Source organism: Oreochromis niloticus, linkage group LG22 (genome assembly GCF_001858045.2).
Source record: "Oreochromis niloticus isolate F11D_XX linkage group LG22, O_niloticus_UMD_NMBU, whole genome shotgun sequence".
NCBI classification, from domain to species: domain Eukaryota; kingdom Metazoa; phylum Chordata; class Actinopteri; order Cichliformes; family Cichlidae; genus Oreochromis; species Oreochromis niloticus.
The window spans coordinates 672,819-732,643 of NC_031985.2; the positions used below are offsets into that span (position 1 = coordinate 672,819).

Here is a 59,825-nt window from a genome sequence, read left to right on the forward strand (position 1 = left end):
AGAGAGGGCGAGAGAGAGTTTTTATGGGAGCATCTTATTGTATGATTTAAATTCAATATATTTAGACTGGTTGACTGAATTTGATCCTGTGTGTGTCTCTCTGTGCTTGTGGGACTTTTTGCAGCTGTCCATTTTGCTTTTCCAATTTTTCTATTTAAGTTATTACTATTGTGCTAAGTCATAGCATTTGTGCTGCTTTTCAGTATTTGTGCTAAATACAGCATTTGTGCTAAATCATACTATTTCTGCTATTTTATAGGATTTGTACTTAATATAATATTTCTGCTTAATTATAGTATTTCTGCCATTTTATAGTATTTGTGCTAAAACATAGTATTTCTACTAAATGCAGTATTTCTGGGTAATCATTGTATTTCTATATATTTCTGCCAGGTCCCCAGGGAGTCAGTCCTAATATTCAAATTGACATATCAGGACCTGGACGGCTTCCCAGCCAGCCAATCATATCTGAGTCCTGGCACATTCAAATTTGCATATTGGGACCTTCATAGCTTCTCAGCCAGCCAATCATATCTGAGTCCTGGCACATTTAAATTTGCATATTGGGACCTTCGTGGCTTCTAAGCCCACCAATCATCTATGTCATATATCTCTAATATTTCATATTTTTATTTTAAATGGTCAGCATTTCAAGATTCTCCTATGTCTTCTGAATAAAATGGTCTAAGAATGACTGTTTTAGCCGCTACGGTTAGAAATTTATGGCTGTTTGTTTGAGGGGAATTCTCACTATGAGAAATAGACTGCAAAAATCCTGTCTCTCTCTGTGCTGCGTGTGTAAAAGCCTGCACTTAGTGCACCAGTTTTGGCGGGAAAAAGCACACAGCCTCTCTGATTGGTGGATTCAAATTTAGCAGCTCACAGCTGTTTGACTGACCTAGAAACATGCTGTTAACAGCCCCTGTTCACTTGCTGATGCTGCTGTCTGTCTGTCTGTCTGTCTGTCATTTAAATTCAATATATTTAGACTGGTTGACTGAATTTGATTCTGTGTGTGTCTCTCTGTGCATGTGTGTTTCAATATGTGTCCATATTTGTGATTGTGTGACTGTTATATTTTTTTTTGTTGATTTTTTTTTTCATTTCACAATTACATTTGAGGGACCCTTAGCATGTTCAGGAGTTTTTCAGCTGTCCATTTTGCTTTTCCAATTTTTCTATTCAAGTTATTACTATTGTGCTAAGCCATAGGATTTCTGCTGCTTTTCAGTATTTGTGCTAAATACAGCATTTCTGCTAAATCATACTATTTCTGCTATTTCATAAGATTTGTGCTAAATATAGTGTTTCTGCTAAAAAATAGTATTTCTGCCAAATATAGTATTTTTGATTAATTATAGTTTTTCTACCAAATCATAGTACAGTTTTACTGCTTTTTATATGGCTTCTAAGACAACCAATCATATCTGAGGCCTGGCACATTCAGATTTGCATATTGGGACCTTCGTGGCTTCTAAGCCAACCAATCATCTATGTCATATATCTCTAATATTTCATATTTTTATTTTCAGTGGTCAGCATTTCAAGATTCCCCTATGTCTTCTGAATAAAATGGTCTAAGAATGACTGTTTTAGCCCCTACAGTTAGAAATTTATGGCTGTTTCTTTGAGGGGAATTCTCACTATGAGAAATAGACTGCAAAAATCCTGTCTCTCTCTGTGCTGCATGTGTAAAAGCCTGCACTTGGTGCACCAGTTTTGGCAGGAAAAAGTACACAGCCTCTCTGATTGGTGGATTCAAATTTAGCAGCTCCCAGGCTTGCAAGACTGACCTAGAAACATGCTGTTAACAGCCCCTGTTCACTTTCTGCTGCTGCTGCTGTGTGTGTGTGTGTGTGTGTGTGTGCGTGCGTGTGTGCGCGTGTGTGCGTGAGAGAGAGATAGAGAGAGAGAGAGAGAGAGAGAGAGAGATACACAGAAAGACCCTTTTTAGGGTAGCATCTCATTGTTGGAAAAAAATGTAATATATTCAGACTGGTTGACTGGCATAGACCTTCCCTGTGTGTCTCTCTCTGTACATTTGTGTATCTATATTTGATTTCTTATGTATCTGTTGACTGTTCTTATTTGTTTTTCTTCTAAATGTATTTTTGTTTTATTTTTTCACAGGTGAATAACAAATAGATTTCAGCGAACTTAACCATGTTCCTTTTTATTCAGCTTGTCATTTTACCTTTCCAATATTTTCACCTAAGTTATTACTATTCTGCTCAATCATAGTATCTCTTCTAAATCATTGTTATTAAGCTATATTGTAGGATTTCTGCTAAATCATAGTATTTCTACTATATTATATTTTACTTTCTAAATATAGCATTTCTGCTATAGAATAGTATTTCTGCTATGTTATAATATTTGTGCTAAACTGGAGTATTTTTGTTAAAACATAGTATTCATATAAAATTAAAATATTCATAGTATATTACAGTGTCTCTGGTAAATCACAGCATTTCTGCTATGTTGTACTGTTTTTCTAAATCATAGTATTTCTGTAATGTTTAAGAATGTTTGGCTAAATATATTCTTTCTGTTATCTTATACAATTTCTCCTAAATTCTTGTATTTTTGACAAGTTATCGTGTTTCTGGTAAGTTACAATATTTCTGCTAAGTTCTGCTATGCTATTGTATTTCTGCCAAGTATTATGTTTCCTCTAAGATATTACAGTTCTGCTAAGTTACTACATTTTAGCAAAGTTCCTTTGCTTCTGCAAAGCTTTTACAAATTCTGCAACTTTTCAGCTTTTTCTGCTAGTTTCAGCAGACAGCTTCAGCATTACAGCATCCACACTGCATTTTCGCAGGAAATGCAAATTTTTCTAGTTGTGTGGATGCTGGTTAAGCATCCACACTATTGAGTTCCTGTTTCTCTTTATTCTTTATCTTTATTATTATTCCGGGTGTTTCCGTACGTTTTTCGCCGTGGATCTACTTCCACAATTTTCAGCCGATTTTCACCGTTCAAATTTTAAACTATTCTGCTAATTTTTCCCTTTCCGGCTATATCTTTTGGTATTTTATACTATTATACTTTTTAAAATATTAAGCTTTTTCCTTTAATTTGTCCCATTGAAATGAATGGGAAACTTCTGCAATTCTGTTAAAACTTACTTGTTTTTGAAACTGAACTACTTCCTCATACTTTCGCCTAGAATAACCATTCAAACTTTAAAATGTTCACAAATTATTGGGCTATTCATGTCTGATTCAGCTTTTTCATATCTGTTACCATTTTCATCTTATCCCTCTTCAAGTTTTGAGTTTCATCTTTGTGATTTTTCACAAAATACATGTGTTGTTATGGTTGCTATGCACTTGGTTTCCAGTGTGCCACTGTAGGTTTCGCAGTCTTCTCTTCATTTCCGAACAACTTCTTGCTACTTGCTCAATTTTCACTCAACTTCCACAATTTATACATCAAAACGTAGGTATTTTTGCTGGCTTTCAGAAAATGTCACCATCATTGTTGTGAGATTTATAGAATTTTGGCAAATCTCCTCAGACCAACACAAAGTCGGAAAACTCTCCATAGAAAGTCAATGGAGAGTTTGTTCAAAATCACCGCTTGATTTCTGTAATGAGAGGCATATTCGAATCGCCATATCTCCTTAACAAAGCGACGTTAAAACATGAGGCTTGTCCCAGTATATCTTCAGACACTCCTGATGCTCACAATTCAAGAATTTCTTTCTCACCTATTACCGTTCGGAAATGAGTTAGACTTGTTTGAGGGTAGGAAATTCGTCCTTCGCTCAGATTTCTTCAGATTTCAAACTCTGGAAATGAACCACTTTTTTCTCTCGTCATATCTTTTTGATGGATTTCCACAGAGACCTGAAAATTTCCATGACTGTTCACCAAAGCCTGCTGTCTCTTACGGTGAAAAATGATATTGATACTCCAAATAGATTTAGAGTTAGAAAGCGTTGTTTGAGGGCAAGTCAAGGCAGTTTTTGCTTTGTTCTACTCAGTTATGGTGCATTAGAAGTCAAATATCTTTAATAATTCATATTTTAATGATAAATTGTCAACACTTTAAGATTCCCCGATCTCTTCTGAACAAAACGGTGTAAGAATGACCGTTCTAGCCCCTACGGTTAGGAAATTATGGTCATTTGTTTGAGGGGAGTCATCATTATGAGAAATAGACTGCAAAAATCCTGTGTCTCTCTGTGCTGCGTGCACCTGTTTTGGCGGGAAAAAGTGCACAGGCTCTCTGATTGGTGGATTCAAATTCAGCAGCTCCCAGGCTGCTTGACTGAGCTAGAAACTTACTTCTCTCTCCCTGTGTGTGTGTGTGTGTGTGTGTGTGTGTGTGTGTGTGTGTGTGTGAGTGTGTGTGTGTGTGTGTGTGTGACAGAGAGAGAGAGGGGGAGAGAGAGAGAGAGAGAGAGAGAGAAAGCCTTTTTATGGGATGATCTCATTGTAAGATTCAAAATCAATATATTTAGACTGGTTGACTGAATTGTATCTTGTGTGTGTGTGTGTGTGTGTGTGTGTGTGTGTGTGTGTGTGACAGAGAGAGAGAAAGGCTTTTTATGGGATCATCTCATTGTAAGATTTAAATTCAATATATTTAGACTGGTTGACTGAATTGGACCTTGTGTGTGTGTGTGTGTGTGTGTGTGAGACGGAGAGAGAGAGAGAGAGAGAGAGAGAGAGAGAGAGAGAGAGAAAGGCTTTTTATGGGATCATCTCATTGTAAGATTTAAATTCAATATATTTAGACTGGTTGACTGAATTGGATCTTGTGTGTGTGTGTGTGTGTGTGTGTGTGTGTGTGACAGAGAGAGAGAGAGAGAGAGAGAGAGAGAGAAAGGTTTGTTATGGGATGATCTCATTGTAAGATTCAAAATCAATATATTTAGACTGGTTGACTGAATTGGATCTTGTGTGTGTGTGTGTGTGTGTGTGTGTGTGTGTGTGTGTGTGAGAGACAGAGAGAGAGAGAGAGAGAGTTTTTATGGGATAATCTCATTGTAAGATTCAAATTCAATATATTTAGACTGGTTGACTGGATTAGATCCTGTGTGTGGGTGCCCCTCTGTGCATGTGTGTTTCAATATGTGTCCATATTTGTAATTGTGTAAGTTATTACTATTCTGCTAAATTATAGTTCTTCTGCTACTTTTCGGTATTTGTGCTAAATACAGTATTTGTGCTAAATCATACTATTTCCACTATTTTATAGAATTTGAGGTAAATATAATATTTCTGCGTAATTATAGTATTTCTACCAAATCATATTACTACTAAAACATAGTATTTCTGCCAAATCTTGATAGTTCTGCTATGTTATTGTACTTGTAATTAATTATAGTATTTGTGCCAAAGCATAGTATTTCTGCGTATTTCTATCTCATTGTAAGATTCAAATTCAATATATTTAGACTGGTTGACTGAATTTGATCCTGTGTGTGTCTCTCTGTGCATGTGTGTTTCCATATGTGTCCATATTTGTGATTGTGTGGCTGTTATATATTTTTTTGCCGATTCTTTTTTCATTTCACTATTACATTTGAGGGACCCTTAGCATGTTCAGGATTTTTTCAGCTGTCCATTTTGCTTTTCCAATTTTTCTATTTAAGTTATTACTATTGTGCTAAGTCATAGCATTTCTGCTGCTTTTCAGTATTTATTTTTATTTCAGTAATCATACTATTTCTGCCATTTTATAGGATTTGTACTTAATATAGTTTTTCTGCTAAAAAAAATAGTATTTCTGCCAAATATAGTATTTTTGATTAATTATAGTTTTTCTACCAAATCATAGTACAGTTTTACTGCTTTTTATATGGCTTCTAAGACAACCAATCATATCTGAGGCCTGGCACATTACAATTTGGATATTGGGGCCGTCATGGCTTCTAAGACAACCAATCATCTATGTCATATATCTTTAATATTTCATATTTGTATTTTAAATGGTCAACATTTCAAGATTCCCCCATCTCTTCTGAACAAAACGGTCTAAGAATGTCTGTTTTAGCCCCTACGGTTAGGAATTTATGGCTGTTTGTTTGAGGGGAATCCTGACTATGAGAAATAGACTGCAAAAATCCTGTCTCTCTTTGTGCTGCGTGTGTAAAAGCCTGCACTTAGTGCACCAGTTTTGGTGGGAAAAAGCACACAGCCTCTCTGATTGGTGGATTCAAATTGAGAAGCTCACAGCTGTTTGACTGACCTAGAAACATGCTGTTAACAGCCCCTGTTCACTTGCTGCTGCTGCTGTGTGTGTGTGTGTGTGTGTGTGTGTGTGTGTGTGTGTGAGAGAGAGAGAGGGAGAGAGAGAGAGAGAAAGAAAGACACACACAAAGACCTTTTTTAGGGCAGCATCTCATTGGTGGATAAAAATATAATATATTCAGACTGGTTGACTGGCATAGACTGTGTGTTTGTCTGTGTTTGTCTCTCTCTGTACATTTGTGTAACCATATTTGATTTTCTGTGTATTTGGTGATTTGTGTATCCATATTTGATTTTGTGTATCTGTTGGCTGTTCTTAGTTTTTTTTTCTAAATGTATTTTTGTTTTATTTTTTCACAGGTGAACAACAAATAGTTTTCAGCGGACTTAACCATGTTCCTTTTTATTCAACTTATCATTTTACCTTTCCAATATTTTCACTTAAGTTATTACTTGTGCTCAATCATAGTATCTGTTCTAAATCATTGTTATTAAGCTATATTGTAGGATTTCTGCTAAATCATAGTATTTCTACTATATTACATTTTTCTTTCTAAATATAGCATTTCTGCTATAGAATAGTATTTCTGCTATGTTATAATATTTGTGCTAAACTGGAGTATTTTTGCTAAAACATAGTATTTATATAAAATTAAAATATTCATAGTATATTACAGTGTCTCTGGTAAATCACAGCATTTCTGCTATGTTGTACTGTTTTTCTAAATCATAGTATTTCTGTAATGTTGAAGAATGTTTGGCTAAATATATTCTTTCTGTTATCTTATACAATTTCTCCTAAATTCTTGTATTTTTGATAACTTATCATGTTTCTGAGAAGTTACAATGTTTCTGCTAAGTTCTGCTATGCTATTGTATTTCTGCCAAGTATTATGTTTCCTCTAAGATATTACAGTTCTGCTAAGTTACTACATTTTAGCAAAGTTCCTTTGCTTCTGCAAAGTTTTTACAATTTCTGCAACTTTTCAGCTTTTTCAGCTATTTTTAGCAGACAGCTTCAGCATTACAGCATCCACACTGCATTTTCGCAGGAAATGCAAATTTTTCTAGTTATTATTATTATTGTGTGGATGCTGATTAAGCATCCACACTATTGAGTTCCTGTTTCTCTTTATTCTTTATTATTCTTCATCTTCAAGTTGCTTCCGTACGTTTTTTGGCCTTTAACTAGTTCCACAATTTTTGTGCTATTTTCACCGTTCAAATTTCACAATATTTTGCTATTTCTGCTAATTCCGGCAATGACTTTTGGTATTTTATACTATTATACTTTTTAAAATATTAAGCTTTTTTCCTTTAATTTGTCCCATTGAAATGAATGGGAAACTTCCGCAATTCTGCTAAAACTTGCTTGTTTTTGAAACTTAACTACTTTTTCCTACTTTCACGTAGAACAACCATTCAAACTTTAAAATGTTCACAAATTATTGGGCTATTCATGGATGATTCAGCTTTTTCATATCTGTTACCATTTTCATCTTATCCCTCTTAAAGTTTTGAGTTTCATCTTTGTGATTTTTCACAAAATACATGTGTTGTTATGGTTGCTATGCAGTTGGTTCTGTGTGAGCCACTGTACCTTTCGCAATTTTCTCTTTATGTCCGAACAACTTCTTGCTACTTGCTCAATTTTCACTCAACCCCCACAAATTATACATCAAAACGTAGGTATTTTTGCTGGCTTTCAGAAAATGTCACTATCATTGTTGTGGGATTTATAGACTTTTGGCAAATCTCCTCAGAGCAACACAAAGTCTGAGAACTCTCCATAGAAAGTCAATGGAGAGTTTGTTCAAAGTCACCGCTGGATTTCTCTAATGAGAGGCATTTTCGAATCGTCATATCCCCCGAACGAAGCAAAGTTAAGACATGAGGCTTGTGCCAATATATCTTCAGACACTCCTGACGCTCACAATTCAAGAATTTTTTTCTCACCTATTACCATTTGGCCATGAATTGGGTTTGTTTGAGGGTAGGAAATTTGTCCCTCGCTCAGATGTCTTCAGATTTCAAACACTGGAAATGGGGCACTTTTTTTCTCTCGTCATATCTTTTTGATGGATTTCCACACAGACCTGAAAATTTCCATGACTGTTCACCAAAGCCTGCTGTCTCTTACGGTGAAAGAATGATATCGATACTCCAAATAGATTTAGAGTTAGAAAGCGTTGTTCGAGGGCATGTCAAGGCAAATTTCGCTTTGCCTCTACTCAGTTATGGTGCATTAGAAGTCAAATATCTTCAATAATTCATATTTTAATGATAAATTGTCAACACTTTAAGATTCCCCCATCTCTTCTGAACAAAACGGTGTAAGAATGACTGTTCTAGCCCCTACGGTTAGGAAATTATAGCCATTTGTTTGAGGGGAATCCTAAATATGAAAAATAGACAGCACAAATCCTGTCTCTGTGCTGCGTGTGTGCACCTGTTTTGGTGGGAAAAAGTACACAGCCTCTCTGATTGGTGGATTCAAATTAAGCAGCTCACAGGCTGTTTGACTGACCTAGAAACTTACAAGAAAAACTAATAACAGCCCTGTTTACTCTCTTCTCTCTCCCTGTGTGTGTGTGTGTGTGCGTGTGTGTGTGTGTGTGTGTGTGTGTGTGTGTGTGTGTGTGTGTGTGTGAGAGAGAGAGAGAGACAGACAGACAGACAGACACATAGAGAGAGACCCTTTTTATGGCAGCATCTCATTGTAGGATTCAAATTCATTATAGTTAGACTGGTTAACTGGATTACATCTTGTGTGTGTGTTCCTCTGTGCATTTGTGTTTCCATATGTGTCCATATTTGTAATTGTGTGTATCTGCTGGCTGTTATTTCTTTTTGTTTGTTTTTTTACATTTCTGTGAATTTCTCACAGTTGAACAAGTACACTTGATGGAACCTAACCACATTCAGCATTTTTTTCAGCTGTGCATTTTGCTTTTCCAATATTTCCACGTAAGTTATTACTATTATGCTCAATCATAGTATTTCTGCTACTTTTTAGTATTTGTGCTAAATATAGTATTTCTGCTTAATTATAGTATTTCTACCAAATCATAGTATATTTGCTTTTTATAGGATTTGTGCTCAATATAGTATTTCTGCTTAATTATAATATTTCTGCTAACTCATGGTATTTCTACTAAATATAGTATTTCTACTTAATCATAGTATTTCTACCAAATCATAGTATTTCTGCTATTTTATACGATTTGTTCAAAATCTAGTGTTTCTGCTTAATTATAGTATTTCGACCAAATCATAGTATTTCTGCAAAGTTATTGTTTCTCTTAAGTCACATTTTTTTTGCTAAGATGTCATGTTAATGCTCCATGTCTGAAATACATTACAGAAAGCCCATGTCTCTGTCTGTGTGAGCGAGTGATGCAGATGCATTTACAGGAACAACTACATAGCCTGATGAAGCAGACAGAAGTGGCAGCTCTGATTGGTGGATTCAAACTGAGCACATCCAGGCTTTTTGACTCTCATAGATACAGCTGAAAATATAAAGCTGAAAGAACCTGAAGAAGCCGCTGTCAGTGTTTGAAATAGCATAGAATGTCTTGATGCATTCTCAATCATCCAGGAAAGTAAATCTCCAAAAGTTGAATGTGTTCATCTGGACGTAGCGTTTTGTGGGAGAAACGTTTCGTCACTCATCCAAGTGACTTCTTCAGTCTCAGCTGACTGCAGGTTTCCCCAAACCTTATAAACAGTACATTTGCATAATGACTGAAACCAGCCCACTGAAGGAACAATGGGCTGTGAGGTCAGTTCCTTCATCATAATTATGCAAATTCCCATGACCATTGATCAACAATCACTGACCAAAACCCACTGATCAAAGAACACTGATCAATGGCCATGAGTACCATTCACAGAGAGTTGGGGAATGGCTGCAATCACAGCATTGTAAGATGGCGAAAGATGCACCCTTAGGCCCCCTCCTCGATTCAGAGATGGTCTTTCCCTCTTCACGTAAATGGCCTCCTTGACTCCGCGCTCAAACCAGCGTTCCTCCCTGTCCAGGATGTGTACATCCTCATCATTGAAAGAGTGTCCACTGGCCTGTAGGGGTAAATAGACTGCAGAGTCCTGGCCTGACGAGGTAGCTCTCCTGTGTTGTGCCATCCGCTTCGCTAGAGGTTGTTTGCTTTCCCCGATGTATAAATCCTGGCAATCCTCCTGGCACTTAACAGCGTACACTATGTTACTCTGTTTGTGTCGGGGGACCCGATCCTTGGGGTGGACCAGTTTTTGGCGCAGCGTGTTTTGGGGTTTAAAAGCCACAGAGACCCGGTGTTTAGAAAAAATGCGTCTCAACTGTTCCGATACTCCTGACACATATGGGATCACTACAGGTTTTCGCTTGGGCAGCAGTTGTCCTTCTCTCCTGACCTCCCAGCCCATTGTTCCTTCAGTGGGCTGGTTTTAGTCATTATGCAAATGTACTGTTTATAAGGTTTGGGGAAACCTGCAGTCAGCTGAGACTGAAGAAGTCACTTGGATGAGTGATGAAACGTTTCTCCCACAAAACGCTACCTCCAGATGAACAGATTCAACTTTTGGAGACTGGCATAGAAACACACAGGACACTTCATGCTCTGTTTGTCTCTGTGTGCCCTTGTGTGTGTATGTTTGTATGTCTGTGTTTATGCTTGCATCCATGTTTGTACACATTGTTTTCTGAACATGGGTTATGTGTCACTGTGTTTCTGTGTGTGTATGTCCCTATTTGTAAACATTGCTAGGCATTTCATCTTTGCCTTAGCTTTGTGTATCTGCTGTTAGTTCCTTTGTAACGTTTCACAGTTGAACAACAAATAATCGTTTCAGGAAGCCTCTCTTTTTGCAGTTGGCTGTTTTGTGTTTCCAATATTTCTGCTAAAATTATTACTTTTCTGCTAAATTATACTATTTCAGCTCCTATATTGCATTTCTACTACGTGTTACTATTATACTACTGTATATTAAGTTGTACTCTTACACCATTTCTTCCAAGTTTTTAGGTTTGTGCTACATATTAACATTTCTGCTGTATTACAACATTCAAGTCGCATATCCAGGCCTGCGCGACTTCCCAGCCAGCCAATTGTCTAAGTCATATATGTTTAATAATTCATATTTTAAATATAAATGTTCAACACTTGAAGATTCACCCATCTCTTCTCAACAAAACAGTCTAAGAATGACAGTTCTAGCCCCTACGGTTAGGAAACGTACACACAGCACACAGCCCGACACATAACACAACAGCAGAGAGAGCACAGACTTTAAGGTGGCGAGGCGTGATTGCAGATGACGTCAGGTGCGACCACCTCTCTTGCAGGGGCACTGCAGGCCACATAAAATATTTATGTAGATATTTTGTGAATATTTATTATTCATTTTTTAAGAGCATAGTGCTTTTTTCCAATTATTTTTTAAATTCAGGTGAAGGTTCTATACGCCCCGAAAGCCCAAAGGTGATATAAGGATCAGTTTTTGTTTGATACATGGACAATTCAAGTTCAGCTTTTTAATTCATTTAAGAGAGACCTTCAACTGGATGCTTTTATATTTTGTTATTTTTTAAGAGTTCAAAATGTCCAATACATGAATAAAATTTCATTTACTTTGTAGCATTTCATGGATTTCATACGCAACACACTATAGTTGTTTATACAAAGCATAAAGCATAAAACCCTCACTGAAGAGTCTTGTTTAGACAGCCACACCTTTACCTCACTGCAGCAGGGGTGAAGAAGTCGGTGCAAGTCCATTTAGGTCAGAATTCATATGATTACAACCAATACGTATTAGAATAAAATAAATAAACGTGCAATGAACATGTCAGGAGTCACTGTTAAAAAGTCTCATGGCAGTGGGGTTAAAGGACCTCATGAACCTCTGACTTCTGCAGTGCAGTGAGGTGAGCCTCTGCAGCTCCTACTGTCCTGTCAGAATCCAGGTGAACACCAACACCAGCTCCTTGGTGTTGGTGTTCAGGAGAAGACTGTTCTTATTACTGCAGTCAGTTAAACAAATCTATCATAATACAGTACATTTTAACATAACATAACATGACCTTATGTTTATTTATGTCTTTTAACCATTATTTCAAATTCAAAGAATCCTGTTTGAAACATTTATTAAACGTATAGAATTAAATTTCTGCTAGTTGTTTTTTGTTGCAAAAAAACTAGTATATTAATATTTAAATTTACATATATTTTTCACATTTTCAATGCCAATTTTGTGTAACGGCGAAGTTTCCCACTACCCGTGAATGCCTCTTTTTTTTTTTACGTCTCCGGCTGACACCTGAAGCTCCGCCCACTCTCTGCTCGATCCCTGCCGGTAAGCGCTGCTTCTCTGTCTCTCTTCTCTGAAATGAAATGTCTATAAGCTGTTTGAGTGATTTACCCAGTTGTTGTTAGTGACTTATAAAGGCAGTCGAAGTATAAGTCATGTTAAAGTAACACAATGGCTGCTTTTTTTAGTGAAACGTTGTAATTTTAGTATTTAAAAGGAGTGTTTGGTATGCTAGCCCTAACAACCTAAGCGCTAACGCCTAGCCTAGCTCCTATAGGCCTAGTGTGAAATTAATATGGTTCATTTGATTGTTTAATACAGTTATTGTGATGTATTTGGTTCATTCGGTGTGTTAGTGTTTCTGAGTCTCTTAGGGAAGCTGAAGTTAGTTCTCCTCTTCACAAATCAGTCAGTTAAAACGGCCTCATTCTTTAGGTTATAAGGTAATGAGCCGCCATTTTAGAACCACTGATTAGCTGCTGAAGCAGCAGGGTCGGCAACTTCAAAGGAGCCATTTTACCGCCTCTGACTGAAGGCCGGGAGAAAAAGAGTCACGTGCCTGTGCCGGTGTGTCTGTGTTGTGGGTTAATTAACAGAAGGGAGAGAGAGAGTGAGGATAAAACACATAATATAAGAATAATAACGTTTCTTAACAAGAAGTTTTTTTTTTATTAATCAATTTTAGTTTTTTAGTTAAATGTTAAGAAGTATTTAACAAACACTTGTTTGTGCAGGTTGGTTGGTTTTTAAGTAAAACCTACACCTGCAGCTCTGTTTAACTTCTCACTTTGTGAAAAATTGATGACATATAAAAAAGGCCACCTTCAAATAAATAAAATGCAGCAGTGCACCATTAATATTATTAATATGATATGTAGATACTTAAAACAACAGCATATTAAATTAAACTAAATGACACTGTGTGCAAGTGATAATATTTTGGGGAAGAATTTGAATGCAGACCAACTCAAATGTTGAAGCCTACAAATATATCACCCAAGCTTTCATTTATGATTGTTCATGCTTTGAAATTGTGATGTCACAACTTGATAAAGTGTGCAGTGCTAGGTGTAGCAAATCATTGCTTATTAAATCTACTGTGTTATCTAATAGCACCAAACTAATAGAGCTATCACATAACTGAGAAACTTGTGTGGCTTATTACAAATGGATGAAACCACATTTTACCTTAATGAAGACAGTAATCTTTAACAAGGTGTAGAAAAAAGAGGTGAGTTGTTTGTATTCTAGCTGTGGTAAACAAAGAAGTGTACTGAGTCTTTTGGACTGCACAGAGTGATGCAGTATTGACTGTGATGCTGATTTGAGTTGTCTCATTCTGTATTTTTGTGCTTTGTCTTTTGTTACACAGAGTGAAAGAGATCTTTGGTTTTGCCTTTGCTGGTAAGTAAACAGTGATTGTAACTGAAGCAGTATGAACCTGGCATTGCGTAGCACGTTTGACGACTTGCATACAGTAGTTTGACTTTTTGTGATATGTTTCCATTTACTGATTGGCAAAAACACAGGATTTGTGACCTGTAGCAGCAAAGCCCCCACACAGGGCCTCTGACTGTCCCTGAAAATGTCCCTGAAGTTTAATAGCCCATTTATGTATGATTTAAATTTCTTATGGCTAATCAAATCCAAACATAGCTAAATGTCAGATGTCTTTATACAGTTGTTCATTTTGTACTTATGTTTGTGGATTTAAGTAGCAGACAAAACAATTAAAGTGTTTTAGGGGAGTCTGTATAAGTGGTTGCTCAAACACTTAAGAGCTCCACAGGTATTGATTTATATTGTCTGTCAAATTCTGCTGCTGTATTACAGTAAAGTCAGAACACTGTAGAAGTATTTTGCCTGACTCGGTATAAGTAATAGCTTTAACAGTTAAGCAATAATAAAAATGAAGAGAACCAGAGGTGTGAGTGGACATTATTAGGTACATTACAACCAGTGTGTCTAATTAGTTTATTACTTATTTAGTGAATATAATATGTTTTAAAATTAAATAGAAATGTTGCCAAAAAGGGACATTGCAAAATACATAAATATTCCTAGCAACTGGTACAATGAAAGGACTTTGTAGTGTAATATTTTAAGACATTTCCTTTTAATTACAAAACGTGGTGCAAGTCTGTTATGGTAACATGTCAATATTTATATGTATTTTAGGATTTGCATATTCATATCAGACTAACCAAAACATGATGAGGTTTTCTGTTGCTTCTGATTTAAAGAATTACTTTGTATTTAATGTTTTTAACCTGAAAGGACATTAAAAGTTGTGGTTTTTCACACTTTATGTTGTAGAAAATGTTGGAGCCACAAAGCTTCTGTGTAGGAAATATTTGGTGTATCCTGCACTTGTGCCAACAAATATTGGTGCCTATTCTTTGCATTTCTGTAGTAATAATGCTTTTATTACACTTGCTATAGCCATGTGAGACCACACAGTTCAATTATCTCCTCTTTAGACTACAGTGAACTTAAAAAAGTAAAGTAATTGAGGATTTTACTAGTTAATTTGTGTCACAGTCAATTGGATTGTGTGTGAAGAGGCTCTACAGTCTGAATCATCAAACAGTGATCTGATGAATTGTTTCCTTTCTCTAGACTGCTGATCTGATCGTCTCAAGTCTGGTAAGTAAAGGTTTGTCTGAGGTGCAGTGCTGGGAAATGTTTCTCATTATAGGAGATTCAGTTTAGTGCTGTGAGTGAGCACAGCTATTGGTGATCATCAAAAGTCATCAAATCCTAGAAAAGTCTATGTAAACATTTCCAGACTTACAGATCTCTCTTATCATCATACTACATTTTTAATTAGGCCCTAATATCGGCCATGCTAAGTTTATTGTAGATTTAGCGGGGTGTGTATTAAACATGCCCCATATTTGACTGAAATATGTAGAAACTGCTGTATAGGAGTCATCTGTCTCCAAATTTTTCATTTTGGCAAAAGTCATACTGAGTAAATTATTTTTTACTTTTATGTTAACGGCTCCCCAGACATTATGATATACTGTTGTACCAGGTAAGTACACACAGAAACGGGAATTTGAGACCTTTGGACATTTAGGAACATGTGATGTGTCATAAGTTTGAGTTGAGTGAATGTGAAGTGTTTAAAGCAGGTGGTCTGAAACTGTCTGCTCTAACTTCATTGTGTGGGTTTAGCTTGACCATATAATGTTTACAGTAAGTTACTGTAGCACCACATCTTGGTTTACAGACTCTGTTTTTATTGTGTTAATAGAATGCAAAAATGTCCTTAGAAATGTTCCACCACCATATGTTAAACATTTTCATTCAGTTGAATCTAATAATGTACTGTACAACTCTTCAGTGTGTAATGATATATATGTTCTGTATTTATCTGACTGTAAGGCGCACTAAATTCTAAGGCACATTAAGCCAAACAAAACAGATAAGTCAAACTTTATTCAACTCATTTACAATAACTCTCAACATTGTTCAGTTGTAAGACATAAAATACAGAACAATGCACTCACTTTTCAGGATTTGTGGATTGATGAATGTGGATTGATCAGTTTGAAATCTGCTTTGTACGCATGTCTCTAAACAGATGCCAGGTCCTCATACACACACCATAATATTATGTTTAAGCACAATACGAATTACTCCGCGAGGCACCTGACTACTGTAGCTGTAATGCTCCAACAATCCATCAAACGGTGCAGCTTTGTAGCTTTCCAAAGTCGTACTAAAACATTTTGACTGATGTTTGAGCCCCATGTAGCACATAAAATTGGGTTGAGGTCAGTAAGCACAGCCAGAATTAATATGTAAGGTAAACTGTTAATTTTTGAGAAAACTAAAGGATTTTAAGTGTGACTTATAGTCCAAAAAATACTGGAAAGCCATGTTTATTGGAAATATGCCTAATTCCAGTCTCTTTTTGTCTTACAGGTGACCTGCTGCAGAAAACCCTCTCCCTCTATCTTTGACAAGCAATTAACAAGCATATTCAGTCTGTCCTATCACTCTCCCTCTCCCTGCTCCATCTTTTTTGACAAGCCATTCTATCTTCTATCATTTCTCCGCCATGAGCTCTATCTAATTTGACAAGCTTGAACCTGAGTTGAAAAGCAATCTAAGTTTGACAAGAAACCAAGTTTGACAAGAAACCAAGTTTGACAAGAAATTGAAGTTACCACAACTTCGTCGATCTGTTTTCAGAATTCTGAGAGATCTCCGCTCTCACTGCTCCTTCTTTCCTGTCATTAAACTCTCTCATATCCACTCATTTTGCTGGAAATTACAAGTAAAAAGTTGAATATACAGTAGTAGAATTACAGTACAGTAGAACTCACAGTAGAAACTACTTACAGAGCCCTACATTTGTCATTTTAATTTTGCATTACACTTTGAAATAAACACTGATAGTTTGGCTTACAAGTGCAATTACTTTGATAAATTATATAAAATATACAGCTTTTTTGAGATTTTTCTTTGTAGTAAGATAATCTGGTTATTTTGTAATACATACATTCAGGCTGCTGTATTCACATAAATATTAAATTTGATTCAAATACATTTTTCAAGTCTGTTTCATTGGCTTGACATTTGACTACAAGTTTTTGCTATTATTATTATTTAAGGACAAACCCTTTTTTGTCACTCAGTGCAAGTATTCAGCTACAGTTGTCATCTAGAGGCTGCCCTGAGAACCCAGACTTCCCGTTTCCTGACTGCTGCAGAACATCCAGCTGAAGAATCTTCATCACCTGTCATCTGATCACCACACCATCACAGCTCCTTATATTTGCTTAAAATTTTAGATATCTGAAAGATTTAAACAAAGTCTACTTAAAAGCTAAGATTTTTATCATAGCCTGTTGATTGATTGTTGAGATTTATTCTGCATATTACTTTACAGAAGTATAGACCTATTTGTTATCCAGTCTGGTTAGAAAAAATAGAAGTAATAATATACAGTTTTTGAAAAAGCTAAAATAAAAAAGACCAAAGTGTTTTCAAAGAACTATAAATAAGTTAAACTAAATATTGAGTTTGTATTTAAGTCAGCCTTTTACATCAATTCTGATTAATCTGATTTAATAGAAACTTGAGGTGTCATTAGTTTTTCAGTGTTTACAGGTTGAGGTTTTTAATATTTGTGTAGAAACAAACATAAGGTGTAGTTTGTACTTAACAAAATGCCAAGGAAAGGTCAAAGGTCGCAGTCCCAGAAGTTTAGATGGCAAAAGGAGAAAGAACAGGTAAATGTTTCTCAGAGTTGCGAGCAGGTAAAGGTGTCCGTTACAACTGTTCCCAGTCCAGAAGTGCAGAGCAGCATTCAGACAGCCGCAGTGTCTTATGCAGATGTGGTAAAGAGAGGTGTTCGCTCAGCATGTGTGTCAAACGCTAAAGTACAGCAGGTAATCCAGACTGAACCCCAGGTAACTGTGCAAACGCAGCATGATGGAGAAGCTCCAGGACCATCTCATGTAGAGGTTACAAACAGTGAAAGTCGTGCACGAGTGAGTAGCATCTGTGCATCCCGAAGCCAGGCCTCTGCTAAGTATGGAAAGTACAGGAATCAGCAATGCATGGCTAACAGTTTGGTTTTCCTATCATTCATACACGAGGATGAATTCATTACCAGAGCAGATCTAAACCGTGTGTTGGACAAAGGCCATGCCGTGCATTCAGATGCCAGAAAGAGGTTTGTGAACAGCGTGTTTCTAGCCTGTGATGAGCTTCCCTCAGTGGTCACCAGCCGCAGACACGAGTATCAAGTGGACATGTCTCAGTTTGCTCGTTACGGCACATTTGATGGTACAGATCATTTTCCGAGCCTTGAACAGGGACTACAGTGTTTGGCTTCAGCGGTTCGCTATGCTTTGCTAGTCATGGGAGGAAATGTCATCGCAGTTTGCAGGCTGACTTCAGGTGAATACGCATATTTTGACCCTCACTCACGTAAGTCTACAGGAATGCCATTGTCGGTAGGTGCAAGTGGTGGAACTGCAGTTATGTTAAAATTCACACGTCTTAACGACATGATTGACAGGATCAAACGCTTGTACCGAATGTTTAGCATCGCACCATCCTGCACTTATGAGCTACAGCCCATCGAGTTTCACGGTGAAAACGCAGCTGACAGAAGAGATGCTAATCAAACCACCAAATACAGACAAACCGCTACAAGTGCACCAGCACCAGCTTTAAATGAACCAATTCATGAATTAAACTCCGAAATACACACTGAGCAGACACAGAAACCTGTGACGAACAATTTAACAAATGAGACAGCTGCTCCCGAAAACAACCATCATACTTCTGATTATTTTGAAAAGGAAACCTCTGCATCTTCTGTGAGAGAAACTCCGGTATCTCCAGATTCTGTTCCTCAGAATGATTCAAACACTGCCTCCTGTTCAACTAAGACAACAGATGAACTCTCACATACAGTGTCGAAACGTAACAATCAGGAAAGGAAAAAAATGAGGAGAAGATTATTGACCCAACAAAAACTACCACAAAGGAAGGAAAATCAGAAAAAGAAAGAAAGGCAGATGTACACTTCTGATGAACGCTTTAAGGCAAAGAAAAAAAATTCCACTAAGTCTAATGATCCTGATCACAGACAGAAGAAGCGAGTGTACAAAAATAATCTGTATAAACTAAATGCTACATATAGAGAGAAACAGACAGAGCATTTGAGGAAGATCTATCGAGAGAGGGATGATTTTAAGCAAAAACAGAAGGAGAAAATGAGAAGGTTGTATAGCGAAAGAGATGATTTTAAGGAAAAACGTAAGGAGCAAATGAGACGGACCTATAGAGAAGGTTTCAAGGAAAAACAGAAGGAACGAATGAGAATAATTTATAGAGAAAATGCTAAAATTAGAGAGAAAAAAAGAGAACGTGTCATAAGGATGTATAAAGATAGTCCTATATTCAGAGAAAAGCAGAAGGAGCATATAAGAAGAACATACAGAACTTGTGTTGAATTTAGAGAGAAACATAAAGCTTACATGAGGTCATATGTATATAGTCTATATAAAAGTGAAGAATTTAAGCAGAAAAAACGATCTTATATCACTAAACGTTATGGAGAAGAGAGACAATTTCAGCAACAACACAAAGAGAATATGAGAGAACGAATGAGAGTAAAATATTGGAACGGTTTCTCTTTTAAACAGATGCATAATATCAGATGTGCAATGAACATAAAAAGCAAATATCGTCAGATGCATCGACCAGCTGAAAGTTTACAGTCTCATCCAGATAACAGTTTAATGAATGAGGCCATATCTCGTTTCAGATCAAACATTAAGTCAGCACCATCTTATGTTTGTACTGTTTGTCTAAAAGCTTCTTTTCCTAATCAGGTGAAAATCTGCAAAAGAGAAAATTACTCAAAACACCAAACTGTAGCTCAACAGTGTCTAACTGGTAAATTTGTTCATGTGTGTGATGAAGCATGTAATGATCAGTGCAGCTTTCCTGTTGAGAGAAAGAAAGAGTATATCTGTCATACGTGTCACAGTTCCCTCAAAAGTGGACGCATGCCAAGGCTTGCTGCTGTTAACGGTTTAGATCTGCAGGATATTCCAGCTGAACTGTGTGATCTCAACATTCTGGAGAGACATCTGATTGCCAAATGCATCCCATTTGCTAAGATTATTCCACTTCCAAAGGGCAGACAAAGACTCATACGTGGTAATGTGGTGTGTGTACCATCTGAAGTCCAACAAACAGTTGACTCTTTACCTCGGCTCAGAAACCAATCACAGATAATGAGGATCAAGCTGAAAAGACGACTGTGCTACAAAGGCCATCAGCTGTTCCAGACTGTCACCTGGTCTAAACTGATCCAAGCCCTGCGTAAACTGAAACAAATTCATCCACAGTACACAGATATTGTTATCAGAGATGATGCATTGCTTTGTGATCCAACGTTACCTGATGATGACAGCAGTGATGAAGCCAGCATGGCAAGTGATGATTATGATGACGCAGATCTAATGGAAATTGACAACTATGAAAAAGATGCCCTTTTGTGTGAAACTGAGTCTGAAAGTGAACAAGATATTAATATGCAATCCTGTGATGAACAACCAGAGGAACAAAATCCAGAGGAACCAGAAAGTGATTTGAACAATGGAGGTTTTGCTCTAGAAAGTTGTCTGCAGCCTGTAGACATTTCAGAAGAGATTCTTTGTTTCACTGATAACACATATTGTGTGGCTCCTGCAGAAAGAAACAGTCCTGTTAGCTTCTTCAGAACTCCTCATTTGGAAGCCATGGCATTTCCTGTGCAGTTTCCTACCGGGCAAAATACACTGGATGAAAAGAGACGTCTTAAACTCACACCAAGTGCTTACTTCAAGTCAAGGCTTTTCAACATTGATGCAAGATTTGCTAAAGATACAAATTACCTGTTTTTCTCACAGTTTGTCACTGAAATACACTTGGCTAATTCTAGCATGACAATACAGCTAAGGAAAGGTAAAACTATGACCAAAGATGGACGCAAAATCACATCAGGAATGTTACAAAGTAAGACAGAAGTAGAGAAGCTGGTAAGAAATAAAGATGCAATCAGATTTATGCAGCCACTCAGAGGAACTCCAGCTTACTGGCAGAAAACTACCAGAGATTTATTCAGTATGGTTCGTCAAATAGGAACACCTCAGTTCTTTGTCACTTTCTCTGCTGCTGAGATGAGATGGCCTGAAGTGATTCAAGCAATAAAGAGACAGCAAGGTGAAGAGGTTGATTTTGAAGCCCTGGACTGGTCAGAAAAGTGTGAAATTCTAAGATCAAATCCAGTAACCACCATGCGAATGTTTGATAAGCGTGTTGAGGCTTTGTTCAGAGATTTGCTTTTTTCTCCTGCACAGCCCCTTGGTGAAATCATTGATTACTTTTACAGAGTTGAGTTCCAGCACAGAGGTAGTCCGCATATACACATGTTGCTGTGGATTCGAGAAAAGGTAGAAGTAGATGTGGATGATGACCAAACTGTCTGTGACTTTGTGGACAGATACATCTCAGCTCAACTTCCTGATCCAGTAAAACAGCCTGAACTGCACAAAAAAGTCGCTGAACTACAAAAGCACAGCAAAAACCACACAAAAACATGCTTTAAGAGTGTAAACTCTGGTTGTAGATTTGGGTTCCCAAAACCGCCATCCACAAGAACAATGATTGTGAGACAGGATGAGGATTCAGACACTGAAGCTGCAAAAGCCAAACTCAGACCTTTGATGAACCTGCTGAAGGAACCTGAAGCTGCTTCCCTCACCATAGAGCAGATTCTGTCACGATGCAACTTGACAATGAATGAGTATGAACAATGCCTCCAAGACATAAACAAGAAAACGGCGCTGATTCTGAAACGTGACCCAAAGGACTGTTGGATCAACAATTACAACCCACACCTGCTTGAAGCCTGGAACTCCAATTTAGATGTCTCGTTAATATTGAATGCCTATTCATGTATAGAATACCTCTGTAAATATATAACAAAGAAAGAATCTGGCCTTTCTGAATACCTGAAGACAGTTATTGACAACTCTGATAAGAACACGGTCAATGAATGTGATGAAATGAGAGCTGTGATGCAGGCTTATTCAAAAAAGAGAGAAATCAGCGCACAGGAGTGTGTGACTCGAGTCTGTGGCCTAAAAATGAAAAAATGTTCCCGCAGTGTTGTATTTGTACCAACAGATGATAACCCAGTAAAAATGAGTCGCCCGATGAGCTACCTGGAAACCACAACACATGACAGTTGTAATATTTGGATGACAAGTTTGAGTGATAAATACAAATGCAGACCTGAGACACCAGAATATGAGGAAATGTCACTGGCTGATTTTGCTGCCTTGTGCCGGTTGGTGAGTGGTCCAAATGAAGGAAAAGATGTGCTTCCTCTTCTAAACCAGCTTGGATTTGTACAAAGGCGAAAGAATGATAAACCAGCTATAATCAGGTATTACCACTGCTCACAAGAAAAAGATCCTGAGCAATATTATGGTCGACTGTTGAGACTTTACCTTCCACACAGATCAGAGCAGGACCTGAAACCACAAAGGTTCCAAACCTATCAGTCCTTCTACAACTCAGGTTTTGTACGACTTCCATGTTCAGACCACAGTGAGTCTGTGAAAAGGGTTGTGAAGAGAAATAAAGACAAGTATGAGAAGAACTCTGAGGATATTGAGAGTGCACTGGAAGAGTTTGAACAAAATAGGGATGTTGTTATTGATGAATGGTGTAATCTTGCTCCTGAATCTGAAGTTGTGAGGTTGCAATGTGATGAGAATCTTCCTGAGAGACATTCTGATGATGAGAACGAACAGGAGAATGTTCCCGACTACAGTCGTCAGTCTGATGCTGTAACAGAGATCAGAGCCATCAGAGAACAACCTGCAGTCGATCCAGCTGTGGTACGTGTAATGTATCAGAATCTGAACCAGAAGCAGGCCTGCGTGTTCTATGCTATAAGAGACTGGTGTATTCAGCGCGTTTGTGGTTTGAACCCAGATCCATTTTTCTTCTATATCAACGGTGGTGCAGGAACTGGAAAGTCACATCTGATTAAATGTATTCACTCTGAAGCATCAAAGATCCTGAGCAGACTGCCTGCTAATGCAGAAGAAGCTGACATATCAAATCCAACTGTTTTACTGACGTCATTTACTGGGACAGCAGCTTTTTCTATCAATGGCTCTACATTACATTCCCTACTGAAACTACCCAGGAGTCTGAAACCACCCATTCAAGGACTTGGTAACCAACTGGATGAAGTCAGATGTGAGCTTATAAATGCTGAAATTATTGTTATTGATGAGATTTCAATGGTTTCAAAACCCCTTTTTGCCTATGTGGATGCAAGACTGAAACAAATCAAAGGCACTCAGAGACCTTTTGGTGGAATGTCAGTTTTAGCTGTTGGAGATTTTTACCAGCTGCCACCAGTGCGACAGTCTAAGCCTCTCTGTGTTTATGATCCAGAACAGATTGACCTATGGCAGGAACATTTTCAGATGATCACTCTAACCGAGATCATGCGTCAGAAAGATGATGTGGCCTTTGCAGAGATGTTAAACAGGATTAGAATCAAAGAAAAGACAGATGAGCTTTCTCAGTGCGACAGAGATTTGTTGTCACAGGCTGTGACTGCACCAGAAGAATGTCCAATTGAGGTCTTACACATCTATGCCACCAACAAGAATGTTGAATCCCACAACACAGATACGCTCAAGAAGCTTCATTCAAACATCATAATCATCACTGCAGACGATTTCCAGAAGGATAAACGTACAGGCAGAATGGCACGAAGAGACAAACCATTTACAGGTGGGCGAAATGATTTACCCGACACCCTGAATGTTGCTGAAGGAGCCCGAGTGATGCTGACCAGAAACTTGGACACACTAAACGGTTTGGTCAATGGTGCTTTTGGTATACTGATAAAAGTGGTGAGATCTGAAAATGATGGACAAATAATTAAACTGGGGCTCAGAATGGACAACCGGCAGCCTATGAGACACAACCGCAGTGCTAATGCAGCATCTGATGATCTGGTTTACATTGAGAGAGCAGAGGAGAGTCTGAAGTTTGAAGGAGCGGTACGCAGACAGTTTCCTGTAAAGCTAGCATTCGCCTGCACAATCCACAAAACTCAGGGTCTTACAACACAGACAGCTGTAGTTTCAATGAAGAACATTTTCGAACCAGGTATGGCTTATGTTGCTCTCAGCAGGGTGACGTCTCTCAGTGGACTCTATTTGCAGGACTTGGATGAGAACAAGATTTATGCCAATCCTGAGGTAACTGCAGCGCTCCAAACCATGAGACAAGCCAGTGTTGAGGAAATGATGCCTCTTCTTCAGGTTAGAGAAACAGCCAGCAAACCTGACACTCTTACACTGATCCATCACAATACGGAGGGTTTACCATCTCACATCAGTGACATCAAGAGTCATCATGAAATGTGTTTAGCAGATGTTTTGTGTCTCACAGAGTCTCACCTCCAAGGCTCCTTTGTTGCAGACAGTCTTCATTTGGACGGCTACACCATGTTCAAACGCAACAGACATGTGTCCTACACAAACTTTCCTCACATGGCCAGCAGAAGTGGTGGTGGAGTTGTTGTGTATTTGAGGAATCATTTTCAGGTTCAGGTAAAACAGTATCTGCATAATGTCACTGATCTTGAGTTCTTAGTGTTGAAGGTTCAGGCTCCATTCCCTGCGCTCATTGCTGTTGTGTACAGACCTCCTGACTACAGTTTGGCACCGTTCATGCAAAACCTGGTAAGTCTTTTAGATTCACTTGAAATAATGGACTGTCACCCAATCATTGTGTGTGGAGATTTTAATGAGAACCAGTTACAGAGTGGAAGAAAACAGATTCTGGAGCAGTTTCAGTCTAGAGGGTATTCACAGCTGATCACTTCTGCCACTACAGACAAGAACACCCTGCTTGACCTCATTTTTATTTCTCAGCCACAGCAATGTCTACATTCAGGTGTCCTGAGAACATATTACAGTTACCACAACCCTGTGTTTTGTGTCCTGTCCTCCAGCCAATCATGAAGTTGTGTGGTGAGTTTTGAAACAATTATAGATCATGTTTGTTACCGAGTTTACTGATTGTAGAGCATGAAAAAGATTTTTCATTGAAGAAATTGTCTTCCCTACTCTGTCTGCAAGAAGACCCTTTCTTATTGCAATGTTATTAATCATTTCACCAAATCATGGCTGAACTTCATGCAGAGCCGGGAGATCTGCTTTCTGTTATCATGCACCTCAGATCTGAAATGTGCTGCAACATTTATTAAACCAACATCATTTATTTTTATCCTCATGTTTTAAATTACTAAATCTACTCTTTTAAAATGCATTTTTTCATTGATGTAAATTGTCCTCTCTTTTTGTTGATAGTTTATTTTACTGTGATGTATGTATCTCAAGAAATGAGAGCTTCTCCTCAAAGGGCTTTCAAATTATTAAATAGTAAATAAATAAATCCCTAATAAATGCAGGTATTTATTATGGGTCACATGCATAAATACAGACACTTATATTTTCCTGATTATAATAGATTTTGTAGAATCAAAGAGTTTTTTTTGGTGAATGAGTTTTTGTTGATCATGTTTTACAGGTAAAAAAAAAAGTCAAAAGTTTTAAACTATCTTTAGGCTACCAGAGATTTCTGTAATAAAAATATTTTACAGCTAACAGAATGTGTATAAAAACTGATTTAGATATAAATGGAAAGTTTCTGCATCCATTTTCTGACTTGGCCTTTATCCGGGTGGGTTTGGGTTTGGGTGGATAAAGGCCAAGTCAGAATTCTCTGAGCAGCTGGAAATAGCTGCAAAGACATCAGAAAGCATGGGCTTTAGGTGTAGCCCATACTCTCTGATGCACTAAGTAGATTTACTAACTGACACCCCATACCAGCATTATATTGACACTTGGGGGCTGAGATGGGTGGGTGGGGAGGGTGGGTGGTGTTAAAAGCACTTTATGTTTTGTAGATGTATTTTTTCAGACAGGGCACACACAATCATGTCTCCTTTGTGGCAAAACCTTCAAACTTCACCATCCTCAGCTGAAACAACAACATCTTAACACCATCTTCATGAACTGCTGAGCCAAACCTGATCCATCAGTGCTGGACTGCACAGATAACTACATGCCACAAGGAGACTGCTGTTTTATGAACTGCCACACCAGTGTGTCTTCAATGGAGAAGATCACATCACCTGACCTCCTGCCTAATCTAGAAACCATCACTATGCTGCCACAGTCGACACCTCTGAAACCATCAAGGATGACTCATACTGAGGAAACTGCATTTCCTGTCAGTCCAGTGATCTACAGAAAGGTATGATTCTTTATCTTTGATAAAAACAAAATACAAGTCAGAGCTTTTAATTTAATTAATTGATTAATTTAAATCCTGTTTATTTCATAAATAATTCCACACTCAAATGATTAAACTAGTTGGCACTTATAATAATAGTTTTAATTCACATTATGGATGAAAAATCTATGTTTTTTTTTCTACTCTGTCTCTCTGTGCAGGTACTGCTGTCTTCTGAGTTTTTCAGTTTCCAAACTGAGACATTCAAACCTCATCACAGAGCTTGTGTCTATCTTCACCAATCTCACACTCACATGGTGTGAGATTGCTCTGGATTCTGGTTATTGGCCTGCAGCACCTATGAGGTATTTGAATATTTTCTCATTGTATAACTTGTTTGTAGTTTTTATGCCTTAACACCAATGAAATGTTGTGGGGTTTTTTGTATTTTTTTTTTAGAACAAGCTCATCCTGCATGCCTGCATTCCAGCTTCTTAGATTCTACACAAGTGGACAGAGTGTCAGTGTTTGACCGCTCTTTTAGACACCAACTTCTGGCACCTCACTCCAGGAAGACAGGGCTGCAAGTCTGTCATCGTTTCCAGTGTGACTTTGCATTCTTGGGGTAGCATCAGATTTTTCCCACAAATATTCAAAGGTAACACTTATTTTGAGCTTATTTATTAAATCAAAAGTCTTCCATTGTGTAAATTATATTTGATATGTTTTTGTCTTCTTTTAGATTTAGATGCAGTGATCAGATGTGCTGGAGTTTTGTTAACCGTGTGGAAAACATCTGTTTGTGATGGTATTCAAAATGAGGCTTTAAGGTGACAGTTTCCTTGTGATTTCAGTCCTTTTACTAAACAAAAACATTTTTAATTAACATATTATTTTTTTAGCAGCACATCATTGTTCAAAGGTAAATAGAGCCACATGTCACACCAACAATGAATTTTTGACTCTGTTTGTGTCACCAGATTTAACAAACAATATCGGACATATAAAACTGAACTTTGGATTAATGTGCACATATATTGTTTTGTATTTTTGATTGTTGAACAATTATGTTGTAGAAAAAAATCCAATCTATTTACCCAAACAATGTAACTTGTTTGGGTAAATAGTGGATTAGTGTAATTTTAGTCTATAAGTATAGCAGCCTGAATTCATACAAACACACAGCTCTAAATCTTGAATTGTAGAATGCACAATAATGATCATTTGATTATTATGGACATTTAAATCAGAATCTATTGAACCAGACACACATTCTTTATAGAGATTACACAATCTCAAAAAAAAAGAAAGTGTTTAAGAGGATAAGTAAAGAAAGTGTGTTTGTATGAATATTGTCTCAGTATGGGGTGTCAGTAAGTACATGAGTATAGAATAGGTGTAACAGTGGTTTTCCACATCTGTGCTTAGACTGCTCTAATATATATAGATAATGGGTCAGACATATAGTTTGACCTATTAAGTCTGTTTGAAAAGTTCATGAAGGTGTCATGAAGGTGTCCAGTGCTATGTGTTTCTGTTTATCATTTTATGAGGTCACACAGCTGACATGAGTCAGAGTAGAACCATAATATTCATGTTAATGAGTCTACTGTTTACAGCTACTTCATGATGACTTTCATCCTGGTCACAGTACTATGTGAAAAGCTGTAAGAGGTAAAGTTAACCCAAATAATATCTGATCATAAGTCACTCTCTAACATTGATTATTTTTCAATATAATTTATTCCACAACAATGTTCTTTATTTTATCCCTGTTTCTTCAAATATGCACATCAATTGTTCAGCTGTGTGACTCTCCATACCTGAAATATATCACAATGTGAACTTCATTTCAACAGTATTCCTTAGTTTGGTACCATATTTATCATCAAATCAGGAAACGGTAAACTAATTGAAAAAAGAAGCTTTTGAACATTTTAATGTGTAAAAATATATATATGTATATGTATAATTTTTTAAATTAATAGAACATAAACATGGCAAACAAAGATATATTCACAATTCCAACGGATGCTTCAATTGTTTGTATAGATTTTAGATTAATTTGGTCAAACATCTGTTTGAAATTGTGGTTATCAGAGTGTTGATTAGAATGCCTTGAAAAGTTCATGACGGTCACATTCAATGATATGTCTTTCTGTTTATCATTACTTTTGAGTGACACAGCTAACTTGAGTTTTGATCAGACTAGAACCATAAAGCTGTTAGTAGTAAAGTTAAACCAAGGAATAACTTATCATAAGTCACTCTCTAACACGGGGCAGTTTTTCAATTATTTATTAATTATTATTCAAATAATTTTCAATGTTATTTATTTCACAACTTTAACGTTCTTTTTTTTTTCCCGTTTCTTTAAATATGCACATGTGAATGTCTGTTTTAATTCACTGCCTGTGAATGCCTTTAAAAAACGCTTCAGGCGCCGCTCCGAGCTGGCAGCCAGTATCAGCAGCTCCAGCCTGACAGAGTCCTTTTTTCCCTTTAATATTTGTTTCTTTATTGTTCTTGTGAATCTTGTTTTTGTTCTTCTATTGTGGACGGTGGACTGAGTTCCCACTTAGGACTGTGGATTGAGCTTTTCTATTGTGGACTGATCTCCTACAATGGAGCTCAGAATTTTATGGACAATCGTTTTCCTTATTGCATTTTTTACGGCATCTGTGTCCGGAGAGCGCGTGGAGATCCAACCTCGCATTCTTTACAGCAGGGATCTGTTGTTAGCCAGCAGCTGTTAGCCCTCGGCGCTTCCGCTGTTCTGCCTACCACCGAACAAGCCAACATCCCCCATGAGGTGAGAAGGGAGAGACGCAGTACTCGGGCCGGGATCGGGCATCGCAGCAAGGTTAGGAGGTACCGGCCTGCAATTCCATCTGTTATTATGGGGAACGTGAGATCTCTCCCCACAAAGTGGATGAAATGGCAGCTATGACCCAACATTAGCTGCAGACTGTAACCAGCATACTCCAAACACAGCACCCTCTGGCCCTTTTCATGAACTCTGGCAATTTTAATCACATCTCCCTGTCCTCCCTGACATCACATCTGATGAAGACCCTCGGGAGGTTGGTTCTAAACCATCTGCGCCCCTTGGTGAGGTCTTTATTGGATCCGCTGCAGTTTGCTTACCAGCCTGGCTTTGGGGTGGAGGATGACATCATCTACCTCCTGCATCGAGCTCTGACTCACCTTGACAAGCCTGGATTCACTGTGAGGATCATGTTCTTTGATTTCTCCAGTGCTTTCAAAAACATCCACCCACGACTTCTGAGGGACAAGCTGGAGCTATCAGGAGTGGACCACCACATGTCCCAGTGGATACTGGACTACCTCACAGAACGCCCACAGTATGTGAGGTCACAGGGCTGTGTCTCTGATACACTGGTCTACAGTATGGCGGCCTCACAGGGAACTGTGCTGGATCTGTTCCTCTTCACCTCCTAGACTGCAGACTTCTCCATCACCTCTCCACGCTGCCACCTACAGAAGTTCTCTGACAACTCTGCCATAGTCATCATCACCACAGGTCTGTACTGAGAGTACAGACAACTTAATGGGAGTTACATGTCTACTTTTTAATGCACAAGTACGATACACAATCTGCAGTTTTCTAATTACTCTAAATATTCCTAACTATTTAAACATTTTTCAGTATCCTGCTCTATTTGCACCCAATCTTTAGTCAAATTTCAACAACTGCACTGTACTCTGCTTTGTTAACTATTGTCCATGATGTAAATATGTAACAATTGTGTTTCTGTTCTTTGTCCTGTTCTTTTTTTGTATATGTGTGTTTTTTTGTGCTGCTGATACAACCACATTTCCCCTTGTGGGATAATTAAATGATTATTCTAATCTATTCTATTCTAATTGATATCATATCCACCCAGTTCATCATTTTGCCCTTCCACAATTATTTGAATTACAAATTAAAAGAGCAGGAATGTTAAAATCAATAATGAAAGGAATTTGTTGGCTTTTTCAAAAGGTACAAATCAAATATTGTTAATAGACCTGCCCCCTTTATTATCTACAAAATTCAACATTAAGCCTTGATCTGTTCTGTTCTTCTTTTTTTAAAAACAACATTTTATAGCCTTCCAGTGTTCTAAAAATTAAAAACAAACACAAATCTAAGATTATTATGTAGACTTTTTAATATATAAATACTTAACGCTGGAAAATACTAAAACTGTTAACTATAATACAGAACTTAACAAAATATCATTAAAAATTATAAATACTGATAGGAAAAAAAATCATTCTTTTTAAGTTATAAAATACAATCTCTCACATTTTTGAACAAAGTGAACAAAGGAACTGTACATTTTCTTTAAATTATTCGCACTGATATTTTTGAATATGTACAATTTGCTTTCCGCTTATTTTAACTGTAACTTTGATTACTGCCTCCTCCAGTTCTTTATCGAAGGGACTCCACAGCTCGCTTTGAATGTACAGGCTCTTTCCATTGTCCAGCAACACCTCCAGCTGGTTTGGCATTTCTGCCGTGGCCACACCAATGATGATGATGTCAGCACTGTCCTCGACATTTCTCTGTTAACACAGCATAGGCACACATTTAGCCCAGAAAACATTGTTTTTTTTTATCCAACTAGAAAAAAGAAAACCTATGGTCATCACGTGGTTTCACTAAGTCACCAAGACACATACATACACACATTATGTCTTGATGCATGCTCAATCATCCAGGTAAGTAAATTCCAAAATGGTTAATTATGTTCACCTGGAGAAAAAATACCCAGCTCGCCCCTGCGGGCGGTTTATCCTTCAAGCTCGGGTCCTCTACCAGTGGCCTGGGAGCTTGAGGGTCCTGCGCAGTATCTTAGCTGTTCCCAGGACTGCGTACCACTATGTCCAGGCCAACCGGACATAGGGGTGCGGGATCTCAGTCCTGGGAACAGCTAAGATACTGCGCAGGACCCTCAAGCTCCCAGGCCACTGGTAGAGGACCCGAGCTTGAAGGATAAACCGCCTGCAGGGGCGAGTGGTGAATTTTTCTATCTATCTATCTATCTATCTATCTATCTATGTAGTGTTTGTGTGTGTGTGTGTGTGTAAGATAATATAATATATATAATGTTATGTCAAATTTGAAAACCTAGTTTTAAACATTTGATGATAAGACAAACAAAGGTTTAGCTTCTTCATACCTCAATCTGTGTAAATGCTGTACTGTGAAGCTGTATTCCATATGAGGACTGTTTCTGCTTAACGTGAGAGAGACTGATGTGGTCTCCCACGTTCACGCTGTTAACAGCTGCCTCCCTCCAGAGGCAGACTGCCATGGTAAACCCATCCTGAAATCACAAGCATGACAGAATTAAAGATTCATTAATTAAATAATAACAAGTCCAGTAACTAGAAAAAAAGCTCACAGCCTCATACATTCTGTACCAGCAATGTCAAATTTGTCACATTAGTTTAACCATTTTCAATATAAAACTTAAATTCCACCATTACCTCCTTCAGCTGGAGGTTTTTAAGGGGAACGTGTTGTTTTCCCGACAGCACCTTCTTTACAGCAGAAAACTGAAAAGTAAATTGAAATTTAAGGTCAGTAATAGTCAGTGTAGTTATCTGTGATAGGTTTTTATTTCTTCAGTAGTCTGTTTAGATTATGTTATGGTTGTTGTTAAGTATTCTGCATATGCCATTTATCTTATCAGAAGCAGTTTTATCTGTATCGGTTATTAGGATGTTTTTCATATACTGTGATTATGAAACAGGTTGTAGGAAATCCTTCTATAAACAATACATTTTGTAACTTAAGTGACAGCAACATAAATTAAAAGTTTGCCAGTTTCAGGTATACAAAATCTATTTGTTTTCCATTATGCCCAATTCAGGGTAATTTTTGACCATTTCTGTTGTATCTGCTTTTATTTTTATTATAAAGGATATATTTTGATGAAGACTTTTGTGTGAATTTATATACAGAAGTGTATAAAATAATTATTCTGTTTGTTTTTATTATCAAGTAGAGACTGTTCATTAGAATCTAGCCCTTACAATACAAATGTATGTAGGCACAATGCAAATTGGCTGCAAAAATACCAGAAATGGTCTGAGGAAAATATTTTTTAAAAATTGTGCTTAACAATCTTAACAGAATTTAGTCTCTGCTTGACAGCAAAAACCAAAATTATTTTAACTGTAAAAAACCCCGGCAATAATGGGTTATTTGGAAACCTAAATCCATGTAAATTCTGATGGAACCACAAATACTTACCTCCACCACCTCCCCTTGAACTGTCATGAGTCCCCCATTTGTGGAGCTCATCTTGAGTGGGGTGAGAGGAGCAGGAGGATGCAGAATGTCCTCTGCTTCTTTGACAAGGTCTTCCCTCACAGTTAGGGTGGGTGCCCGAAAAAACTGTGTTCTTGCTGTGACATTGATGTTGTAAGGGGGGGCTGTGCCCCTGAGTTCATGGCCTCTCATAATGTATGATCCCCCCTGCTGGACTTTAGAGGCATATTCTTCAAACATTGTGATCTTTGTCACAGTCTGGCCATCGGTGATTGCCGCAATAGTGTTCTTCTTCGATATTAGGGGTGTTGCTGTTCCATCTTTGAAATCCCAGCTAGTGACCCTTAGCTGGTCACAGGACTTTAAAATTTTCATGTGCAGTGGGGGTGGCCGGAAATATGGCGTGTCAGGGCGGTTGTTCAGAAGCTTTGTCAAAGCCATTCTGAAAAAAAAAGCAAGACAAAAAAATATTAAGGGGTTAATACATTTCTGTTATAGCAAGGGTCATATAATATGGTAACACGTGTAGCTTTTGTGCAGTCTTTTTACTTTCTGATGTCAAACAAAACTCATAAATACCTTTCTGAGGTTCCTGCTTAAAAATGACAGGCCAAAAACACAGGCCTGTCTAAAAGTATTTTTTTTATATTTTATACAATGTTGGTTTTAAAATAAAGCTAACAGTTCTAAGACTTCATTGAATTAATCCAAATATTACAGCAGAGACAAGTTGGTGAAAGTAACTTAGGACTGAACTCAAAGTCAATGTTTTTTCTCACCAAATTGTTATTCATTTATTTTTTGTATTTTCTAGCATATAATCTCCTTTGAAAATACTGACGATAAAGAAGAAATCATCATATGAAGATTATCTGTGCAAAGATTGACGCTGCTGAAGTGAAACAGTGAAATTACAGTTCTATTTACAATTCACAATTTGGTCTGTGGCTTTGAATTTCTAAAGAGCAGAGATGATTTAACTTTATTTAAATGCCTAAATTGTTTGTTGTTTCAGTATACTTTGACCCCCCCCCCCCCCCCCCACACACACACACACACACACACACACACGAACATAATGCACTTGCAGTCTCTGTGGCTGTGGCTCTTTCTATTGGTCCCCTGTGTTAATCATTTGAGCCAATAGAACGACAGTAATGTACCCTGTTTTCACGTCAGTCTCACCCTCTGTAACTGCGCAGAAAATGGCCTTTTTTTGACGAGTAATGGCTCTAAGGCATTGTGGGAAATGAAGTTATTCAGAATATGGTTTCCATTAGGTTCCATTAAGTCTTTTAGCTTAACTCCTATTGGTTATTCAGTTTTTGTATAGTTTAATTGAGAAAGTGCTAGAAAGTATTGTTGCCAGGGCAGAGTGCCAGCCTTAAGCAAATTTAGAGACTCACAGCTCAAACTTAACATCTTAAAGTTTATAAAACTGTTATAGATCTTGAAGATTTTTCAAATTCCTTAAGATCTTAATATTTCATATAAAAAATTAAACCTGAAATTATTTTTCATTTATACATTTAGATCTTTTTTCAATTAAATACCCATGAGACAATAAGTTCATCAAACTATGACACCCACTAATACATTACTGTCAATAGTAAATGTGAATTTATCGATAATGAATTTCTCTTCAATAGAAACATTAACATTGGAAAAAGAAAGAAAAGTCTGATTAAATTTTTGGTACTTTGACAGTCTTTATATTGACAGCAAGTTAAATGGCTAGATCTTGTGTCTTCCCCTATATTGTATTGCATTGTACATATTATAAAGGTAGTAAAAAAACCAAAAAATTCAATACTTACGTTTTATGAACTTGTTAAGAACAGTAAGAGCTGTGTGTGTCCCTCGAAGTATCTTAGAAAGATCAAGAAAGATGAAATAACCTTCCCGCCGGTCTTGAAGTTACAACTTGTGACGTAATCTGTTGTCACCCGCCCTGATTGGCTAACTACGATTGTTGTGTTTCGTGATTGGACTGCCTTGTGTTGATTTTACGTTTGCTTCACTGTTTTTTTGTTTGTTTGTTTGTTATTGTTTTCTGGGTGAACTCGTCTAATTTTAATTATAAAATAGTAATGATAATTCCATAAGTCTCAAACGTAAAATTTGAGATTTATAAAATCAGGGCTTTGGAGTTGACGTCACGCCGCGTTGCATTGTGGGAGCATGCCAGCATTTTTGCAGGCCACGAATCAAAACAGACACACTCGTTTGGAAGGAAGATTGCTACAAACCGTACTTAAAAGCAGCTCAAAAGAAAAAGAACTTTATAGAATCAGATTGTGTCGGATACGAAGACACGGTACTTGCAAAAAATAGCGTGCATTAGAAATGTGGACCCGTATGAAATAACGGCAGTGGAGCAGAAACCCGAAGACCAACCGCTATTGACGTAGCCTGATATATTTTCGTACCTGTGGAGTCAGCGCATAAACGGCGAACCAGTTTCGCAATTATAAATCTCTGGAGGCGCACATCCGATTAACCAATGGTTGGGTACAAGATTTGGCTATTTTTAGACTCCACGTTGTGAATACGTCCTCATTCAAACAAAGGTAAGTCAGTTTGAGTACTGCCAGTAAAATGCATTTGATTTCCCTCCGAACATTCAGATTAGTGCAAGCATAAATTCATCCCTGAGGGGAAATTGAAGTGAGAACATGTGGAGGCTCTGTTAGATGGATAACATAGTGAGTCCAGTCCAGAAAATGCACTAATTAATTCATATTTATTATAAATAATTCTAATTACACGTCTTGCTTGCGTGTTTGTGTGCTGTGTAACTAAAATACATTTATTTTAGTTTTATACATTGATTAATGACCTGCAGTCTTTGATCGTCACTTAAGTCGAACTTTATGTGTTCTCTTATAAATCATACACAAAATGCCACATTAAAAAAAAAAGGTTTTATTATCATTTTGACACTTGAATTAAATGTATTTCCAGAAATAACTTTTGATACTTAGGGTAATTGAATATCAGTAACTTGTATTTAAGTGCTATTTTTTAAAATTACATTTTAATAAAGGTATGCTATTTGGGTACTCTGTAGGACACTGAGAAAGGTCAGAGAAATTATACTCTGAGAGACTTGGTAAACAATGCATGCATGGTTGTTCAATTCAGTTCAGTGTTGCTGTTTGTCTACTTGTAAAAAGATGAGTTCACAGAATTATAAATGACTCTCACTAACTCCAGCTTCATTTTGAGTGCCACAGGCCTCTGCCTCTGAATTATTGTCTAGCCATTGTCAGTGTGTGTAAGACTGCCTCTCTATGTGCTTTAGTGCAGACAGAGCTTCGGGACCCTGTTGTCCTTATTTCTGATCGGTGTTGGTGTGTAGCTGGCAATGCGTTGTCTAAGCTTTGCTTTGCTCTTTCAAACAGCGCATTAATCAGAACTGAAGCTGCAGGTTGTCTCTTCACACCTACACCGAGACAGAGTAACAGTGGGACAAACCCAAAGAGCACTAAGTGCTGAGATTCATATTCAGGCCTGACCCTTTAATGTTCTTTTCTAACCTGCAATAAATAATATGTTATATGCTTGTTTGATAAGTATTTTTGTTATTGCTTTTTTTCAGGGGTTGGAACCAGCTATTAAAATGGTCATCACCAGACCAAGGCTCAATCGAGTCATGGAAGGAGGAATCAGGTGAGATAGTAAGCTACTGTTATATATAATATTAGTGTACAACAGTCAGGTAACATGCTCCAAGCACAATAGACAGTGCGATGTTTAAATATAATTAAATATAACATCCTATAGCAGCTATTCACAAAAGTAAAGACAAACAAACATAAACAGTAAAACTTGTAAACAGACCAAAAACTGTCAGACGTTGACAATCCAGTTAAAAGTGATTTAAGTGATGAATAAAGTGCTCTGACTTTAAGTGCTCAGGTGCAAAACTATTGTGTGCGGGGTAGTTTTTAAGTGTATATATTGTTGTTGTTATTATTATTATTATTGATATTATTATTATTATTGTCATTATTGCACAGATGACTTTCACAGTGCCTCATTTTACCCTCATATTATTATGTGAGGCATTTAACAGAAATAAACTGCACAACGACTTGGCTGGTGACCCACTTCACATCTCCTTGCTAAACACTGGAGAATCATGCAAAGACTTTGATGTAACAGATTGACCTATAACAGCGACCATGGGCATCAGTGATGAGAAGACCTGTGTTGAGACAGCATTGGTGAGTGTGCTTTCTTACCAGCAGCCCAAATTAGCCACAACATCTGTAAACATTTACCAAGATTCTCCTCTTTACCTGCCACTGCTACTCAGTGAGTACAGGCTGGACCCCACAGAGTGTGTGCATGTCTGCAGTGAGGATGAACTCTTCCACCTTGAAAGTACAGACGACATGGCAAATAAGATTGAGACAGCAACAGGAGAACAGGCAGCTGACCAGGAGTGGCATCAGCTCCACAGGCCAAGATTACATCTTCATATTTAAGAGGTTTGTTATATAAAGGGCGTGAAACTGTGCAGAGAGAATCCTCAAAGGAACGTGACAGACTGCAGATGTGAGCACAGGGACAGACATGGAGTTTAACGCAGCTGGAGAAAACTGCAAATTGAAAAACTAACTATAGGCCTCATGGCCTCGTTGTCCACCCTGACGCTCCCTGGCTTGGTTCCTCACCAGATGGGTTGATCTTTGATCCATCTGCACTGCCACCGTTTGGACTGCTTGAGATAAGGTGTCTATGTTGACACAAAGTTAACAGCAGCATCAGAGAGAGCGTGGACTGGTGTTACTTTCGTGTTCACACGCTGATGCACTTCTCTCTTAAAAAGAATTTGATTTCTATTGTGTGGTCTTAAAAGGGAACAGATGATTGAAAGATGCCAAGTTAAATGTTCAGTATGTTGGTCACACCACACACATGCACTCTCCAGTTTCTTCTTCTCATCTAATGCAATCTTAATGGTAAATCAACAGGGTGCTTGGTTGCATAATTAGCTGTGCATATATTGAAATAAATGTAGGTTTTCCTTATTCTTGGCAGGAAAAACATATATTCAAGTGCAAATCAGTGCAATTCATAAATATGATTATGTAAACATTATCAAAAGAGCCAAAGCATAGTTCACAATATTTACATTTGAGGGGCTAATCACTAAAATCTGAATTTCATTAAAACCATTTTTTACATTTACTTGTTAAAAGTTGTTGTTTGTTATCAATAATTAGAGTTCTAATCATTTACATCATATATAATCTACTTGAACCAATATAAAACTATTTACTATGAAAATAGTGCAGTTACAAGCACAGGTCAGAGCGGTGCCGCTTTTTAAAACATTTTGTTGAATTCAATCAGTGGAATAAATACAAGACTACAGCTGCTGCAGAGGTCTTGTAGCTTTAGTATATGAGGTGCCCTATCTACCAGATGAGCAATCTAAATGCCAAGTGAACTGTGCAACTTCACTGACAGTGAAATCTTTAGCCAAGGTTTTAACCAGGGGTTTGTTTTGATAATAATTAAGAAGCAGACGTGTCACTGCCATCACCGTTCAGAGGGATAATGGTGTCAAATACTTTGTTCGCCTTGATGTTTCTAATTGCTCTCTCCACATGTATCATTAGACGTGAAATCTTCTAAGTGAATAGTGTGTGGTAATACATCTTATCATTCGATTCAGGGTAGTGTGGGAGTTGTACTGTGAAAACATTTTAATCTCAGTATTCAGACATGGGTGTCAGAACACTGAAAATACACTTGGAATCATGGTTCCAATCATCTCAGGAGAAAATGCATATCCCAATTGCATTGAGTAAGGTGCACCAATTTCATGATGATGATTTTTTTTTTTTTAAATGTGTTGACATGGTTTTTCTGCCAATTTTTCACAGTTGAACAACAAGTAGTTTTGAGGTAACGTCATCTTGTTCTGTTTATTTAAAAAAAATTTCAGTTTTTGTGTCATAACTGTCATAAATGTTCACTAAGTTCTGACATTTTTAACTAGATATTTTTTTTGCTATGATATAGAATTTGTGCTAAGTTATTATATTTCTGCTGAGTCACACTGTTTTCCAGTTGTTACTTTTCTGCTAAATTATAGTATTTTTGCTACAATGTTATAGTCTTGTATACCAAGTTATACTGTTAAACTATTTCTTCCAAATTGTTATGTTTGTGCTAAATATTAACATTTCAGCTGAATTACAATACTTCTGCTATATTATACTATTTCTTAGTATTACAATATTTCGGCCAAGTTGCATTTCAGCTAAGTTTTTAAATTTGTGCTAAGTTGTTATGCTTCTGCAAAATGATTAAAAGTTCAACTACTTTTCAAATACTTATTTGAGCTTCTTCAGCTGTTTTCAGCAGACAGCTTCAGCTTTACAGCATCCACACTGCATTTTCGCAGGAAATGCAAATTTTTCTAGTTGTGTGGATGCCCTAAAGGGCTTCCACACTATTGAGTTCCTGTTTCTCTTTATTCTTTATTATGTGTGCCTATGGAAAGAGGCACACATATTACTATTCGTCGGATTTATTATTATTATGTGTGCCTATGACAAGAGGCACACATATTACTATTCGTCGGATTTATTATTATTATTATTATTCTTCAGTTTCCGCCTGAAATTTTGCAGCGAAACTCGCCCCGCAGTTTTGAGACAAGCTTCATATATGTTACCTCATTTTGTGCGGCTGGATCAGGAATGGTGTGCTATGACTTTTGGTGTTTATAACTATTATAGTTTTTTAAATATTAATATTTTAGTGAAAATTTTCCCGCGCTTCTCTGCCAAACAGTTTTGAAAATAGGGTTACATATGTTAGATCATTTTGTGCGGCTGGAGCTGGACTAGTATGGTATACACTTTTGGTGTTTATGACTTTTATAGTTTTTGAAATATTTAGATTTTAGTGCAAATTTGGGCCAATTTCCATAGAAACAGACTTTATTTGTGGTGGGTTGGCTCTCTCTAGTGGTATACCGGGAGTAGTACGGCTGAAAATCTGTATGCTTGTTACAAAACTCCATATCCCATAATTCATAGCACCCCTCTGCCGAGTTAAACAATGGCGGACACCACTTCGTTTTATATGTCTTTTATTCGTGTTTCTAGGTCACAAAATACACTTTTAAGATATTTTCAGGCGAGAATGTAGGTGTGTAAACTTCAAATATCTGCTCGTTTTATCAAGACATCCCATATTAGCGACAATTCTCTTAAGTGTTGCTGATAGCCGGCTAGCTAGCTAGCGCCGCTAGCTTAGCTAGCTAGCGCCCCTTCGTGAAAAACCACCCAGGCTTGGCTGATAGTGAGGTGGCTAAAATGTGTTTAATCGCCTGATCGCTCGGCAAGGGTCTGTGTCTTAGCTGGACTTATTTTTCGTTTATATGGGCCGATGATGCTGGTCGATGTGGAAAAAATAACTGAGTTGTTTGGTGGTGGAGCTACAACAGAGGGCAGCTATCCACCGGTGTGTGACAGAAAGGACATGCCGCGAACGAGACATACAAGGCGGTGAGGCTACCGCCGATCGTCCGGTGTTTGCTAACGCGGAGGTCAATCGTGGATCAGGGAAAGCGAAGGCAGGAGCGTGAGGTGAACTGAATTTCAGGTAAGAAGTTATGACCTGCACTCTATTTGGGTCAGATATAAACCGAGTTTAGGTGTAGTTTATTTAGCAACAGTTCTCTTACGTGTTGCTGATAGCCGGCTGGCTAGCTAGCTAGCGCCGCTAGCTTAGCTAGCTAGCGCGGCTAGCGACCCTTCGTGAAAAATCACCCAGGCTTGGCTGATAGTGAGGTGGCTAAAATTTGTTTAATCGCCCGATCACTCGGCAAGGGTCTGTGTCTTAGCTGGACTTATTTTTCGTTTATATGGGCCGATGATGCTGGTCGATGTGGAAAAAATAACTGAGTTGTTTGGTGGTGGAGCTACAACAGAGGGCAGCTATCCACCGGTGTGTGACAGAAAGGACATGCCGCGAACGAGACATACAAGGCGGTGAGGCTACCGCCGATCGTCCGGTGTTTGCTAACGCGGAGGTCAATCGTGGATCAGGGAAAGCAAAGGCAGGAGCGTGAGGTGAACTGAATTTCAGGTAAGAAGTTATGACCTGCACTCTATTTGGGTCAGATATAAACCGAGTTTAGGTGTAGTTTATTTAGCAACAGTTCTCTTACGTGTTGCTGATAGCCGGCTGGCTAGCTAGCTAGCGCCGCTAGCTTAGCTAGCTAGCGCGGCTAGCGACCCTTCGTGAAAAACCACCCAGGCTTGGCTGATAGTGAGGTGGCTAAAATTTGTTTAATCGCCCGATCGCTCGGCAAGGGTCTGTGTCTTAGCTGGACTTATTTTTCGTTTATATGGGCCGATGATGCTGGTCGATGTGGAAAAAATAACTGAGTTGTTTGGTGGTGGAGCTACAACAGAGGGCAGCTATCCACCGGTGTGTGACAGAAAGGACATGCCGCGAACGAGACATACAAGGCGGTGAGGGTACCGCCGATCGACCGGTGTTTGCTAACGCGGAGGTCAATCGTGGATCAGGGAAAGCGAAGGCAGGAGCGTGAGGTGAACTGAATTTCAGGTAAGAAGTTATGACCTGCACTCTATTTGGGTCAGATATAAACCGAGTTTAGGTGTAGTTTATTTTCGTTGTGCTGACTTTTTCAATCACTTACAATAACTCGTACTGCGTGCTAGCTAGCACTACGGAGTTTGTATACAGCTGTGTGCGCGCTAAGTTACCGATGTTACCGATGTTGAACTTTATGACAGCCTCCCCTGTCATTCTCTCGCCTGTTGAAACTTCAGTCATGAAACTGATCAATGATAGGCTTTTCTCTCTTGTTTGTTTATCGCGCTAAACAACAGCAGCACGTTTAAGCTTGATCAGCTGTTGTTAGAATTCTTTTGATTTTAATTTCTAGTATCAGCTGATGTTTGCTGGAGCATGAAGATGAAATCAGGAGATGTCCTTACTGAATCATCAGAGCTGAACTGGTGATGGAGAAACAGGTTTACCCTTAGGTGACATGAATGAGTTGAAGGGAAATTATGAACTGTTTCTGACAGACAAATATACACCAAGCTCCTTTTTTTGTGTAGCTGACAGCTGGTAACTGTGCAGGGGCGGATCTAGCAAAGCTTTTGCCAGGGGGCCAGGTAGGGCATTAACAGAGAAAGGTGGACATAAAGATATACTTTTCTTTCTTACTCTCATATAAAATATTTAGCTTTTATTAAATAGTTATCTGAATCTTACAACCAAAGTTTGTATAATAATACACAAGATTGGCTGTAGACCATTGTTCATCATTCAGAACACTGTGTAAAAATAACAAAAAACAAAAAGTGAATGCAAAAGTGCATAAATATTTATTTTACGTGTTTGATGTGTGTGGCGGGGCGTGGTCTGCAGTGCCGCTGCAGGGGAGGTGGACCCACCTGAGCGGCACCTGCAATCACGCCTCTCAGGCGTAGTCTGTGCTCTCTCGGCTGTTTTTGGGTGTGTGTCGGGCTGTGAGTTGAAAAGCTACAGCCGGCTGTTTGGGTACACCAACCATGTGTGAAAAGTGGTCCATAACGTAATGCTTCAAAGCGTGTTCATGCAAACATTGTCGGATCTGCCGTGGTACAATGGGACTTCTGCTCATGAACCTGTGTGCACAGCGTCTGCAAATCGGGGCTGTACAAAGTCACTTCATCTTTACCCAAACTGTAAGCTGTCATCTGTGAGGCGCGAGCGGTGTTTGTTTTTATCATAATTCATGGTGGAGAATGGCTGCTCTGCTGAGTTTTGCTCTCTGTAGCTTTATGAATGGCAAACTACACTGATTACCAGCGGCATAGGCACACATAAAATTTCTTCTGAAATTTTCCCTTTCTAGTTATTATTATTATTCTCCAGTTTCCGCCTGAAATTTTGCAGCGAATCTCGCCTCGCAGTTTTGAGACAAGCTTCATATATGTTACCTCATTTTGTGCGGCCGGATCTGGAATGGTGTGCTATGACTTTTGGTGTTTATGAATTTTATAGTTTTTTAAATATTAATATTTTAGTGAAAATTTTCCCGCGCTCCTCTGCCAAACAGTTTTGACATTAGGGTTACATATGTTAGATCATTTTGTGCGGCTGGAGCTGGACTATTATGTTATGACTTTTGGTGTTTATAACTTTTATAGTTTTTTAAATATTAATATTTTAGTGCAAATTTAGGCCAATTCATCTTTTGGCGCCAAATAAACAGACTTCATTTGTGGTGTCTTGGCTCTCTCTAGTGGTATGCCGGGAGTGGTACAGCCTGTGTACCCTTATTTGGATTACCGTAATGATGACAATTTCAACGGTGCGCACAGCGTCGCTGCTTTCAGGAGCCCTTGGAATTTTTAAGGTTGCGCAAATCATTCAAAAGTTACGGTAATGCTTGGTGGAAAACTCAATATCCCACAATTCATAGCACGCCTCTACAGAGTGAACAATGGCGGCCACCACTTCGTTTTATATGTCTTTTATTCGTGTTTCTAGGTCACAAAATAAGCTTTTAAGATATTTTCAGGCGAGAATGTAGGTGTGTAAACTTCAAATATCTGCTTGTTTTATCAAGACATCCCATATTTAGCGACAGTGCTCTGACTATGTTGGTCCTGCCTGACAGCTAGCCGGCTACCTAGCTGGCTACCTAGCTAGCTGCCGCACTTGGCTGCAAATGGATAGCGAGGGGACTCTCTCTGTCGTTTCACCTCCCTGGTCTCTCGCAAATGCTCGCATAGAATCGGAGTTACAGCTGGATGTGGAAAAAATAACTGAGTTGTTTGGTGGTGGAGCTACAACAGAGGGCAACTACCCACCGGTGTGTGACAGAAAGGACATGCCGCCAACGAGACATATGAGGCCGGGCAGGCGATTGCTAACGCGGTGGTCAATCATGGATCAGGGAAAGCGAAGGCAGGAGCGTGAGGTGAACTGAATTTCAGGTAAGAAGTTATGAACTGCACTCTATTTGGGTCAGATATAAACAGAGTTTAGGTGTAGTTTATTTTCGTTGTGCTGACTTTTTACAATCGTACTGCGTGCTAGCTAGCACGAGGGAGTTTATATACAGCTGTGTGCGCGCTAAGTTACTGACGTTGGACTTTATTTTATTCATAATGGTTAGTTCGTAGAGTTGCCGTACAAACGGAATCGTGCCACATTCAGAGAAAATATTACGATTTATTCTGTCGTTACGAAGCCTCCCCTGTCATTCTCTCGCCTGTTGAAACTTCAGTCATGAAACTGATCAATGATCGGCTTTTCTCTCTTGTTTGTTTATCGCGCTAAACAACAGCAGCACGTTTAAGTTTGATCAGCTGTTGTTAGAATCATGGATCAGGGAAAGCGAAGGCAGGAGCGTGAGGTGAACTGAATTTCAGGTAGGAAGTTATGACCTGCACTCTATTTGGGTCAGATATAAACCGAGTTTAGGTGTAGTTTATTTAGCAACAGTTCTCTTACGTGTTGCTGATAGCCGGCTGGCTAGCTAGCTAGCGCCGCTAGCTTAGCTAGCTAGCGCGGCTAGCGACCCTTCGTGAAAAACCACCCAGGCTTGGCTGATAGTGAGGTGGCTAAAATTTGTTTAATCGCCCGATCGCTCGGCAAGGGTCTGTGTCTTAGCTGGACTTATTTTTCGTTTATATGGGCCGATGATGCTGGTCGATGTGGAAAAAATAACTGAGTTGTTTGGTGGTGGAGCTACAACAGAGGGCAGCTATCCACTGGTGTGTGACAGAAAGGACATGCCGCGAACGAGACATACAAGGCGGTGAGGCTACCGCCGATCGACCGGTGTTTGCTAACGCGGAGGTCAATCGTGGATCAGGGAAAGCGAAGGCAGGAGCGTGAGGTGAACTGAATTTCAGGTAAGAAGTTATGACCTGCACTCTATTTGGGTCAGATATAAACCGAGTTTAGGTGTAGTTTATTTTCATTGTGCTGACTTTTTCAATCACTTACAATAACTCGTACTGCGTGCTAGCTAGCACTACGGAGTTTGTATACAGCTGTGTGCGCGCTAAGTTACCGATGTTACCGATGTTGAACTTCATGACAGCCTCCCCTGTCATTCTCTCGCCTGTTGAAACTTCAGTCATGAAACTGATCAATGATCGGCTTTTCTCTCTTGTTTGTTTATGGCGCTAAACAACAGCAGCACGTTTAAGCTTGATCAGCTGTTGTTAGAATTCTTTTGATTTTAATTTCTAGTATCAGCTGATGTTTGCTGGAGCATGAAGATGAAATCAGGAGATGTCCTTACTGAATCATCAGAGCTGAACTGGTGATGGAGAAACAGGTTTACCCTTAGGTGACATGAATGAGTTGAAGGGAAGTTATGAACTGTTTCTGACAGACAAATATACACCAAGCTCCTTTTTTTGTGTAGCTGACAGCTGGTAACTGTGCAGGGGCGGATCTAGCAAAGCTTTTGCCAGGGGGCCAGGTAGGGCATTAACAGAGAAAGGTGGACACAAAGATATACTTTTCTTTCTTACTCTCATATAAAATATTTAGCTTTTATTAAATAGTTATCTGAATCTTACAACCAAAGTTTGTATAATAATACACAAGATTGGCTGTAGACCATTGTTCATCATTCAGAACACTGTGTAAAAATAACAAAAAACAAAAAGTGAATGCAAAAGTGCATAAATATTTATTTTACGTGTTTGATGTGTGTGGCGGGGCGTGGTCTGCAGTGCCGCTGCAGGGGAGGTGGACCCACCTGAGCGGCACCTGCAATCACGCCTCTCGGGCGTAGTCTGTGCTCTCTCGGCTGTTTTTGGGTGTGTGTCGGGCTGTGAGTTGAAAAGCTACAGCCGGCTGTTTGGGTACACCAACCATGTGTGAAAAGTGGTCCATAACGTAATGCTTCAAAGCGTGTTCATGCAAACATTGTCGGATCTGCCGTGGTACAATGGGACTTCTGCTCATGAACCTGTGTGCACAGCGTCTGCAAATCGGCGCTGTACGAAGTAACTTCATCTTTACACAAAACTGTAAGCTGTTATCTGTGAAGCGTGAGCGGTGTTTGTTTTTACCATAGTTCATGGTGGAGAATGGGTGCTCTTCTGAGTTTTGCTCTCTGTAGCTGTATGAATGGCAAACTACACTGAATAGCAGCGGCATAGGCACACATAAAATTTCTTCTGAAATTTTCGCTTTCTAGTTCCACTATATTATTCTAGTTGCTTCCGTACACTTTTTGGCACTTATCTACTCCCTCAGTTTTCAGCCGATTTTCTCCGTTCAAACTCTAAACTGTTCTGCTCTTTCTGCTAATGCCGGCAATGACTTTTGGTGTTTATTACTATTATACTTTTTAAAATATTACACTTTTTTCCTTTAATTTGTCCCATTGAAATGAATGGGAAACTTCCACAATTCTGCTAAAACTTGCTTGTTTTTGAAACTTAACTACCTCCTCATACTTTCACCTAGAAACTCCATTCAAACTTTAAAATGTTCTCAGATTATTGGGCTATTCCTGTCTGATTCAGCTTTTTCAGATCTTCTACCGTTTTAATCTTATATCTCTTTAAGTTTTCAGTTGCAAAATTGTGATTTTTCACAAAATACATGCGTTGCTATGGTTGCTATGCAATTAAGTCAGAGTGAGTGCTGGTCCGTTCTGAATTTTCTCTTCATGTCTAAACAACTTCTTGCTACTCGCTCAATTTCCACTCAACCCCCACAAATTATACATCAAAACGTAGGTATTTTTGCTGGCTTTCAGAAAACGTCACTATCACTGTTGTGGAAGTTACAGATTTTTATCAAATCGCCTCAGACTAACACAAGATCTGAAAACGCTCCATTGACTTTCAATGGAGAGTGTGTTCAAAATCAGCGCTGGATTTCTCTAATGAGAGGCATTTTCAAATCGTCATATCTCTTTAACAAAGCAAAGTTAGGACATGAGGCTTGTGCCAATATATCTTCAGACACTGCTGACACTCACAGTGGAAGCCGTTTTTACAATTATCTTACCGTTGAGCAATGAATTACGTTTGTTTGAGGGGTGGAAATCTGTCCTCCTCTCAGTTTTCAAAAGCCGAAAATGAAGCCGTTTCTTCTCTCGTCATATCTCTGTGATGGAGGCACAAAGAGCTATGAAAATCGCAGTGAAAGTACACCAAAGTCCGCTGATTCACCCAGTACAAGAATTATGCTGCTAGCCCTCCTAGTTTTTGAGTTACACGACGTTTTGTAACTCCAAAAAACGGCGTTTTTCGCCTCTCACCGCGATCTATTTTCTGACTGCCCAAGTATCTGTCTTTCAGACCGCCGCCCCCTTTCCAGGTGGCGCAATCAGTAATGACACGGCTCTGCAGCTCAAAGGTCGTGGGTTCAATCCCACCTTGGTCCACGTTTTTTTTTTTTTTCACTACAAATTTATACACTATCACAGACTTGTAATTTATATTGCTAATTTATTACAATTCTGCAAAGTTTTATGATTTTAGCAGCTTTTCTAATATGGACCTCAGATTCTTGTTAACGCTCCATGGCAGAAACAAGTACACAGCCTGATGAAGCAGACTGAGGCAGTACCTCTGATTGGTGAATTTGAGCAGAACGAGGTTGTTCTTTCATTTCATTTCTTTATTTATTTCACACATGGTTCAACAGTGTTTCTTTTTCTACATACAGAACCTTGTGCCTCTTTTCTGCAGAAATTCTTCTGATTCACCTCTTTTCTGCAAAATTTTAAGCCTTTTCAGCTCTTATCAGCACAATTCTCAGCAGCTTCTGCTCATTTCAGCAGAATTGTCAGTCTGTCCACCTCTTCTCTGTGAGAATGTGTTTGGGGCAGTGAGATGAGTAGCTGCTTTGAGCCTGCTAGGGCCAGGTTCGAATCCTGCTCAGGGCAACATTTTGTTTTCACCACCATACAGCTTTTTGCAGTACCTCTGATTGGTGAAAATGAGCAGAACCAGGTTGTTCTTTCATTTCATTTCTTTATTTATTTCACACATGGTTCAACAGTGTTTCTTTTTCTACATACAGAACCTTCTGCCTCTTTTCAGCAGAAATTCTGCTCATTCACCTCATCTCTTGTGTTGGAGTGCCCTCTTGTGGCGCCTTTTGGGTAGTGCCTTAGTAAACGTGAACACTGCAAAGAAGTGGTATCAGACTGGTTTGTAGTGGAGGAATTTGTTGCCAGTTTCTTTCATCTTTAATCCGTATTCATGTTGTAATGTAGTAGTACCACAATATGGCAGAAACACTATGTTTTGGCACAAATACTTTGATTTGGTATACTTTAGCTTCTTCAGCTTCTTCACCCCTTTTTAGCAAAATTTTCATTTTTTTCACCCCTTTTCAGCACAAATTCCAGCTTTTTTGGCTGTATTCAGAAAAAAGACAACTCTTTTGAGCAGAAACTCTGCTGATTCATCTCTTTTCAGTGCAAGTTTCTGCTTCTTTGCCTCTTTTCTGCAGAAATTCTGCTGATTCACCTCTTTTCTGCAAAATTTTCAGCCTTTTCACCTCTTATCAGCTTCTGCTCATTTCAGCAGAATTGTCCGTCTCTCCACCTCTTCTTTGTAAGAGTGACTTTGGCTCAGGGAAATGAATAGCCACCTTTGAGCAGAAATTCTGCTGATTCATCTCTTTTCAGCGCAACTTATTGCTTCTTTACCTCTTTTCTGCAGAAATTCTGTTGATTTACCTCTTTTCTGCAAAATTTTCAGCCTTTTCACCTCTTCTCAGCACAATTCTCAGCAGCTTCTGCTCATTTTAGCAGAATTGTCGGTCTCTCCTCCTCTTCTTGAGAGAATGAGTTTAGCTCAGTGAGATGAGTAGCTGCCTCGAGACCAGGAGGGCCAGGTTCGAATCCTGCTCAGGGTGACATGTTTTTTTTTCACCACCATGCAACTTTTCATCTTTTTCAGCTTTTCAGCAGACAGCTTCAACGTTAGGGCATCCACACAGCATTTTCGCAGGAAATGCAAATTTTTCTAGTTATTATTCAAGTTGCTTCCGTACGTTTTTCGCCGTAGAACTACTTCCACAATTTTTGTGCTATTTTCACCGTTCAAATTTTAAACTATTCTGCTATTTTTGCTCTTTCCGGCAATGACTTTTGGTATTTTCTGCTGTTATACTTTTTAAAATATTAAGCTTTTTTCCTTTAATTTGTCCCATTGAAATGAATGGGAAACTTCCGCAATTCTGCTAAATTTTGCTTGTTTTTGAAACTTAACTACTTTTTACTACTTTCACGTAGAACAACCATTCAAACTTTAAAATGTTCTCAAATTATTGGGCTATTCATGGATGATTCAGCTTTTTCATATCTGTTACCATTTTCATCTTATCCGTCTTCAAGTTTTGAGTTTCATCTTTGTGATTTTTCACAAAATACATGCGTTGTTATGGTTGCTATGCAGTTGGTTCTAAGTGAGCCACTGTACCTTTGGCAATTTTCTCTTCATGTCCGAACAACTTCTTGCTACTCGCTCAATTTCCACTCAACTTCCACAAATTATACATCAAAACGTAGGTATTTTTGCTGGCTTTCAGAAAATGTCACTATCATTGTTGTGGGATTTATAGAATTTTGGCAAATCTCCTCAGACCAACACAAAGTCTCAAAAATCCCCATAGAAAGTCAATGGAGAGTTCGTTTAAAATCACCGCTTGATTTCTGTAATGAGAGGCATTTTCGAATCGTCATATCTCCCCAACGAAGCGAAGTTAAGACATGAGGCTTGTGCCAATATATCTTCAGACACTCCTGATGCTCACAATTCAAGAATTGTTTTCTCATCTATTACCATTTGGCCATGAATTGGGTTTGTTTGAGGGTAGGAAATTCGTCCCTCGCTCAGATTTCTTCAGATTTCAAACTCTGGAAATGGGACACTTTTTTCTCTCGTCATATCTTTTTGATAGATTTCCACAGAGACCTGAAAATTTCCATGACTGTTCACCAAAGCCTGCTGTCTCTTACGGTGAAAGAATTATATCGATACTCCAAATAGATTTAGAGTTAGAAAGCGTTGTTTGAGGGCAGGTCAAGGCAGTTTTTGCTTCGCCTCTACTCAGTTATGGTGCATTACAAGTCAAATATCTTTAATAATTCATATTTTAATGATAAATTGTTAACACCTGAAGATTCCCCCATCGCTTCTGAACAAAACGGTGTAAGAATGACCGTTCCAGCCCCTACGGTTAGGAAATTATGGCCATTTGTTTGAGAGGAATCCTCACTATGAGAAATACACTGCAGAAATCCTGTGTCTCTCTGTGCTGCGTGCACCTGTTTTGGCGGGAAAAAGTGCACAGGCTCTCTGATTGGTGGATTTAAATTCAGCAGCTCCCAGGCTGCTTGACTGAGCTAGACACTTACTTCTCTCTCCCTGTGTGTGTGTGTGTGTGTGTGTGTGTGTGTGTGACAGAGAGAGGGAGAGAGAGAGAGAGAGAGAGAGAGAAAGCCTTTTTATGGGATGATCTCTGATTGTAAGATTTAAATTCAATATATTTAGACTGGTTGACTGAATTGGATCTTGTGTGTGTGTGTGTGTGTGTGTGTGTGTGTGTGTGTGTGACAGAGAGAGAGAGAGAGAGAGAGAGAGAGCCTTTTTATGGGATGATCTCTGATTGTAAGATTTAAATTCAATATGTTTAGACTGGTTGACTGAATTGGATCTTGTGTGTGTGTGTGTGAGTGTGTGTGTGTGTGTGTGTGACAGAGAGAGAGAGAGCGAGAGAGAGAGAGAGAGAGAAAGCCTTTTTATGGGATAATCTCATTGTAAGATTTAAATTCAATATATTTAGACTGGCTGACTGAATTGGATCTTGTGTGTGTGTGTGTGTGTGTGTGTGTGAGACGATCTCATTGTAAGATTTAAATTCAATATATTTAGACTGGTTGACTGAATTGGATCGTGTGTGCGTGTGTGTGTGTGTGTGTGTGTTTCCGTATGTGTCCATATTTGTGATTGTGTGGCTGTTATATTTTTTTTTTGCCGATTTTTTTCATTTAACAATTATATTTGAGGGACCCTTAGCATGTTCAGCATTTTTTCAGCTGTCCATTTTGCTTTTCCAATTTTTCTGTTTAAGTTATTACTATTGTGCTGAATCATACTATTTCTGCTATTTTATAAGATTTGTGCTAAATATAGTATTTCTGCCAAATATAGTATTTCTGATTAATTATAGTTTTTCTACCAAATCATAGTACAGTATTTTTGCTTTTTATAGGATTTTTATAGGATATTTATATTGCTTAATATAGTATTTCTGCTTTTTATAAGATTTGTGCTTAATATAGTATTTTTGCTTTTTATAGGATTTGTGCTTAATACAGTATTTCTGCTAAATGTAGTATTTATGCTTAATCATACTATTTCTATATATTTTTGCCAGGTCCTCTGTGAGGACTGAGACATTCAAATTTACATATCAGGGCCTGCACGGCTTCCCAGCCAGCCAATCATATCTGAGGTCTGCCGTTTCTTCTCTCGTCATATCTCTGCGTCGGATGTACAAAGAGCAATGAAAATCGCAGTCAAAGTACACCAAAGTCCGCTGATTCACTCAGTACAAGAATTATGCTTCTAGTCCACCTAGCTTTTGAGTTACACGACGTTTTGTAACTCCAAAAAATGGCATTCTTCGCCTCTCACCGCGATCTAATTCTGACTGCTCATCACCCTGTTTCCCAAGAGCTCACTGTCTTTCCCAGTGGCGCCAGCGCCGTAGCTCCGCAAACGCACATAACGCACACTGCGTAGGGCACCAAATGGCCGGTAGGGCACCAAAAAAATCAGGGTCGTAAAAAAAAAAAAAAGTAAACCATATTAATACTATAAATATCATATGCATTAATATGGTTAAACAATACAAAAGCAACATAAAACAATTTTCCCGAGAAAAGGGGTGAATCTGCTTTGTGCCCTGTCTCCAGTCTCCTCCTGGTGCCCCCCCCCCCCCACTCCCAGTGGTCTGTTCTATAATGCCTCAATTCGGTATTGGTAAACACCTGTTTGAACATGGCCTCGAAACGGCAACAGGAGTCGGGAGCGGAGAAAAGAAAGAAGAAGAGGAAGCGTGATGAAACTCAGGCGTCGCTTGCCGGTAAGGCAATGTTTAAATAATAACAATAAAAAAAGTTCATTATTGTAGCCCTTGCTTGCACGCTCATGTCCGTCAACTCTGTGATAGCTCCTGTTAGCAGTGTTCATACTGTGTTAACAAATGTTGCAAATGATTGATGTTGGGTAGTTTGTTTACGTTGTGGATATGAATATAGAATGGACTACTAAAAGCAACTCATCATGGTCACTCAATTGACGGTTTTCAGATAACGTTAGCAATCGTGAGACTAGCATTTCCCTCCTCAGGTTGCTAGCTGGCTAACGTCATGCATGCTACTGATTAACCTTAACTTTGGGATAGGTCAGTGATGCAGTCAAGTATTATTATCAGATTAGACAAGATTACTTTGTATGTTGCTGCATTTCAGGATATCTATAAAGACGCATATCTTATTTATGCGGCATAAATAAGATATAGGTTTCATATTACAGTGTAATATGAAACCTATATCTTCCAGTAATATAGATTTCCTACTTGCGCATTTATATCAAATTATGTACAGCATGTTTATATTGCCATTTGCCATTATGAAAATCTATACATGTAAAATATAGTTAGTAATTTTTAAATGTACCAGTGACTTACTTAATTTATTAGTCTTATAATGCAATTTTTCGTAGGCCTACTGTAGATTCAAAATTGTATTTCTGTAAAATCCCTGAATATTTTCTCTTGTATGCAGGGTCAATGCTTAAATATGTTCAAGGAGGATCTCAAGGACAGGATGAACCATCCAGTAGTAGTGCCATCCCTGGACATCAACCACCAGCCATTGTAGACCCTGCAACAATCCCTAGCCAAGAAGAACAAGAACCATCAACCACCAGTTCAGGTACAGTTCCATACACAAGTACCACTGAGAGTCCTGTCACTGAGAGACTATCAGAAAGTGACACTGTGGAGACATGTGTGCCCCCTTCAACCGATCCTGCTCTTTGGCCAGCTCACATTGTAGATGCTGATCGTGTTGAAATTGTGCGGAGAGGTCCTTTTAATGTCAGCTCTGATTTTAATTTTCCAAAGGGGCCTGAGTATTTATTTGTAACAGTATTTTTAACCTCCTTTAACCTTATTTATTTGTTTAACTGTCATGTTTGTTGTTATTTAATTAAACAAATTCCACTGGGAAATTCAAAAGTATTAATGTTTTTTGTTTTTTTTTAAGTGGCGGGGGGGGGGCACCATAAAGCATTTGTGCTTAGGGCACCCAAATGGCTAGCAACGGCCCTGTTTTAGTGAAATATCTGTTAGAATCTCCCACAGATAATGAGCAGATCTTATTGTCTGGCTTGAGTAACAGTACAAAATCCTCACACCCAGTTATGTTGTGTATTGGGGACACTGAGGCTCAGCATAAGAGAAAGACGTAATATTTTGTGTGTATCATGCAAAGAGTCCAAGAATAACAAACTGTAACTGTGATTAATAAATAATATTTATATTCAGAGGTACATATATGTAGGTATCATGTTTGAGGGAACTTAGACAGTTTCCTTCAGTTATTATTTTATTAGGACTTCATGAGGGGGTCAAAGGTCACAGGTCAGTCATGTGACATGATGTCAGACTTTTCCTGTCTGCAGCTTCTGATCCAATAACTTTGACCCCTCTGGGACATAAATGTAGTTTTTCTGTGCAGAACAGAAATGATTGATGTTTGCTGATAGTGTGCAGCTCGTCTCCTCCATCGTCTCCACTCAGACACGTCTGCATGTAGAACTGTGACACATTTCAACTACATTTAGTCTGGATCACAGTAAACTGTAGGATTACACTTCAGCATGTGATTCAGTCACACTGCATGTTAATGAACATGTTGCTGACTGAGGTCTGATGATGATATCAGAGTTGGTCTGAAGCTCACTGAGCTGCTTCACACTTGTAGAACAAACCACTGAGTTCATCCTTCATCACTGACAGTCTGTGTTACGTCTGTTTACAGGACGCAGACGTGGAGCCAACAGCAACCAAGGTAACATCTTTATTTTTCTCTTATGAAGTTTGATGTCTGCACACGTGTGTGTCTGTGTGTGTGTGTGTGTCTGTGTGTGTGTGTGTGTCTGTGTGTGTGCAGGCGACAGCAGTGTTATGTTTGTTACTCTGCAACAATTCATATAGAAAAGCTTGTACAAGATGAGCTGTGACATTTTGTGTGTACGTGTCTGTTTAGGCAGCAGCAACCCAGCAGGCACGCCTCTTATGACAGGTAAATGTTTCTTTCTGCAGAGATTTTACATACATAAACCTGTGTAGCAGATGGGTTTTAATAGTTTGTGTGTGTGTGTGTGTGTGTGTGTGTAGGCAATGACAGCAGCAATGGAAGCGATCGTAAGTTTGTTACTCTGCAAAGATTTATGTAGAAAGGATTGTAGAACATGACCTTTGACATTTTGTGTGTGTGTGTGTGTTTCTATGTGTGTGTAGCATCAAACATTTCGACCATCAGCCAAACTGGCAATGGAATCACAGCTCAGAATGGTGAGTTTTCCTCTGAAACAATTTACCATGAAGCTGCTTTACATCAGAGAGTTTTGTCTTTGGTGATGCATTAATATGAAGGTCACTTTAATTAAGCAGCAAAGTCCATAAATAACTCTGACCCTACAGTACCAAAGTTTGTGATTTGCCTTTTCAAAATAATTCTCAAATGCTGAAATTCTCAAAGGCCACACATCAAAACCTACATCTACATTTTTCCAAGGCTAATAAGTTGGTCTTAAACATAAATTAACCTTTGACCTCATTTAAGCTGGTTTAATTTCTCATTAACACATAATCTTGATTTATTTCCTTATTTAATCTCTATTTAACCTGTTTTTAATCTGACCCTTAACCTATTAACTTAACCGTCACTTATCATATATTATCTTAACCTTACTGTTCATTTTATTACAAACCTGTAATTACCTTAACCTTGTAATTAAATCTTTGTATTTAAAAAAAAAAACCTTGTAAACTTGTAAATATGATCTTTGATATATTTATTTCCTTGTAATCTTTGATCTTCCTTGACCAAATTTAACCTTTCCTTTATTTTATTTAACCTTAATCCCTTAATTTAAACTTTAAACATAAGTCTTAAATTAAACCTTAATTAATTTATTTTACTATTTCCTTTTATTAACAACTTGAAATTCCAACTTTTATGCATTGAGCATGTATAATATCATATCAGCACTCTATCAGTTTGACTGAGAGAACTTCAATCGCTCACATTTTAATTCGGTCCATTTGCGCAGATATCGGTATGACACAGGCTCTGCTTACCTTTATTTTGAGGCCTTCTGTGACCGTGAAGCCGTTGTCTCCAGTCTGGTGACTGACAGCAACTCCATCAGGAGGCTTTGAGTTTCTCCTTTCTTCCAATTGAAAAAAGTCACGTGGGGTCACCAGTTTGTTGTGTTCACTTTCTTTAGAAGGAAGTACAGGAGAAACATCTGTCATCTACAAAGATTTAATTTGCTTCGGCAGTTGGAATTACAGGTTTACAGATGCTCCAGATGCTTTCAGTGTGAACTCCAGACCGCCGCCAGGTCTCGCACGCCACAGCCGCTCTTATCACGTCACGCGTACTGCTCCGACGTGCTCCGGTCACTGCCTGGGTTACGCCATGTCGCAAGTTTTGTGAGGTGCTTTTGTGATATTTAATGGATCGGATTACATGTTTTATTTCTTCCCAATATGCGATCCAGTAATTTAGGTCAGGATCCGATCGATACTTGTACGTAATATCAGTCCATACCTGGTAATAATAATTATACAGCAGCAGTGCTGAAAACCTGAAAGCTGATTTTAACCTGCAGTTCATAAATAAAAGAATAAACAGAAGTAACAGAAAGACATCAGCTTTAAATGTTTCCTCACATGTGGAGCTCTGTAAGCTGTACATTTTTAATTTTGCACTCTGTTTAAGTTTATCAACAATGATTTTTTTTAAGCTTTCAATTTCAAAGAAATACTCAAATTTAATTTAATTAATAATTGTCATTTCACATCATGCAATTTAAACTTTACTCTATGAGGATGTAAAGTTAAAAGCAGTTTCAGCACATGTGTCTGCAGGTTTATGAATTTATAGATCATATCCTGAAGTTGTTGCCATGTAAGAGTCAATGTATACCTAATTTTTCGTCTGCAGCCCCCTCACAGAAGTTTAAAAGGTTAGAATTCTGTGAATATGTTCATTAAGCCTGCCAGTTATAATGAAATCATCTTTGCAGAGGAGCTGAAGCTTCTGACACACACTGAAACACTTCTGTTAGCAGCAGTCTGTTCCTCACTGTGATCCCGACCTCTGCCGAGTCACAGAGGAAACGGATACAATGATGAAGTGAAGCGTGGGAACTCAAAGAGGACAGTCCAAAACACTAAAACATGACTCGGTTCATTGGTCAGAACAGAATCATGGTGATAATCGATCATCTCAATCATACAGTTTGGACTAACATGCTGAGTGTTTGATGAGCAACACAAACATGTTAATCTACAGGTCTTAAAAATAATAAGATCTTCAAAAGAAAGATACAATACAGAAATAATGATGATTGATGTGGAACTCTGATTAATAACTAATAATTATATTCAAAGGTACATATATGTAGGTATCATATTTGAGGGAATTTATTTAGAAAAGAATAAAGAAGAACACAAGTCTGAGCTGATGAGATCGAACTGGAGAACTTAAACCTGGAAATCATCACTCAGTGATTTCTGTCTGTTTGCTCTCACTGCTCAGACAAACCCAGCATCACCTCAGTGTTGCTCAAACAGCTGATCTGATGAGGAGGGACAAAACAACTTTCATCCAATCCAGCTCAGACCCGCCTAACATGTAACACGCTAACACAGGAAGGAAGCTGCTTGCTAGCTAACAAACAGACGGACATGCTACTAACAGCAGGCCTGGAGTCAGTGCCTGTGCTCACACGTGGGTGATGCAGTCAGATTAGGTGCTGCTGCAGAAACAGGAGAAATGTGCAAAGCTGAACAGAATAAGCAAAAAAAACAAAAAAAAACTGATGGAGCACAAAGCGTAGCTGGTACGTGACAGGTGTGCCACAGCTGTATCATTTTGGCTCATCTTCAAGGAGCAGTCACATTGTGAGTGTTGGAAAGTATTTTTGATTCAGATTCTCAAGACATTCATCTGGATTCATTTCCTGCTCATTCCAGCAGAGTTCCTGTTTTCAGTAGTTAGTTGGGGGTGTCAGAGGTACAGTTCTCATGTGTCGATCCACCCTAAGCACATCACTTTACATTTTCTCCTTCCAGCTGAAGTTGAGGTGTATGCACAGCACTCGAAGGACGGTAAAAAACTCCTCTTGACATGCATCGCCAGAGGCCAGGGAGTCATCAACGTGGAGATCAAGCATAAAGACGAAGGACGGTAAAAAACTCCTCTTGACATGCATCGCCAGAGGCCAGGGAGTCATCGACGTGGAGATCAAGCATAAAGAGGAGGGCAGGGAAGAGGAGATTGTAACCGAAGAGAACGGTCTGATGAAATCAGACGCTGAGATAAACAACGACGGCACCTTGGAGATAAGAGCCCATGTGGAGATTAAGGGTGACAAGTCTAAGTACAGCTGTGGAGTCATTTGTGAGAAACAGAACATTAAGCGTGACTTCGGTAAGAAATTTTACACTGTTTTTGTCATTTGTCAAAGTTTTCTGTGTTTTCAGACCTGTTGTTGCTTAGAGCTGTGTCAGTTAATGTATTCAGGGCCTGAGTTTCACTGTGAAATTTTGTTTTGCATAATTTATCTATTATTTATAAATTCATCTAATATTGTTCTACTCAGCCTGTGCATTGCACTGGAGAGGACCACCAGAAGTCCAGTGGAGGTGGATAGAGATCCCTAATCTGGAGGACTACCCCGACCCCATGTATGTAACACTCCTGTTATAGCAACACTGAAGTATCAGCAATTACCGGAACTGAGCTGTTTAAGATGGTGGCGAGGGACTAAGGCTAATAACGAAGTGACAAAGTTAATTTTGGAGTAGTGAGCAAACGTTACCTGTCCTACCTGTGTGTAACGTTGGTGGACAGTGTCAGTGTGGGATAACACAGTGTTTATGTACCCTGATCAAAACTGAGAGAAGTACCAGCAGCTACACACTAAAGCCAGCTTTTCTAACTATCAGCAAAATAATGAGGAAGCACAGCACGACCTAAAAGGCTCTTATTTGTCAGATACAGTTACTTTACAGAGCTGGAGAAGGTCGGATATGCAGAGATTACTCCTACTTTGGAAGTATTAAAGCTTAATGTGGTCGAAACATTGAGATATTTAGATTTACAGTTGTGTCCAAAATGAATCCAGATGAATGTTTTACCAAGTTACTTAATATTTTTGAACACTCCCCTGTATGTAACTAGTGCCAGTGTGTTAAAGGTTAAACGTGTTTCACAAGCAGATGTAATACAAATAAATAAACAATCAATTTATTTTTTAATGTCAAATGCTACATGCTGGACCAGTAATGCAGCGCACAGCGAAGGACAAACACAGAGCACATGACGTTTTTATTCAGCGTCAATCTAAACAGTTATTTTTTATAAAGCTTCATTATTTAGACACAGACTTTATTAAAGCCACACTGGGGAAATACACATTACTGCAGCACAGGGGTCAGCAAGAACAGGGAATAAGAGATATGTTAGAAAAATGAGAAAAAATAGTGCACAACATGTATTTTACCAATATATTTGTTTTATTGGAGACATTTTTAGTTTTGCTGAACATAAGAAATATGAAATAGAACTGTTGCTTCTCCCTGCAGACGTTTCTGACTCCTGAGTCGCTGAGAGCTGTATGATGGAGACGCTCAGTCCTGTGAAGCCCTGAAGTCTCCATCAGATCTACACACAACACCAGATTTACCAAAACATATTCACCAGTGTGCAGAGCATTAAGACTGTTTTGTTTTTGCTTTTTTAAAAGTGGAATTTTTTCCTTTTAATGCATTTTACAGATTAAGAAACTGATGAGTCGGCATTAAAATGAGGTTCTTTGAAATGAGTTTTTAAAAAGTGCCTGTTTAAGCTGAACCTCAGTCACAGTGAACGTTACATCAGGTCAGAGGTGAATTCAGGTTTTATGTATTTTAATAAAACTATCTCAGTTTGTTCATAAGTCTTGTTTCATTATTATTGTGTTTTCTTGTATAATTTCAAGTGAGCCCTGCAGACTGACCACGTGCAGCGTGTGGTAGAAAAGGATGGATGGAGAACTCCATGCGGTCCCTGTTGGAGCTATTTGTTCTTTATTTTTATTATTTTGAAATTTGTTAAAGTTTGTTGTTGGTTTACTTATATTTTTTGTGTTTTACACGTTTTATTTGTAGGTTAATACTTGCTTCATTGTTTATCTTATTAAGTCAGTCAGGAAGAACTGTGGGGACATTGTTTCTATAAATAAAGGGACTGGTATAGGACCAGCATGCACTGGGGAGGGCCAATGTTTTTTTTTTTTACCAAAACAGGAGAAGCAGCAGTATGCAACAGAAATGGATCTTTGTTATTGTTTGCCAAACTGGATAAATAAACCATAAAACGCAACTTTCAGGTTCTTTTGCCTGCATACAAAATATTACCACAGTGCAGCAGTGACTTGTAGATTTTAAATTGTTGGATGTTTGGTTGGACAAACAAAGGAATCACCACTGCAGTCCCATTGGAGGGAAGTTTTCAGGAAAGCAAAGAGAAAACAGATTTTAGTGAGTGTCTGTACTGAGTGTTTAAGTAGGAAAATGAAAGACAGTATGAAGCATGAAAGATGACACGAGTTCAACTTTTGAATTAAGGGATCATTTACATGGCTGATAAAGTGGCATCACTTTAGCTGCACAGTTCTGCACATGTGCGGCTTTAAGGCACTCGATGTGATCATTACATGTGACATTAAATACAGTCAGTCATGTCAGGTCAGGTGTTATTTAATCAATTAAAGATATTTAATCAATATTTGATCAATTTAAAATTAAATAGCTTTGAA

The 59,825-nt window shown here is 38.4% G+C and overlaps 1 protein-coding gene and 5 long non-coding RNA genes across 8 annotated transcripts; 5 read left to right on the forward strand and 1 right to left on the reverse strand.

The window, feature by feature from the left end:
• Window positions 1-12,534: 12,534 nt before the first annotated feature.
• On the forward strand, window positions 12,535-17,145 carry LOC109195373 (uncharacterized). Of its 2 annotated transcripts, XR_003216053.1 has the most exons (4): window positions 12,535-12,560; window positions 13,888-13,919; window positions 15,135-15,161; window positions 16,449-17,145. It is a non-coding gene; the product is annotated as an uncharacterized LOC109195373 (long non-coding RNA). The 2 variants fall into 2 exon arrangements; XR_002057013.2 differs by lacking the exon at window positions 12,535-12,560 and having other exon boundaries at window positions 13,790-13,919; window positions 16,449-17,139.
• Window positions 17,146-26,633: 9,488 nt separating this feature from the next.
• Window positions 26,634-28,355, forward strand: LOC112843604 (uncharacterized). Its single transcript, XR_003216054.1, has 3 exons — window positions 26,634-26,737; window positions 26,832-27,030; window positions 27,115-28,355. It is a non-coding gene; the product is annotated as an uncharacterized LOC112843604 (long non-coding RNA).
• Window positions 28,356-30,571: 2,216 nt separating this feature from the next.
• Window positions 30,572-34,552, reverse strand: LOC102076789 (uncharacterized). Its single transcript, XM_005464983.3, has 5 exons — window positions 34,479-34,552; window positions 32,644-33,103; window positions 31,875-31,943; window positions 31,565-31,711; window positions 30,572-30,947 (listed from the first exon to the last, which is right to left on the reverse strand). Exons 2-5 carry the CDS (start codon window positions 33,100-33,102, stop codon window positions 30,729-30,731), a joined length of 894 nt encoding a protein of 297 aa, XP_005465040.2. The 5' UTR covers window position 33,103; window positions 34,479-34,552; the 3' UTR covers window positions 30,572-30,728.
• A 316-nt stretch (window positions 34,553-34,868) lies between these two features.
• Window positions 34,869-37,491, forward strand: LOC109195379 (uncharacterized). 2 transcript variants are annotated; one of them, XR_003215818.1, is made up of 4 exons: window positions 34,869-35,231; window positions 36,263-36,333; window positions 36,740-36,890; window positions 36,983-37,491. It is a non-coding gene; the product is annotated as an uncharacterized LOC109195379 (long non-coding RNA). The 2 variants fall into 2 exon arrangements; XR_002057020.2 differs by having other exon boundaries at window positions 35,145-35,231; window positions 36,740-37,491.
• A 13,928-nt stretch (window positions 37,492-51,419) lies between these two features.
• On the forward strand, window positions 51,420-52,660 carry LOC109195648 (uncharacterized). Its single transcript, XR_002057204.1, has 2 exons — window positions 51,420-51,804; window positions 52,508-52,660. It is a non-coding gene; the product is annotated as an uncharacterized LOC109195648 (long non-coding RNA).
• A 593-nt stretch (window positions 52,661-53,253) lies between these two features.
• LOC102076632 (uncharacterized) lies at window positions 53,254-58,964 on the forward strand. Its single transcript, XR_268162.4, has 7 exons — window positions 53,254-53,797; window positions 53,996-54,031; window positions 54,127-54,153; window positions 54,250-54,303; window positions 57,097-57,454; window positions 57,627-57,711; window positions 58,612-58,964. It is a non-coding gene; the product is annotated as an uncharacterized LOC102076632 (long non-coding RNA).
• Window positions 58,965-59,825: the final 861 nt, after the last annotated feature.

Excerpts from the sequence above, each read along its gene's own strand:
- LOC102076789 (XM_005464983.3), bottom strand. The coding sequence starts at position 33,102 with ATGGCTTTGACAAAGCTTCTGAACAACCGCCCTGACACGCCATATTTC. Across the intron at positions 31,712-31,874 it reads AAAACCTCCAGCTGAAGGAG|GATGGGTTTACCATGGCAGT; the intron begins GTAATGGTGGAA and ends TTGTGATTTCAG. Across the intron at positions 30,948-31,564 it reads CAGCATTTACACAGATTGAG|AGAAATGTCGAGGACAGTGC; the intron begins GTATGAAGAAGC and ends CTGTGTTAACAG.